At 44.6% G+C, this 72,089-nt stretch overlaps 1 protein-coding gene and 1 long non-coding RNA gene across 4 annotated transcripts; both read left to right on the top strand.

The window, feature by feature from the left end:
- The first annotated feature begins 25,585 nt into the window (after nt 1–25,585).
- On the top strand, nt 25,586–38,461 carry Ppp1r3b (protein phosphatase 1 regulatory subunit 3B). 3 transcript variants are annotated; one of them, XM_021170925.3, is made up of 2 exons: nt 25,586–25,815; nt 34,276–38,461. In XM_021170925.3, the coding sequence occupies exon 2, from the start codon at nt 34,301–34,303 to the stop codon at nt 35,153–35,155; it is 855 nt and encodes a 284-aa protein (XP_021026584.1). In that variant the 5' UTR covers nt 25,586–25,815; nt 34,276–34,300; the 3' UTR covers nt 35,156–38,461. The 3 variants fall into 3 exon arrangements, with proteins under 3 accessions (XP_021026584.1, XP_021026585.1, XP_021026586.1); XM_021170926.3 differs by having other exon boundaries at nt 25,590–25,680; XM_021170927.3 differs by lacking the exon at nt 25,586–25,815 and adding an exon at nt 26,449–26,619.
- Nucleotides 38,462–54,660: 16,199 nt separating this feature from the next.
- Nucleotides 54,661–60,837, top strand: LOC115031758 (uncharacterized). The gene is made up of 3 exons (XR_003837421.2): nt 54,661–54,772; nt 58,333–58,510; nt 60,601–60,837. It is a non-coding gene; the product is annotated as an uncharacterized LOC115031758 (long non-coding RNA).
- Nucleotides 60,838–72,089: the final 11,252 nt, after the last annotated feature.

Raw genomic sequence — 72,089 nt, 5'->3', positions numbered from 1 at the left:
ATCCCAACACTTGGGAGGCAGAGGCAGGCAGATTTCCAAGTTCGAGGCCAGCCTGGTCTACAGAGTGAGTTCCAGGACAGCCAAGGCTACACAGAGAAACCTTGTCTCGAAAAAAACAAAAAACAAAACAAACCAAACAAACAAACAAAAAAGAATGGGGCGTGGTCACCCATCTGTAACTCCAGCAGTTGGGAGGCACTGGTAGGTAGATCTAGGTGAGTCAGAGGCCAGTCTGATCTACAGAGTGAAAACAAAACAATTTCACAATAAAACAAACAAAACCCAAAACCAGTTAACAACCACACAGTTTGCAACAGCTCTAGGGTAACTCTTTGGACATGGTGGAGTCTTGCTTGCTGCACAATTCACAAATTAGCGCAGACACAAAGAGTATCTTGGGTTCATACGTGAAATGAGCAATTCACAAGTGGCCAAGGCCACAGAGCTGTTTGTGGCAGCTTCAACATCGTGCTCAAAAATTTCCCTTCCCTTCTCAGCAGCCAGTGGGCCAACATTACCTTTGAGAGACTCTGGAAAATCTCAGGTCTTCATGGTTCAGCAGATACTCCTGTATCTCACAGCGAGTCCAGGTGGTCTTTTCCAGCCTCTGGGGGCATCCATCAGAGAGCTGCAGAAATCTCTGGGTTTGAATGTTCATGTGGCATGCTGGTAACTCATGGTAGGACAAAGCTTTGAGACCAAGGATGTGGCAGATGCTGTTTTCTAACATTCTTGTGGTATTGTGACCCTGGTATTGTGACCCTCTCCATTAAGGGATAGAGTCCCTCTCTCTCTACCTGGGTCAGTCTCCATGGCAACCAGGTCTGATGGAGTGCTACAGAATCAACACTACATGGTTGTGGTGTGAGCACAGAACAGGAAATAAGTTTCTCTCTCTCTCTCTCTCTCTCTCTCTCTCTCTTTCTTCTTCTTCTTCTTCTTCTTCTTCTTCTTCTTCTTCTTCTTCTTCTTCTTCTTCTTCTTCTTCTTCTTCTTCTGTTTCTTATTTTCTCTTTCTCCTTGAGCCTCTGAGTCACTGAGGTGCCATAAGAAGTCAGATATTTAGGGTACTCTGATGATAAAGAGATGTAGAGAAAATAGACACTAAGATGTCTCTTCCACCCCACCTGTCAGGTGTCCCTATTTAGGGTGCCAGACCTCTGAGTGGGTTGGGCTTCAGATGATTCCAGTCCCAGCTGCTGGCACTGATTTCCATAAGGAATGTGTTAGCAAGTGCTGGGCAAGAATTAGACCCTATCTAGCTCTGGGAGAAGGGTGGACTTCAGAGTTACAGATGTTGCCCCTCAGGAAGTGCAATGGGGGTGAGGTATTAAAAGATAAACAACAGGCCACCAGATAAAGAGACTATCTGGAGAGAAAGGTTAGCATAGGAGGTGACCGGAGTCCCTGCTGAAGTCAGGGAGTTCCTAGGGCAGGAAATGGAAAGACTTCATTTGCAAAGTCAAGGAAGGACAAGTGGCAAAGGAGACAGACAGAGTCTAGATGTCCTTTAGATGGCTGCAACTGTCATGGGAAGAGCAGAAGGGGGAGGTGGGAAGATCAGTAGCAAGGTGGGAATAACGAAATGGAAAAACAAGGTCAAAGGAAGCTGCTAGGAGCAGAGATGGAAGGAGGTGGCCCAGGGAAGACAAAGGCTTGGGAAAGACAGTGCAGGTGAGAACGTGAGGTGGAGAAGTGTCCGCAGTGGGGTGCATGGTGGAGATGTGAAGGCCTGAGGGACCAGGCAGGGCATACTGTGTGGGGAAAAGTGGGCTCATCTGTTTCTCGACCTATATGACTGCTCCCATGGGGAGGCTAGGGCTTTAGGAAGATACGGAGGTCTTACCAGAAAAAAAATTTTTTTTTAAATTTATTTTAGAAAGGCTTCTTTGTTTGTTTATTTATTTATTTTTAGTTCAAGGATAGATAAGCCTTGAAAAAGTGAAGGAGAAAGAGACAAAGGGAGCTAAACTGGAAAGTAGCTGAGGGAGTTCAAATCCCAGCAACCACATGGTGGCTCATAACCATCCGTAACAAGATCTGACTCCCTCTTCTGGAGTGTCTGAAGACAGCTACAGTGTACTTACATATAATAATAAATAAATAAATCTTTTTTTAAAAAAAAGAAAAAGAAAGTAGCTGAGAGAGCAGAGGAACAAAAGCAGGGCGTCCAGAGCTCATCTTTCAGCTACAAAGTCCAGAGCTGACCACTCTGCTATCCAGAGATGAGTCAGCTCCAAAGGACACTTGGATACGGTGGCATCCAGACAGGTCCTCTTGACTTGTTTTCTGTCTTTCCACAGCTGTTCCATGCACAGCCCAAGTGCAAACACCTTTCTCTGCTTAAGCACATAGGGGTGTTAATGACTGTTCCATTTTTCAATTTTCCCCATTGACTCTAACAGTTGGGGCTGCAGAGTTCAATCACTTCTTTAGGCATTTATCAGAATTTCCCGTCAGAACCCACTTAAGATGCAGGAAGGGAACGCTGTGGCCTTTGGCTGCGGTCCAATGGACACAGTAACCAAACCTGCAGGTATATCGAATTCCTTCGGGGCACCCAGCTCAGAAGAGCTCATAGTTTTTAGAATACTAAGGCATCTTGACAGCTGCCAGGATGTAATGAATATTGATAGTCACTTCCTAGGAAGTCTTGGGCATTGAAAATACAGATGTCATCAACTTTGACCTTGGAAACTTGAGACTTCAGATGGTGTCATTAGAAGGCAGAGATGAGAGGGATTATTTCAGCTTGACTAAGGCAGAGAGATCTTGACTGTGCAGAACTGGCCTGCGGATCCACATAAATGATTGATTCAGCCAAATAAATATGGAGGTAAAGGTGGCTTGGCTATAGATGAGTCATAGACTTTCTCTCAGCTAGAGTTCCTGAGGCCAGGGTTCTCATATTCCCGATAAGAAAACAAAGGACTGTACGGGCCCAAGGTCAAAGTCTGAATTGGGTTGACTCCTGGGACTGCACTCTTAATATTAGTGATATGTGTCCAGCCATCTCACTGCTGTCCCTTACTGTATGTATCTTTTGTGTCTTAAGTCAGTTGTCATACACATGGGAAGCAGAATATTTTGTTCAATGTTGACAAATGGTTTTTCAAACCTGTGCAGCCCCAAAAGTGTAAGGTTTGTTTTTCTAGCGTTCACCAGATATATTTGAATATGTAAATACAATCCATGCCACAGGGCCTAGAGAGATGGCTCGGTGGATAAAGTAGGGAGTCAGTTCAGTTTCCAGAACCCACATAAAAGCCAGACATTGTCCAGCGTGACTATAACCCAGTTCCTGAGGAAATGGAAGGCAGGTTGGTCCCATGAGCCTCCTGGCTAGTCAGTCCATCTGAAATGGTGAGCTTCCAGTTCAAGGAGGTGCACTGTCTCTGAAAATAAAATGGACTGAGCACAGGATCCCCAATGGGGGAGCTAGAGAAAGGACCGAAGGAGCTAAAGGAGCTTGCAGCCCCAAAGGAGGAATGACAATATGAACCAACCAACACCCCCAGAGCTCCCAGGGATTAAAACCCCAACCAAAGAGTACACATGGAGGGACCCATGGCTCCAGCCACATATGTAGCAGATAGCCTTGTCTGACATCAATGGGAGGAGAAGCCCTAGGTCCTGAGATGTCTCAGTGTGAGGGAATGCCAGGACAGGGAAGTGGGAGTGAGTGGGTTGGTGAGCAGGGGAGGAGGAGTGGGATAGGGGTTTTTCAGAGGGGAAACCAGAAAATGGGATAACATTTGAAATGTAAATAAAGAAAATATCTAATTAAAAAAGATATCATTAAGTACATATTAAAAATATTGTAATATTTCTGGCTGGTAAAAAAAATAACATGGAGAAGTGTTACAGGGAATATCTGATGTTTACCTCTGGCATTCACATGCACATGATTGGCTTAACACACCCCTACACACACACACACACACACACACACACACAAAAGAAAAAAGTCACACTGTATATTGTCATTCCTGTGTATGTTAGAAATCGGGTACTTGATCCTACCCTCAGTGAGGTAAAGGAAATTTTATCCACATAGAGAATGTAATATGAACTGCTTTCTTGAAACTTAAAAAAAAAAAACTAATTCTCGAGACTCCAGATATAGCATCACTGTGTGTTATTAGAAACTCAGCAGCCACGTTCTGAGGCTCCCAGCTAGCACAGAGCAGCAAAATGTTAGCATTTACTTGCAAGCCTGTGTTCATTTTGTTATTTGATTTTTCTTTTCCTTTTGAGACAGCCTCAACATATAGCCCAGACTGGCCTTGAACTCCTGATCCTATTGAGTCCAACCTCCGCAAGGCTGAGATTACAGACTCTCATCTTTGATCGCTTCCTACAGCCCTCCAAAAACTTCTCTATGTCCACAAGATCTCGTGATTTTTAAACCTGTCTCAGTCACTGTTCTATTGATGTGAAGGGACACCATGACCAAGGCAACTCCTATAGGAGGAAGCATTGGGGTCTTGGTGCTGGCATCTGGGAGGAGGGAACCTCAGCTGAGAAAACGCCTCCATAAAAATCTGTCTGTAGGTAAACCTGGAGCACACTTTTTTAAAATTAATGATTGATGAGGGAGGCCCACCCCATTATGGGTGGTGCCATTCTTGGGCTAGAGGTCCTGTGTTCTATAAGGAAGCAGGGTGAGCACTCTATGAGGAGCAAGCCCTTAACCAGCACCTCTCCATGACCTCTGCATCAGCTCCTGCCTCCAAACTCTGGCTCTGTGTGATTTCCTGCCCTGAATCCTTTCAATGATTGGCTATGATGTAGAAGTATAAGCCAAATAAGCCCTAACCTAACTAAGACAGGCTTACAGTTTCCTAGTCCATTATCATCATGGCAGAAAGCCTGGTGCAGTAGCTGAGCTACATCCTGACCTGCAGGCCGAGGGAAACTGGGCCTGCATGGGCTTTGGAAAACTCAAAGCCCAGCTGGGTGGTGGTGGTGCATGCCTTTAATCCCAGCACTTGGGAGGCAGAGGCAGGCAGATTTCTGAGTTCTAGGCCAGCCTGGTCTACAAAGTGAGTTCCAGAACAGCCAGGGCTATACAGAGAAACCCTGTCTCGAAGAAAAAGAAAAAGAAAAAAGAAAACTCAAAGTCCAACCCCAGTGAAATACCTACTCCAACAAAGCCACACCTCCCAATCTTTCTAATCCATTCAAACAGTTCCATTCCCTGGTAAGAAACCAAATATATGAGCCTGTGTGGGCCATATTCAACCCCTTCATGGCCCCTCGTATTCTCTGTCGGCTTTGTTCTCCATGCTCTCTATTGCCTTTGTAGTGATGAAGGTGACTCCCACCCAATCTCTCTTTTGGAAAATTCTTCCTTCCTCTCTTAACTTTTCCATCAGGCAAGAATAGCAAAGACTATTTTCCAGGCTAGTATGGTGGTGCACATGTATAATCCTAGCACTTGGGAGGCAGAAGCAGAAAGATCTCTGTGTGACTAAGGCCAGTCTGGCCTATATAGTGAATTCCTGTACAGCCAGGGCTATATAGAGAGACCCTGTCTGAACATAAACAAAACAGGCTTTTTTTTTTTTTTTTTTCATGATGAAGCTGAAGCAGTGTTGGGATGTCCAAACACTATGGAGAAGATTGTGCTGATTGATTAGTAATGTCTGTAGGGGTAGACCAAGGAAGAAGAGAAACAGTTGGTCTGGTATCTGCTATCTATCTCTCTCCTTTTTCTTTTTCTTTTTCTCTTTCTCTTTCTTTTTCTCTTTCTTTTTCTTTTTCTTTTTCTTTTCCATTTCCTTTTTCTCTTTCTCTTTCTCTTTCTTTTCCTTTTCTTTTTCTTTTTCAACACTACAGTTGCCTGCATTGATCCAAAGGGTCTGCAGATATTCACAGGTTGTTAACTGATTTTTAAACATCCTTAATCTCTCATCCATTTAACAATATTTTAAAGGAATGTCTTTCATTGGATCAGTTTACTTTTGTCATATGTTTATCTCTTAAATTTGTATGCTTTGGCCTGAATGTCCACTTGCCTGATAGAAAATTCCATTTGTTTGCACTTCAAGGGCAAATTTTCTAAAACCATCTTAACCTCTTCCTTGCAAGATATCTCTCTCTCTCTCTCTCTCTCTCTCTCTCTCTCTCTCTCTCTGATATATTACCTATACAATGACAATTTCACCACCATCTTCACTTAAGTCTTCTTAATTCAATTACTCTCAGCTGGGCAGAAGGCAACCTTTTTTTTTCTTCCTGATCCCTATAATCAGTCTCTTAACTCACCCTCTGACCGATTGCCCCAAAGCACCGAAGGCAACTGACCATGGACTAAAATCTTCAAAACCTTTTCTCTTTATAAGTTGATTACCTCAGGTGTTTTGTTAGAGTAACAGAAAGCTGATTACCACACCTATCTCTGTTGAAGTGGGGTCCTATCACTTGGAATCCATAAAGACAGGGTATTGTCTGGTGGATGGGGAGTTTTTAAATTGATATGACATTCCACTTCCTGTGGTCTGAACTTCAGCTCCCACGGCCTCCCTTAGCTCTTGCCTGCTTGCCTTGCATCTAGGATTTTTAAAATATACTCCGCCCAGACATCTGATCCCTATTGATGCCTAGTTTGTGGTGACAGGGAAGAAAACGTCATTTAGAATAAATGTGCCGGCTTGGCTGTGGTTAGTACCCTGCTGGGTGTCCTTGCATGTGATTGCCTCAACATTTTTACTGAGTTAGAGCCAGAAGTTACCTATAGCAAGGCTGACAGGAGAGGACAGAAATTGGTGAGGAAAAAACAGCAGGCAATCTATTTCCCCCTTCAAAATGGTCTCTGATATTGATCTTATAATGCCCTTTTTTTTAATTTGGGGTGCCGGGGTGTACAGTCACCCTTGGCATTTGTGAGGACTGGTTCTTATACCTTCTGAGAGCACCAACATCTGCAGGCATTTACATTTAAGTTCTTTGCCTAAGTGCCACAAGACTCACATATAACCTATGCATATCCGCCAGCAAATTTTTGTGTATGTTTTGTGCATCTGTCCGAACATGGCCCAAGGATGGAGACATGTGAGGATTCTGCGTGCCTGTGGGAAACTCCAAGAAAACAAGACAAGAGTCTTTGACTTCAGTTTCTTCAAAACACAGAAGTGTTGGCTGCAGACGGTAAAGCTGCTGTCATGGAAACACACAGGAGGCTCGGGGTTGGCAAGTGTGGTCCGGGCCCTTCATAGGAATGTGACACAGACACCGAATCCAGGGAGACAGGAAAAGGCTGTCAAAGGAAGACAAGCTGCAGCAGGGGTTGCTTTACTGAGATGGTGAAGGCTGCGGAGGCTCAGTGTTTGTCAGAAGCTACTTGTTCATTTCTGGTGGCTTCTTCCGGCTGGATGCTTAGAAACCACCACTTGTCCAGTCCCCACTGTGTGCATTTACAAGAGGTCACAGACACAGTGACCTTGATCTAGGCCCGGGAGAGTCCTAGAGCCAGGGTCTCTGGTGAGGCCCAGATGATACCTTGTGGTCAGAAAGTATCTCCATGTCATCTGCAAACTATGTATGGTAGCAACTTAGAGGGGATCCATTGTCAAGGATTAAGTCAAGTAATGTCGATGTGATGACTAGGGACATAAAATAAGACATCTGTCCAGACCTAATGTGGCCAGGAACAAGGAAACACCCCCTTTCTGAAGAGGACCAAATTATCTATACATACAAAGGTCAACCAACAACAACGCTGTCCCACCAGTTCATTCACGTTCCATGCTATGGTCTAAATGAGTTCATTCACTACAAATACATGCAGAAACTCAAAGTCTCAAGCTATAGCATTAGGAAGTAGGCATTAGGGGGCAAGTTCTAGCTCCCAGTAATGAGGAGCTAAAAGTCTCACCAATAGAATTGCTTCCTTTAAAAAAAACATAAAAGCCCTGACCACATCTCTTTATTTTTCTGTAGGATTGTGTTGTTTCCTCCATGGTAGCCCTCAGTAGATGATCCACCAGTCCCACATCCTTGGGTTTTCCAGCCTCTCCAGCTGTGAAAGGACCACTGTTTCTGAGGAGTCCTGATGGGAGTAAGATATGCATAACTTCCGGCCCAGTTTGCTATGGTCACGTGTGAAGATCAGGGTGCTTCCCTTACCTACCTACACACTGGTCCTCTCCATGTGTCTGTATGGTAGAATCACCCACACAGGAAACACAGGCTCTCGGGTCATCATAGTCAGTGCCTGGTTAATTAACTTAAGTGTCCACTTCCTCCCTGCTGGCCTTGTCAGGCCTGCAGTCTGGTTCCGGAACAGCGGCCCTCCAGGTGAGGTTACAGTGTGTGGAGTCTCCTAGGTGCTTGGTTCCAAAATCCTTCTAATGACGAGCCTTTCTTGAGCTCGCTTCTTCGGTCAGAGCCACGAAGGGCAAGCATCTTACTGCTGCACAGCTCAGCCTCTTTGTAGGGTCACCTCTGCTTCTATAATACAATGGTTTTCTTGTGATCTTATCCAAACTTTTGGCCATCTCTCCATCAGAAGGACCAGTGCGAGCAAAGAGTTGTTTGTAAAGACCTTAAGGATGGGGGCAGGGACAGTAAGACCTGGTGATCCTTGAGGCTCTGAGTGAGAAGCTAGCCTGGTCTATAAAGTGAGTATTTAACTCTCTTGTAAAGTTAGTCACAGCCTGTATCCAGATCTTAGGACTAAGATGGGGTGGCCTTTTCTACAAGAAAGGTGACTCGATCACTCTTCAGCTCGCTGGGACCTGATAGGCAGGAGGAATACATTCCATTAAGAATCCTCACCTCCAGATGACTCAGTAAGTAAAGTGCCTGTTGCCAAGGCTGGAAGTCTGGAACCCACATGGTGGGAGGAGCCCCCATAAGCTGCCTTTTGATGGTCAGGCATAATGGTACACACCTGTAACCCCAGCACTTAGGCGACTAAGACAGGAGGACCGAAGGTTCAAGGCCAGCCTACACTACATTTCAGGAATCTGAGATTCTGTCTCAATATCCTTCCCTGACCCCTTAAAAAAATAAAAGAATTTCCCCTCAGGTCCCTATAAGCCTAAATCTGTCACTTTCCAGTAGATTTAGAAGCCTTGAAAATTGTATTTCTTGTCTTTGTAACAGGGCCTCTTATTCACAGAAATTCCGGATGGTCTCCTCAATTCAGATTCAAGCTAGAATAAATTGTGATGAAAGTTAATGTTCGCTTTGGTGGGATGCTTTCAGCATGGAATGGATACTGGAAGAAACATTGTGTGTGCTGAAGTTGTCTCATGTGCTCAGGGTGTGAAAGTCAGTGGGACACACGTTCACCCCAGACGCCTCAATGTTACCCAAGTCTGGTCTGGGACTCACATGGTGGGAGGAGCTCCCACAAGTCATCTTCTGACTGGCTATCATACCACCTCTGTCACCATGTAGTGGTAACTCAGGTATCACACCATGTGACAAAGGCCAGCTCTGAGATGACAAACTGGGGCTCAGTCATCCAAGTGTCTTTCCTCCCTGCCACAACCCACACAGCCTCTGTGATATTCTTAGCCCTCACTTGCCACAAAGCCAGAAGACACCAGCACCCCTCTGACCGTAAGGCTATCCTGCATCCTGGACAACTGTCCCAAAAGCAGTTTGGAATCAAAGGAGTCCCTGCTGGGTTTACTGCAGAATACCCCCACCCCACTGGGTATTTAAGGCAAGCTGCTTTGTTTTTGTTTTTATACTGTCAAGGTGCTGGAGATATTTGCTAATTGTCCAGGGTAGGAGGACTGCTTCCAAGCCTGCCTTCCTCCCAAGATCTGTTCTATTTGGCATCGGTCCATCTATTGTGTGGCCTTTCCCTTTTGCCCAGCACAGACCTCAGAACCTCACCCTCCTACCATCTGCGTCTTTCCCCTGTCTTTGGCCCTAGGGTTTCTCCTCCACCTGCCCACACTTCCTTCCCAGGGTTTGCTTTAGCCGCCCCCAGAGGCTGCTGACCCCTCTTCCTGCCGAAGCCAGCAGCCCTGTAACTCAATCTTCCCCGCAGCGCAGCCCACCTGTGAATGAGATGGTTGTCCTGGCAGTCAAATCCAATTAAGGCCCGTGTTTGCAAAACCCAGCATTTATTCTGCTGGAGGCCTGAAAGGCTCTCAGATTCAATTCAGCAGCAACCGGTAGAGGCAAGATGAAGAGTCCTGGAGGCGGGGCTATCAGCCTTTTTCATCTGGTTGCTTTGAGCCACAGCTGATGTGGTGGCTTTGGAGTCACATAGATTTGATTTTGATTCAGAACTCAGCCATTTGCTGATTGCTGTGTGTGGCCTTACATAACTTGCTTACGTTCTCTGTTTTCTTACCTGTTGAGGGTGGGGCTGTAAGTGGTGTGTGGCGGACATCTGAGATCCCAACCTGGCAGCTAAGGGAAGAAGATGGAGAAATTTTCTAGCCAGCCATGGCTACAAAGAGAGACCCCCGTCTCAAAAAAATAAAATAAATAAATAAAAATAAACACACATGCACACACAAAACCAAACCCAAACCAAACCAAAACGCATCTTTTAGGATTTAAATAGATAAAGATATGTGACATATTGAGTTCAGAGTAAAGCAGATTTCTCACTAGACTGGTGACAGCAAAGGCAGAAGAGGGCAGCCGGTGCCAGGGCTCTGGGTTTGTCCCCTAGCCACACCAGCCAGCTGGGTGTTCATAGGGCCAAGTTCCAATCAAGAGAATGTCACACCACACAAGGCTAATCCCAGCAGGAAGCCACCATCTTGGGGACTCAAGCTTAGCATCAAGTAAACTCTCACCATCTCTTCCCACTTTTCTAGGAGAGGAGAGAATGACCACAGGAGTAGACATTTTAGAAGGGAGAGGAGTTACCCTCCGTCCAGCATAACGTGGTGGCTGGTTACCCTTCGGGCTCCTGAGTATGTATGCAAATTAGAGTGCATCATATCTCTTCCTGAAGTGGCTTTGGTGATTGGCCAAGATGTTGGGCACACAGCCGTATTGTTCCTTTCTTCCCTCCTTTCTGGAAACATGTGGCTGCAGAGATAGGAAGAAAGCAAAACGCATGCCAACGGAAACCCAGTATGGAGAACTGAGCAGTGAGTGCTTATATCAGCCTCTGTCCAACACGGGTTAGCATGGAGTCAGCCAGGGTCACTCCTGTGGCCACTGTTACTTCATGGTTTCTCTGGAAATACTGTTTTTCTGATAGCAGGTAGGAAATACCCACATTTCTTCCTACTCCAAGTAAAGGTGATGCTTAAAGGGCTCTAGTAGTCCAGAACCGTGCGAACACTGCTCTGGCAGGCCTTGCTCTTTGGCCGTCCCTCTTCCTCCGGTCCTTCTGCCTTGCTAAACTGTTTCTAAACATTCCTAAAACTAATCTCCGTGGCCCACTCCCTTCTTTGGACACTTCCTCCTCCTAAGGCTGACCACCAAGGCTTAGCTATGGAAGTATTAAAGAATTAATTTTAAAGAATCAAATTATTAAATTCTGATTGCTTCTGAAAGTCCAGCAATCAGAAGCCCCCTTCGATGATTAACATCTCCAACTGAAATACTCCAACCCATCCTAACACAGGGGTTTCCTTTTATAAACTATCACTTGCCTGTGGGCTATGTCTGTCTCTTCTCTATCCAGAGGCAGTCGGTTGTCCGTCTAGGGCAAATAACCCCCTTCCTTTCTCTTCACTTCTCTCTCCGCATCCTGTCTTTGTCTCTTAGTCCCTGCCCCTTCTCCTTGTGGGGCTAATAAATCTCCTTTGTGCTGAGAACTTGGTCTTGGTTGGCCTCCGGAAGTGCGCAGGCGTGTTTGCTGCAGGTGGAGAAGCGGATGCTAAGGCCAACGCCACCGATGCTTAACTTTGGCTTGGTTATTTCTGTTTGATGAGGTTAGACGGAATGATTTGTCTCTCTTTTCCACCCTGATGAGTTCCCGATTCACTCTGTCGTGTTTCCGTTACACAGAAACACAACGGGGCTACAAATGGACGGAAGGGCTCATTCCATTTTGAATCCCAGTGTCAGTTGGGAAATGACAAGTGTTCCCCAGCCAAGTCGGCTTGCTTACAAGAGAATGATTGTTACTAGAGACCCTAGAACTCCCAACTCGAAAGAGCTCTAGATAAAACAAGCCTTACTGTGTTTATCCTATGTATGTATACCCATAATAAAGTTTAATTTACAGATTAGGCCCAGTAACAAGTTAACAACAATAATTTAAAAAATATGGTGATAGGCTACTAATAAAAACCATGTAATTGTGCTCTTTCTACATGTTTATACATAAATATTTGTTATATATAAATATATTAAATATATTATAAATGTGTGTGTGTGTGTGTGTGTGTGTGTGTTTTTGACCTTCTTCTGGTTGACCATGAGTAGAGTAATAGAAATCCTGAAATATAAAACCATGAATTGAGGAATGTGGATCCTCTAAATCTGTGGCTGCAGACAAATGATAGCAGCTTTCTTGGCCTCAGTTTCTTTCTATGTAAATAGAGGGTGGCATATAAAAAGTCAGGGTCCTTTTAAACTCTAGCCACTGCCGGCTTTCCAATAATATCCTTTATAAACTACAGACCCGGAACTTGGTGTGAAATCAAGGCGAAAAGCCTTGGTGAGTGAAGTTCTCCCACCTGAGCAGGCACTGAGCCCACAGCAGAGACATTTCCCTAAGGAGGTAAGCAGGAGGACCACCCGAGGAGTGGGAGCCATGAGGTTAAAGAAGCCATGGGGTGGGGTGGGGGGGCTCTTTTCTCTGCAGCAAATAACCTTCCCCCTGGCAGATTAGAGGGTTGTTAAATGCAAAGTGCTCAGTAGAGAGAGAAATGAGGAGGCATATGATAGGTTTAGACATGCAACCTTGGAACCCCACCGAGCAGGGAAATCACCAGTGAGGAAGACATACTCACTTTATTTTTTCAGTCTCACGGTTGTATTTCATAACACGGAGGAGATGTCCTCAGAAAACTGGGGAGTATCAGGAAGCCAGCTTGTGTAACCAAGAAAGTCTCCTGGGCTGTGTATAAATTCTGACACGTGGTACTCTCTCCATCACAGATCAGAAGTCAGTCTGACCTTTGTTCTTCCATGGGTGTCTTAGGAGTGTGGGGGTTACTTCACAGCGCTGCTTGGTGTCTATATTTGTTTGTAACCCTCAGATGTTGTTCGTGTGTGTCTAGCTTTAGGTCTTTTTAAGTCAGTGGTTCTCAGCCTTCTTAATGCAGCAAACTGTTAATACAGTTCCTCATGTTAGGTTGATTTCCTAACCATAACATTATTTTCTTAGCTGCTTCACAACTGGAATTTTGCTACCATGAATCATAATTTAAATACCCAATAGGCAGGGTGTCTTATTGCAACCCCTTTGAAAGTGGTTGTGACTCTTTGGGTCAAAACCCACAGGCTGAGAACGTCTGTTTGAAGTGATTTACCTCAGGAACAGGAGCCCATCAATCCATTCTCTCCTCTCTGCATCTTAGAAATACTTAATTTTCTAAAAAGACTTAATTTTCTAAAGTTATCACCGGCTATTTCTGTACCTGAGGCAGCTCTAAAGTGTGACCTCCCATTCTCTTTACCCGTCAGTGTCAGTGTGTGTCAGTTTTCTCAGTCATTAGTCTCCCTTTCAGTTCTCATACCACATTCTTTACTTCCTGAGAACCGCCCTCCAGATCAGTGATGCCACCATCTACACTGTCATTTCTCCGTATTTTCACTTCCACAGTACGTTTGATTCTTTGATTGCAGTTTTGACCATCTATTCCCCCTGCCTCCCCACCCTTGTCGTTGAAGGTTCTGTTTGTTAGCTTCTTTGGAGACAAGGTCATAATGTAGCCCAAGCTGGTCCTACACTCCCAGTCCTCCTACCTCAGCTGCTCGAGTGCTGAAACTATTAACATGTGCCAAGGTAGAAGATCTTTTGTCAACCATTCTTTTAAGATTTATTTATTGATTTTATGTATAAGAGTATACTATAGCTGTCTTCAGACACACCAGAAGAGGGCATCAGATCTCATTATGGGTGGTTGTGAGCCACCATGTGGTTGCTGGGATTTGAACTCAGGACCTCTGGAAGAGCAGTCAGTGCTTTTAACCACTGAGCCATCTCTCCAGCCCTCAACCATTCTTTTTATTTAAAGATGTACTTTTTTATTTTCTGTGTATTGGTGGTTTTCTATCATATGCAAGTATGCCTATCTACTGCATTCATGCATTACTACACATGGAAGTCAGAAGAGGATATCAGATCTCCTGGAACTGTAGTTTTAGATTTGTAAAGAGCCACACGGGTGCTGGAACTCAAACTTGAGTCATTGGAAAGAGAATCCAGGGTCTTTAACTGCTGAGATACCTCTCCAGTCCCTTGCCATTCACTTTTATCTCATCTCTGACAATACTAACCTAACATGTCATCCATGCCATTCCTCTGTATATATACACCAAGTCCAATTGTAGTAAAAGAAAAAAATTATTTTTTTTCCTTTTGTTTCTTGGAGTAAGCCTCCTTTAGAAGGCTGCTCCTTCCAGTCTTAAGAAATCTTCACTTTCCTTTTTAAATAAACTACATCTTGGATGCTTCCATTCATCTACCTCAACTGAGAGGGAGTATATTTGGTTAGCTATCAGGCCTTGGGATATTCACTACAATTGTGGTAGCTGCAGGCCGAAGGCCCAAAACTCTCTTCTTAGCACTTACGAGCCCACACCAATGGCTATCAGCTTCTTGTTCACCTTGTCACATGGAAGGCTCACTTCTAGAACTTACGGTATTTAGGATAATCAAGAAATGGGAACGCTGTTGTAGTTGGGTTTTGTGAAGTGTGAGCCTGGGTATAAATAACTCCAGGAAATCCTTAGGATAGCCCTTCTAGCATGAGAAAAGGATAACATAGCAGCTAACAAAGCTTTCCCAAAGTCCATGGATAATCGTGGCGGAGTCACCATTCCAAGGTCCTATGGCCGAGCTGTTACCCTACAGTTCATTGTGTTCAGGGTATCGGGATTTGGTGGGGCTTCATCTTTTTTTTTTAGTAGAATTTTAGCAGAATGTTAAATGAAAAACTTCCTCATCTATTTTATGGTAGGTCTCTCCTCATCAACATGTCTAGAAACCCTAAGGTCTCCGGGGGACTTTACAAAGGAGAGTGTGAGAGAAAATTATTTATTTACTGATCTTAGGAGAGAGAAATTTCTGTTTTGTAAACCAAAGGTCTATAAAGAAGAAGGAGGAAAAGGAGGAAGAAGAAGAGAAAAAGGAAGAGGAAAGAAAGAGAGAGAAGGAAGGAGGAAAGAAAGGAGGAGGACAGAGAGAGGGAGGAAGGAAGAAAAAAGAACAAAAGTTGAAACCAGGTTCGAAAAGATAAATGGCTGTACTTTTAAGAGCAATGGAGCCGATAGGAAATAACAGGACCCAAAAGCCATGCATTTAAAACTGACCAAGGAGTTAACAGAAGGGAATGGGAACGGTACCAAGTATCTTTATTAAAGCGTAATATATTGTTGTACCAATCTCCAAGCTTTAGATGGAAGAGAAGTTGGCAAAGTTTGGGTTTATGTAGTTTATAGCCCTGGCTGCTCACCAAGAAAGACTCACGCTCATTGCTATCAGGATGTTCTTCAGTGACGTGTGATTCTATAAGACACTTGAGTAGCTCCTATAATAAATGCTCCATTGTCCTCAGTTTTATCATAGAGTAATAAATAGGAAAAAATAAACTCAATAGGTGATGGCTTCTCCTCTGCACCAGTGGCTCTGTGGGTATGTGAATGTGTTTGTGTGTATGTGTGTTTGTGTGAATGTGTGTTCATGCATGTATATGAGTGTGTGTGCATGTGAATGTGTGTATCTATCTATCTATCTATCTATCTATCTATCTATCTATCTATATGTGTGTCCATGTATGTATGTATGTATGTATGTATGTATGTGTGCATGTAAATGTGTCTGTGAGTGTATATGTGAATGTGTGTGTGTTTTTGTGTGTCTATCTGAGTGTGTATTAGTTAGGGTCTTACTACTGTGAGCAGACACCATGACCAAGGCAAGTCTTATAAAGGACAACATTTAATTGGGGCTGGCTTACAGGTTCAGAGGTTCAGTCCATTATCATCAAGGTGGGAGCATGGCAGCATCCAGGCAGGCATGGTGCAGGCAGAGCTGAGAGTTCTACATCTTCATCTGAAGGCTACTAGTGGAAGCTGACTTCCAGGCAGCTATAATGAGGGTCTTAAGCCCACGCCCACAGTGGCACACCTACTTCAAGAAGGTGTGTTTGTGTGTATGTGAGTGTATGTGTATTGTCTGTGTGTATGTTAACGTGTGTGAGCAAGCAATGGGTATGGGTACTTCTCAACACCCTGAAATCCCAGTTTCAACAATTTCATCTCTGATTCCAGAATAGCCTGTGTACAGTGTAGAGAAATCTTTAGTGTAGGATCCAAGAAGGAAAAAAATGTAACCTTTAAGACAAAATTCTCTAGGGGCTGTCACCTGATCATGAAGACAACCAGGAAGTCGACACACCTCTGAGTCGTGTGCTGCAGAGGAAAGGGGTAATAGAGAGCTAAGCCTTCTGGGACATGGAGGAAACTTAGGAATCACTACATGTAAATCTCTGTTTCTTCCCCCTCCTCCCTCAAGTGAGCCTTCACTTCCCTAAATCTTGTTGCATGTTGCTAAGCATGAGATCCTGAAAGACTTGGATCAGCCCAAGTACAGTCGCTTAAACATAGCAGGAAGTGCTTGCCCACATCCAAGTCATTTGAATTCAGAGGCATGCAAGAGAACCCCTTACCCTGCGCCCCAACCTTACACAATAGCCACAAGCCTAAAAGCAGCTTAATGGGCTATTCTCACAAAAATGCGTGCCATTTGCCAGGAAATTCTGGTTGCAGTTTCTTTGTGCATTGTGTTCTGTGTGTATTGAATTACACGTTTTAATATAATTTATGATCACACCAGTCATAAGGATAATGAATGAGCAGAGAGTATTAATATATACTGCGTTTTGCCTAATGGTTTGTAAACCTGGCAAAGTGGTAGTCCCCAGTTTAGTTCCCACCCTTGCCACCTTCTCCCTGACCAGCCACCACTTACTGCCATTCAAGTCAATAATATGGGTGGTAAAGTCTCCATTCATAGCCCAAGTTGGCTGTGTGCTCCAAGAGCCCAGGCTGAGGCTAGGGATGAGGTGTGTGGCTATTTTCAGTCAAGTACAGAGCACAGAATTCATTTGTAAAACTTCTCATCCACTCTTTTTGCAAAGTGAGTGCAACTTCCCCAAAGTCCACAAACCAAGACCTTATTAGAATCATTTAACTTATTTTCCCCCCGGGGGACCAAATACAAACATTACTATTAATGTTTCCAAAAATAATTTGGCAATATGATGCAGGTCAGAAGAATATCTCCAGTCTGGAAAGCAGGCCATAGGAAATCAACAGGAGCGGGGTAAAAATTTACATATGAAAATATTTGTCAGATATGAAGTCACTTGTCAGATGATGAGTACTTACAATGGAAAAACTTAAAGAAGAAAACTAAACTTGAAATAAGAAGACCGGCATTAAGGTTTAGGTCTGTAGCCCAGCGATCGACACTTGCTGGCTTACACAAAACGGTGTTCCACACCCAACGCCACACAGCATTAAATAGACTAAAATGGCATAGGAATAAAGGATTTAAAGTGTGGTCTCTTCACGAGCAAGAACACTTTATAAGCACCAAAGAACACTTGCCAGGGTTGGTGTGGCGGCACCCACCTTTAATCCCAGCATTCCAGTGGCTGAGGCAGGCTGATCTCTGTGAGTTCAAGATCAGCCTGGTCTTCAGAGGGAGTTTCAGGACAGCCAGAGTTACATAGTGAGACTCTGATTCAAGGAGAGAGAGAGAGAAAAAAAATGCTTGTCAGAAAAATTACAGTAGTAATACAGTTAAATGAGAGGCACGAATTAACACTATGAAAACACACCTTTGCACAAACTATGTAGCTGTTACTGAATGGTGACAATTCTTTTTGTTTATATTTTTTTCTACCTCCCCTAATGCCATCAATGACCTTGTGTTGGGTTCATAATAACAAAAATAGTGAACAATACAAACTAAACTAAAGAAACTGTATCTATATTTACAAAGCAATGGCCCAGAGTGTGAGGCTATGGGCCCAAACCAAAGTCATCAGTCAAGCCAATTTTATCTCTGTGTTTCCTGGCTTATCTTTACTAGGGCTCAGAACCAGGGCTTCAGGTGCACTAGACAACTGCTCTACCTTAAAGCTGGTTTTAGCTCACTTATATAGCTTTATGAAGAGTGGGTCCTCCACCAACTTTACCCAAGAGCTCAAGAGCCCTCAGTAGTGAGGGAAATGGTCTACCAGCTTCTGGGACCTTTGATCAGTCTGTAACTCAAGGTCTGAGCATAGACACAGGCTTATAGAACCCTCTCTTAGTCCCCATCCTTCTGACTCTGTAAAGCACACGCTAGTGAGTCAACGTCAGCGGAATTCGAGAGAGGAACAGGGGCCCCCAGGTAACACGATGCACCCAGAATACATCTGCAGCGCCAACAGGTGCAAACAGCTCTATTGTCTAAATATAAACCAACTTTGGGCGGTTTGGAAAGGGTCTGTCCCACTTTCTACTCTGTCCAAGCAGACTGAAGCTCTCTTTATTCTGATTCAGATCTTCAATTCCTTCACTTGGAGAGGAAGAATATTAGAATATTAGAGGTTTCTCTTCCAATTCTTAGGTAAGATGTTTTTGAAAGTTTTGAAATGCATCGAAGTGATAAAACATTAACAATATTTCTTCAAAGTTTCTGGATGAACAGAAAGCCAATTCTAACAGGAATAAAAGAATTGTCTAGGCTGGGCCTGGTGGTGCACGCCTTTAATCCCAGCACCCGGGAGGCAGAGGCAGGCGGATTTTTAAGTTTGAGGCCAGCCTGGTCTACAAAGTGAGTTCCAGGACAGCCAGGGCTATACAGAGAAACCCTGTCTTGAAACAAACAAACAAACAAACAAAAAACCCCAAAAAACCCCAAAACAAACAAACAAACAAAAAGAATTGTCTAACATGGAAACTAGAAACTGACCTGTTTTAAATTTTTTTATTTTGCTTATGTTTAAAAATGCCATACATGTACAAAACATATTTTCATCATATCCATCTCCATTCCCCAAAACTTTTTTTACAGATAATCCAATCCTCCTTCTAATTTCATGTTTTCTTTTTTCTAATAACCCGCAGAGTCCAGTAGGTACTTCCCATATGTACAGTGTAGAACCATCCCCTGGAGCATGAGTCACACCCTTGAAGTTAGCTACAGCTGTTCATGAGAACAAGGGCCCTGACACCTCAAGAAAACAAGATTTCACCCAGAAGTGGTGATACACACCTTTAATTCCAGCACTCAGGAGGCAGAGGTGGGCAGATCTCTTAGTTTGAGGTCAGCCTGGTCTACAAGAGTGAGTTCCAGGACAGCCAGAGCTACATAGAGAAACCCTGCCTTGAAAAATAAAAATGAAGAAGAGGAGGGGAGGAGAGGAGGGGGGAGAGCAGGAGGAAGAGATGGATGACAAAGTTGAGGGGGGGCAAAGGGAAGGAGAAGGATGGGGAAAAAGAAAAGAAGGACAAGGAGGAGGGGGGAGGAGGAGAAGAAGGAGGATGAGAAGGAAGAGGAAAAAGAAGAGGAGGGAGGTGGAGAAGAAGGGTAAGAAGGAGGAAGAGGAGGTTCTAGAATTCTTTGTCTTTGCCAAGTCCTGCCTTCTTCAGTCATAACTTAATCTGCTCAGTGCTCAATTCTCAGGCAGCCATCTTCCCCTTCCTCATTCTCCACCACCCTGGGTGATACACACATCCCAAGGTGGCTTCTTATCTATCATGTTGGGGAATGGTTGTTCCCTCTGCACGTATCACAACCCCATCTCCATCCGGCAAGAGTGACTGCTCCACTGATTCACAGAATAACCTTGGCCCTAAGTCATGATAAGCAGTACATACAGTTGTTGTCAGGTCTTCAAGAAAGATAATGGGGCTGATAATACTTCCTAGTGAAAGGAGGCTGTGACTAAAGGACCCTCACCTGAGAGGGTGTCTAGCCATTACTCTCTCTAGATGCTACTCCCTCCTTCCAGCTGTGCATGATCTTCAGCAGTGCTTCTCAACCTGGGGGTCACGACCCCTTTGTGGGTCAAATGACCCTTTCTCAGGGGTTGTTTATCAGATATCCTGCATATCAGATATTTACATTCTGATTCATAACGGTAGCAAAATGAAGTAACAACAGAATAATTTTATGGTTGGGGTTCATCACAAAGGGAGAAACTGTATTAAAGGGTTGCGGCATTAAGAAGGCTGAGAACCACTGGTCTTGAAGGCATCTTATAGCATATAACATGAAAGGTTACATAAAGGTGTGAATTCCTCTACCCATCTTTCAGGAGGTCACGCCTCCACGCTGGGGCGGGACACAGTTATTCTTATCAGTCACGGTCCTGTGAGTAAGCCACATAAATTCTTTGGTTCACGAAACTAAACTAAGAAAGCATCCTTTCTTTTGTCTGTCACTGAATCCGTTCACATCTCCCCAGGAAAGGTAAAACCACCTCCCGAGCCCAGACTTACCTTACATACATTTACTGGGCATCATTATTAGCTTACGTGTTTCTTGGGAATAAAATTATGTTTCTCCCATGTTTTCCCATTTTAAAGAACATTGTAATTGGCACATATTCACTACGCATAGTTCTGTTTCACGAGGTCCGCATTCCTGCAAATATTTAGCATACTTTAAGCTTATCCTTCTCTTCAGTCTTCGCCCTCTTAAGTCTTCGCCCTCCTTCCTCCCCCTCCCCTTCCTGTAGTCTTGTTTCCATAGAAACTTTTAATTCTTCTTTCATGTCAAGTATAGACCCTTGATTTATGTCCCTTTATAAAATCCAAGAACTACAAATGAGAAGCAACGCCTGTGGTTTTCCTCTTCTTGGCTCCTCCCCCTGTTGCTCCGCCCCCCTCCTCGCCCCTCCTCAGTTCCAGCCTGGCCTCAGCGCCCCAGGGTGCTTTTGCTATCTGGGATCTTTGCTCCAACGTGAATTTTAGGATTTTGTTTCTGCGTTTCTCTTTCTGTGAAGAATTGTACTGAGTTGGTCTTTGGTTAGATAACTATTTTCATATTTATTCTTCCAATTTACGAGGATGACAGGGGCCACTGTCTTCTAGTATGTTCTCTTTTTCCCTTCAGGAATTTAAGGTTTATTAGATAGACCCTTTCACTTCCTTAGATTTGATACAAGGTATTTTTCTATTTCTTTTCTTTGGAGGGAACGCTGAATGGGGCTATTTACCTAATTTCTTTTTCAGAATGTCAGTTATTGGTATAGAGGAAGGCTATTAGATTTATATATATATATATATATATTTTAGTTTTATGTCTTGCTACTGTGCTCAGTGTGGTTATCGTTGTGGGAGTTTTCAGGGGGAGTCTTTGTAATCTCACACCAGAGGGACAGTTAGACTCCTTCCTTTCCTGTGTGCATCTTTATTTCTTTCTCTTTTCTTACTACCCTAGCTGAGATTGTAAATGCAATAGGAGCAGAGGAAATAGTAACACCTGTCTTGTTTCTGATTTCTGTGAAAATAGAGTTTTTCTCCATTTGCTTGGTTATAGGTCTGTCTTATGTAGCCTGTAACACTCCTTATTTTAGAGTTTCTGCATGATTCTTAGCATCAGGTAAGGTTCAACTTGGTTAAATGCTTCTCCTTTATCTATTGAGAGGGTCCTTGATTCTGTTCTCTTATGTATTGCATTGGTTGATTTGTAAATGTTTAATTATCCTTGAATCTTGAGAACAAAGTGTAGTGGCCCTGGACAGTTTAGGTCCTGGTGTGGTGGTACACACCTTTAACTTGGGCCACACCTTCTGCTGGAGGACTACTTAAGGACAATGGGAAAAGGAAGGCTTTTTTCTTCTCTGCCTGCTTGCACTTACTTGCCAGCACATCTGTTGGAATCTACTTCTTTAGCATCCCAGCTTATACAGAAGACCACCTGAAATACCCAGTCTTGTGGGACTGAGCAACTACTAGATTCTTGATCTTTCCATTCACAGCTGCCCATTGTTGGGTTACTTGAACTGCAGACTAATTTCCATATATGTATATATACACACACTAATACAGTGAATGGTTTGTTTGTTTATTTATTTATTTATTTATTTATATAGAGTTTCTCTATGTAGACCTGGCTGTCCTAGAACTCACTCTGCAGACCAGGTTGGCCTCATACTCACAGAGACCCACCCGTCTCTGCCTTCCAAGTGCTGGGATTAAAGGCATGTACCACCACAGAAATGGCTGTGAATCTGTGAATGATCCTTTTATTGTGTGCTTGAATTAAATCAGTTTGCAAGCATTTTACAGAGCGGGTTTGCATGGCAGCTACTCAATCTGTTGTTGAATAAATGAATAAGGACTGAGGCACCAGATGCCCAGGGCAAGGAAGAAGCAGTGTTGCTTCTGACAGCCTTGGGGGGAACACTGTGGAAGAAGAGTCATTTCTACGTTCGGCCACTGCTAACTCTTTTGATTTGTTTTTCTGGGAGGGGTGATTTTTAATAAGTGAAACTAAGGCCAATTCAATGCTATATATTTTAAGAAGGACTTTGGTGTGCCTACATTCTCTTTTCTCTTCATTGCCATACATTGAAAGAACAGGCACAATCCTAAGGATGGAGCCAGCTCTCAGGTTCCCAGGCTGTCTGCCCCAAGGTCCACCAGACACATCCCAGTTAGCTCTATTCTACTTGTAGAAAAAGACTGCTCTTCTCAAACCCATAGACGCCACTTTCCTAACTACCAAGACTGTGGTGTCCCACAACTAAGTTTAGCCCACTCTCCTGATTTTAAATAGTCGCCTGAACCACAGGGGAAAATTATTACCCACGGTTTCCTAGATGTATGTAAGAGAGATGACTCCAAACCCTTGTACTATAAAATGATATTTGCTTGTTCCAAGTTCTTCCCAGCTAGGGTCTGATCACCCCTTGCCTGCATATATTTTGCAATACTTTTGGCTCTGTCTTTGCTCATTCTGGTGGCATGCTCACTTCATTTGGAATTGTAGCCAGCACCTGTGTAGTGGCTATTCCTGGTTTTCAACTTGACTATATCTGGAATGAACTACAATCCAGAATTGGAAGGCTCACCTGTGATCCAGGAGGCTGGAAGACACAAGTTTTTGACCTGGATCTTGGCATGGAGATCTTGAGGCATAGTGGCTATGAATCCCAGGAGACTAAGGCAAGGAGATCTCTGAGTTCAAGGTCATCTGGGAGAAAGCAAGTCCTAGGTCCAGGCATGGTGGTACACACTTTTAATCTGGGCCACACTTTCTGCTGGATACCTACATAAGGACATTGGAAGAAGAAAGATTTGTTCTCTTTGCCCACTTGCCCGTGGGACTGACCAACTGCTAGATCCTTGGACTTCCATTCACAGCTGCTGCTGACCATTGTTGGGGAGTTGGACTACAGACTTTGGGTCATCCACAAATTCCCTTACTATATAGAGACGACCCATAAGTTCTGTGACTCTAGAGAACCCTGACTAATACAACTTGGCTTTATTCACTTTTGAATTTTAGCTAATGCAAGGGATTTCCATTTGGCAATAGCAGATCCACAGGCGGCCCTTTATACATTTGCCCATCAGGAAGGGAGGGGCTGATACTTGGGCTGGGGATGCTTAGACTTGTATCAGATGAGTATAACCCATTAGTGTTAGAATCTTGCATGTCTACTCATATTGAAAGCTGTTCCTATATCCCTTAGTGTAAACTGCCCCCCCAATCATATTAAACAGTGAATTTCCATAAGTCTAAATGCATCCAATAAGAGTTAATGAATAATGACCTTCTTGTGTCCTGTTGTTCTCAAAGCAAGAATACTTTTCTAAAGTCAGGGGTAGCTGGGCCAGGTGATACACACACACCTATCACTCAAGAAGCAGAGGCAGGCAGATCTCTGAGTATTAGATCTAAACCCGGAACAAGTGGCTAACTAAGGTGACTATTTAACATATCAAAGGAGACATGGTCATTAGGTTCTTCTCAGATACCTCAGCCTCTCATGCCCTACCCCAACCTAAACTTCTCAGCCCAGGGACTGGGTTGCCCTTCCCCAAGCTGCCCTTCCCTATAAAAGCTGTCTAGGCATTTTTTGTTACTTGAGTCTTTTCATTTACCCTTTATCCTCCCAGTCTTTTGGTCTTTCCTCTCCCCTCCCTCCTCTCCTCACGTAGCCTAGCTCAGGGTCACATTCGCTCTGGACTCTTCCAGGTGTCTCTGCCTATGGCTATGTTCTCCTTCACATCTACAATCAACCTCCACTGGACCCAGTAGCCCCCCCCCCCCATCTTCCCCTCCCTCCCTCCCTCCCTCCCTCCCTCCCTCCCTCTCTCTCTCTCTCTCTCTCTCTCTCTCTCTCTCTCTCTCTCTCTCTCTCTCTGTCACTGAGTTCAAGGACAACCTGGTCTACAGAGTGAGTTCTAGGATAGCCAGGGCTACACACAAAAGCCTTGTCAAAAAACCAAAAAATAAAACCAAAAAACCCCAAAAACTTAACAAAAAAAAAAAAGTCAGTAAGTGGTGGTGCATGCCTATAACCCAGGAAGGCTATGAGTTTGCAGCTAGCCTGTACTACAGAGTTAAGTTGGAGATCAGCTGGAGCTATGTAACAAGAGGCTGTTTCAAACAGAAAGGGCGGGTGGTAGATTTGTTTGTTTTGGTGTGTTGACTTAACACTTTGTAAAGTTGGCAATCCTGTATCAATTAGCAACTTCCCAAAATTTCACTACTCATTAAAGGTAGAAAACCATGAGCCTACCTCACTCAAGTGGCCGCTCAGGGCCATAGATTTCCCAAGAGGAATCCTTGTTTCCTAAAGTGTTCAGACCCTGTATAGAACTCCACGCTACTGTATGGACCGAAGTCAGGCAGTTTCCTAAACACACCCACCTTACTAATCACGTCTGCAGTACTGTGAGCACGAGAGTCATGCTCTTCTGCCAGATAACATCGCTAAGGGAAAGATTTTGCTAGAGTAACGGCCACAAAAGCAAGATCCAGTGAATGCTTGGGACACTACTGCTGAAGACGCAGATAAAATCAAAATGGGGAGAGAACACTTGCTTCTGGGCCATCTGTGAACCCTGGGGCTTTTTGTCCTAAGAGGGCGGGAGAAGGAGGGGCCAAAGGAAAGACAACACTGCCTTCCACACTTGGGAGTCTATGATCTGGCTAGAACTTTGTTAGCAATGGGAACTTTGCACACAGCCTGTGCTCCTCAGTCCGTCTCTCTACAGCCGGACCTTCTACCGTAGGAAATCGCCTCCACCCCTTGGCGTGGGTACCCCGGTTCCTGATGAAATTGTGACCCGCTGTCCCCTTCCCAGATCCTGGACTCCAGCCCTGTCACTCGCCACACACTGCAGATCACGTGGTAGAGTGCTGCTCGCCCCAAGTGTAGCTATTGGTCTGCGGCTCATGTCCCGGAAGCTCATTGGCTGAGTCCTGCGTTCACGTGGGGGTGGGGGGTAAGGTGGTCTTGGATAGCACCCTTAGTGGGGAGAGGTGGCTGGAAAGTTAAAGTGCGCCACGGGTTGCTGGAGCTGGAATCCAGAGTGCTGCAATCCAGTGAGCAGGTGAGAGGGCTGCTGTTGCGTGGACCAAGCCGAGTGCCTGCCCCACTTTTGCCGTCGCGGTTGCTGTCACTGTCACCCAGCTCAGATGGTGGGGCGGCTGAAGGGTCTCCCCTTCGTACTCAAGAGCGGTACCTGGTACGTACCTCACCAAGACTCTAGTTCAAGGTCCAGAGCCAGGAAATCTGCGGGGAGGGGCACGCGGGGGAATTCTCCGACACTTACCATTTGTCCCACTAACACTGACTCCCAGGTAGTAGAATCCCCTAGCTGGGCTCAGGTGGCTTGTCTCTTCAGCGTGCAGAAACATCCTGAGCTGTGATGGAGCCTAGAGGGGACCCCCAAGATCCCTATGCGAGTTAGCCTGCAAAACGTGTCCTGAACAGAAAGGATGTCGCAAGTCCTAACGTGGCGCATCCCCAACCTGAGATGTGACACTTTGGAAGATAATTCTAGGTTTTTGCGGCAGAATCTGGAGTCCAAATACCAGCCTCCGGGGCTTCAGTTTCCCGTTATGAAATAGACTGGAGAAACCCGTGTCCCAGCCCTGACTCCATCAAGTAGTGCAGACTAGTCCCTACTACTCCCCACTTTGGTTCAGATCCCCCTTTGCTGCACACAGGCAAGAGGCACACGCTGTGTCGTCTCGGGTCTCGGAAGGCAATGGGCTCGAGGCGAGCTCCACCCGGGAACGGGGCAGCCCGCGTGGGGGTGCTCGCGAGGCGCTGCTCCCGTCTGGGCTGTCCCGCGGCCAAGTCCCGCCCTGGTGTGATAACTTGGGCTCCTCCTCCTTGTTCGTCTCCGGGAACTAAGCTCAGGCCCTACCCCTGGGACACCCCGACGCTCACGTAGTTCAGTGGCAGCAATCAACCCTGACACTTCTCTCAGGCTCTCCCATGAGGCCAGCGAGCAGCGGCCCCGGCTGCGGCGCCGCCGGGAGAGGTAGGTGCAGACCCAGTCTAAGCTGACTCGTGGGGCGGGGTGCGGGGTGCAGGCACAGCACCCTCGGAGAGTGGCTGGTGGGATTGGGGACTCGCTGACCTTCCCCCAGGGACTTGTTCACAGCTACCGTTTGGAACCCAGAGGAAAGGCTCTGAACCGGACGGCAGTTTAAGAACAGTGGATGGCAGGCCCACGGGGAAACAGAGAAAGCTGAAAAAGACTTGAGTGAGGGGAACTTGCAGAGTTGCTGGAATGTGGCCCTGTCTCAGCTTGCGGGTCCAGGAGAAAGAAAGGCTTCTTCAGCCTAGGCAGGGAAGGAACTGGTCCATTTGGCAAGAACGTCCAGGAGCCAGGGAGAAAGTAGAGACAGCTGAAGTAAACTAGGGCCATTTAGGGGAAAGTTGGTAGAAAGAGAAGCATCGGGGGCCCTATTAGCAACCTTGAAGGTCGGAGCTGCAAGTGACCTCAGAAGAAACCCTTAAACCCGGAGAGTTCATTTGTTAAAGCTCAGCTGGGCAGAGGCCTTCTTAGGCCTGAGCTTCCTGCTGTCTTTGCCCTTATTAGCTGGTATGGGCTGTCTCATTCAAAGCTACCTGACTGCTCATTATGTGGCCCTATTCAAAAACATTTCTCTCCAAGGATTGAGGGGTGTATGCATTAAAGCTGTAATAATTAGGGTCCGTATACAAAAGGGAACCAATGTCAACTTCATACATATAAAAGTATCAGCTAAACATTTGGGGAGATTTGCTGAAGGGAGGGAAGGAGTGGATGGTGGTGTCTTGGATTGGTTGCGGATATTTATCTAATGTAGTGTTGCGGTGGATTATTGTTAACTTGGTTTTGACATCATCGAGGAAGAGTTGCAGAAAGAAGGTCTCAGTCAGAAACTCAGTCGCTCAACTGCCTGAAGCTAGGCAGGTTGTGGGGTTTGATTTTTTTGGGGGGGGGGTTGGTTTTTGTTTTTCTATTCAGACTTGTCAAGCTTAAAAGAAATATTACTGGCCTTCTAAGGCTGGCCAGCATCTTGAGAGACCACATTATTTCACTAGGACACAGAAGGTATTTCTGCAAGCGTCCCAAACCTGACCCAGGCTCTCTTCAGAGGCAGTTGACTTCTGAGGCACATACATGAAAGCAGGGTGTGTGATTGTTCTTGGGAAACAGCTCCTTAGGCTCCCGGGATCCTGTCCTGCAACTGTGTCCAGGTCCTGTGTCGCTTTACCGGCTCAAGTGTGCATCGGTGCTCTCTGCTTCTGCCTGTTTCCTCGGTAGAAGGAAAGCCTGGGGCAGTGTTGGAGACAGTATAAGGACTTCGGTACATACACGAGTGTGTGGCTGTGAAGGTGTTTCCTCAAGCACCTGTCCAGCTGCCTTCCTTTAGGGGACTTAACTATTTATTGGTGGACTGTCTCGGTTTCTGGAAAGTACTTCTAAGTGGCCATCATCACTGTCACAGTCCTGTTGAGACATCCATAGCTGAGAGTCAGGAAAGCTAAACTCACACAAGCGCTTTACTACACCAGTTCTTGGATGAGCATGAGGTTAATAAAAGCTGGAATGTTCTGTGAGGACAACCCACGGCCACATCGCACCCTTGATAGAGGCCACAAGGGTAAATGCCCTTAACCTGTAGTGATGAAGATATCCAGAGGGAAAAAAAGAAGGGTTTCCAAGCCAGGACTGCTTACGCAATTCCGCAGGGCAGGAGTCCCAGTGGTAACTCCTGGGCTATCAGAAGAACCCCACACACATTTGCCTCTCATGGAAGAATCTTGAAGAAAAAAAAAAAGTTCTTGAAAATGTCAGTGGGACTGTCTCCTGAGCTCAGGCTCTGATTAGAAATTTGTCTCTCCACCCTCAATTCTGCTCGTTCTTACAGTTTAGTAATAAAGGGAGCTGCCGTGGTGAGTTTACATGCTAGGCTCCAATAGTACAACTTCACCAATGGCCTCAGCTCCTGAGCCTGCGGGACTAGAACACAAGAGTGTGCTCTCCTGGGTGGTAAGGGGGCAGCAGAGTCTTTAGCGTGCTTTGGTGTTCCGCCTCCACTTGAGAATTTTCCACCATTTTCTACCAAGCTGCTTCAGAGAAACCTTTAGCATTTGCTAGGCATGCCTGAGGCTGGTCCCAGAGCTTGGAGGACCTGCAGAGGGACTCTAATCCTTGTGCTGACTCAAGTCAGGAGGAAGTAAGTGCCTAGCAGGGGTGAACATCTCTCCCCCATTCACTCCCAGCTTTTCAGGGGTGGGCAGTGGGGAAGTCGGGAATGTGGACCACATGCCATTATGCAACTGGTGTTCAGTTTTAATGCATATTTAAACAGAATAAGAAATACCTACCTTAAAGTTGAAAAGGGAAGAATATTTCTAACAACATTTTGCAGTGGATGTGAATAACTCAATTTGTTAAGTAATGAATCCTTTAAAGAAAAAAATTGAGTTGGTCAACCCATTGATCGTGTGTAAAGCTAGTTTAGTTACTTTCCCTCTCCAGGAACCGCCTTGTGCGTGCACAGCCCTGAAACCAGACCAGACCAGAGCTAGCAAATTCTCTCTGGAGCTTTTTCTCCGGCTTACTTCCTTCACTGGAAGGGAAGTAGTGAGATATGGGCTTTGCGGGTACAAGCAGACCTTAGCCATGGCCACTTGGGAAAGTGCACAGATTCAGAGGCAAAACAAGATATCCAGGCTTCTTGTACCCATAAGACCAATGCATCTTAAAAAAAGGAAAGGAAAGGAAAGGAAAGGAAAGGAAAGGAAAGGAAAGGAAAGGAAAGGAAAGGAAAGGAAAGGAAAGGAAAGGAAAGGAAAGGAAAGGAAAGGAAAGGAAAGGAAAGGAAAGGAAAGGAAAGGAAAGGAAAGGAAAGGAAAGGAAAGGAAAGGAAAGGAAAGGAAAGGAAAGGAAAGGAAAGGAAAGGAGGAGAGAGGGAGGCTGATATGCTTTGTTCTCTCCCCCCTTTTCTCGTTTTTTGTTGTTTTGGGTTTGTTTGGATTTTTTGTTTTGTTTTGTTTTGTTTTTCGAGATAGGGTTTCTCTGAGTAGCCCTGGCTGTCCTGGAACTCACTTTGTAGACCAGGCTGGCCTCGAACTCAGAAATCCACCTGCCCCTGCCTCCCAAGTGCTGGGATTAAAGGCGTGCGCCACCCGGCCAGATTTGAGATTTGAATCCAGGTTTGATGACTAGCTTCTTCAACTGAGACCACTGTTAAGTGTCCTGTAAATCTGCCTTCGTAAGGAGAATAAAAAGGCAGACAGCTTTAGTGAGGTGTCAGAGCGGTTTGGAAAGTTTTCTTTTTTTTTTTTAAAATTTATTTATTTATTTATTATATGTAAGTACACCGTAGCTATCTTCAGACACTCCAGAAGAGGGCGCCAGGTCTCGTTACGGATGGTTGTGAGCCACCATGTGGTTGCTGGGACTTGAACTCCGGACCTTCGGAAGAGCAGTCGGGTGCTCTTACCCACTGAGCCATCTCACCAGCCCCTGGAAAGTTTTCTTAAGCTTCGTTTTTTTTCTTCCTGATCATAGAAGTAGTATTGTTTTAGAAGACATAAGGAAACACAAAGCAGGAAACACTTTAAGGAAGCATGTTATATGCATCGTTTGACATTTTTAACCTTAGAAATGGTCCCTGCTACCTACACACGACACATACATAACAAGGTTCCAGGCAGCCACAAGCCCTGAGTACTCTGAATTTCCTATACTTTCTGCAGTATCCTCTCCACCCCCACCCCCCTCTCCCACACACACACAGCTCCAGAGGTCATCTCCCTGTTAAATGCCCAAGTGCCTCATTTACATAGCTGCTCTTGTGCTTTTGGGTCATTATAAAATAAAGTGAGCAGCCTTGAGACTGCAACTGTCTGATACCCGAGATGGCTGAAAAAGTCCCCGATGGGCTGGTGGCGGATGGATACATCATGGCTATGTTGGCTAAGGGACAATTGGCTCCTGAGGAAAGGAGTGGGCTGGCCTCATGTAGCTCAGAATGAACGGCGCACAATTTAAACTCATTAGTTGCTTACTCACAAAATTCTCATCTTAATATTTTTGAACCACAATTGATTACCAAGAGCTGATTCCATGGGAAACAAAACCGAGAGCAGACTGTGTCTCTACACAATTTCTATATCTGTAATCTTTTCTCTCATATCTGGTATTTGTGTACAAATCTGTCTGCTCTTTTTCACATTATCAATACAAGAAAAAATTAGCTAGGCACAGTGGCCCATGCCTCTAATCCCCAGCACTCGGGAGGCAGAGGCAGAGGGAATGGCAGGCAGATCTCTGAATTTGGGACTGGCTTGGTGTACATATCTAGTTCTAGGTTAACCAGAGTTATTTAGTGAGCCCTCTCTCAAAACCCAAAAATACAGGCTGGAGAGATGGCTCAGAGGTTAAGAGCACTGACCGCTCTTCCAGAGGTCCTGAGTTCAATTCTCAGCAACCACATGGTGGCTCACAACCATCTGTAATGGGTTCCGATACCCTCTTCTGGTGTGTCTGAAGACGACAGTATACTTACATATATAAAATAAATAAATCTTTTTTTAAAAGCAAAAGTCCAAAACATAAATAAGAATGTCCATGCCATTTAAATACTTTTACAAAAAATGAAATTAGTAGGAGCCGGGCGTGGTGGCGCACGCCTTTAATCCCAGCAATCGGGAGGCAGAGGCAGGCGGATTTCTGAGTTCGAGGCCAGCCTGGTCTACAAAGTGAGCTCCAGGACAGCCAGAGCTATAAAGAGAAACCCTGTCTCGAAAAACCAAAAAAAAAAAAAAAAAAAAAAAAAAAATGAAATTAGTGGTATAAAATTAAATGATATGGATATGGAAAGATTGATTTTTATGAGGTATTCTTAGTAGGCATTCTCATTATTTCCCTTTCAGTTAGTTTCATTTATATTTTAATTATTTATTTAGGGTATATGATGTTTCATGTGTTATTGGAGTGAAAATGATAAGAACATTTAGATTATGCCAATTTTGATAATAAAAAAAAATCTTTTGCATTATAATTCTTTCCTAATCCACTAGGTAAAAGCAGGCATTTCTAATATAAATTTTCCCTATGTTTGAATTTAACTAATTTACTGTAGACAGTTTTCCTATACAGTCCAGGCAAGCGTTGACCTTGCAGACTTCTTCACTCAGCCTTTGGAGTAGCTCGGGTTACAGGCGAGGACCATCTCATCCAACTTCCAGTGAATTTCCTACATTACCCTTAAGACTGGGTAGTTTGCATATCTGTGAGCCACTTATAATTGTTTTAACCTAACATCTGCTAAGGCTCTTTTTCTTTGCTCTTTCTCCTGTGTGAACTATTTGACTTTGTTCCTGCTTTGTAAGAACTCTATATTTGAAGTTAATAACACCTAATTGTCATGTTTTTTGAGAAATATATTCCCAGTTTGTAATCTTGTGGGGTTTATATTTTCACTTATAGAAAAATATGATTTAAATTAACTTAATGTCTAGTATGATTACATCAGCTTTTTATTTACTTTTTTATTTATCTTTGTTGTTTGTTTGTTTGTTTCTGAGGCAGTTTCTCTGTGTAGTCCAGACTGGAACTCACTCTGTAGACCAGGCTGGCCTCAAACTCAGAGATTCACCTGTTTCTGCCTCCCCAGTGCTGTCTCGGCCACCACCACCTCTGGACTGCTTTTAATTCTCCTGACAACTGTTATTACCTGTAGACAAGGCAAATATCTGCCTGTATGTCACGGTATAAAGAAATGCACTGCTCATTCTTTCTCTAAAGAAAAGTCTGCCAGAGCACTAAAACCTCCCATAAGTTTGGTGAAAGTAACTAACTCTGTGTCCACTCTCATCAACAAGTCTCAGTGTATAATAGCATAGTGCTTGGTAAACACCAAGTCAACATTTGTGTAATAAATTTGATGCTTTTGTATTGGATTAAGGCAGTATTTATTATTCAAGCCACTAAGAGATCATACGTTATACCTATTAGAATGGTTATCTTTCAAAAAGATAATGTAGCCACTACAGAAAATACCATGGTGTTTCTTTTTTAAAAAATTAAAAATAAAGTGACTAGGGCTGTAGAGATGGCTCAGCAGTTAAGGGCACTGACTGCTCTGCCAGAGGTCCTGAGTTCAATTCCTAGCAACCACATGGTGGTTCACAACCATCTGTAATGGGATCCGATGTCCTCTCTTGTGGTGTGTCTGAAGAGAGCAACAGTGTACTCCCATACATTAAATAAATAAATAAATAAATAAATAAATAAATAAATAAATAAATCTTTTTAAAAAGATGACTATGTGATCCACCTACTTCAGGGTGTGCATTCAAGGGATAGGCAATCAGGATGTTGAGGTGACATTTATAGTCCCATATTCTATTCATGTAGCAATACTCAGAGCCCAGATATGAAACCTAGCTAAGTGTCTCTCAGGGGATGAATGCACAAAGACCATGTGGTGTGCATAGACAGTGGAGTGCTTGATGTTCAGTCACAGACAAGAATAAAGTGGCGTCATTGTCGAAGCATGGAGAGGAACCTGGCGGGTGCCGCGCTAAGTGCAATAAGCCGACTACAGAGAGTCAAGGGGACCTATTCATGTAGAATCTGAAAAGGATGAGTTCACTGCATAGGTAATAGAACAGCAACTGCAAGGTGCAGGAACTATCTACCCAAAGATATGAATCTTTAATTCCAAAAGAGCACATTCAAGAGACCCATTGCATCATCACGGACGCCATCATTAATAACAGTGTGTACCTGAAAATTGCTTAGGGTAGATTTTTAAATATTCTCACCACACCTCCCAAGTACGTGAGGAAATGCACGTTAAGTGTGTCAGCCATCCCACAATGTGTCCATACGTCAAAACAGCATCTCTATTGCATTTATTTATTTAGTATGGGCTCTTGTGTCCACGCAGCATGTGTAAAAGTCAGAGGACAACTTGTGGGTACTGGTTTCCTCCGTCAACAATGTGGGTCTCAGGGATTTCTCTGAGCTATCTCACCAGTCTGGAAATATAGAGGTTTTACTTGTCAAATAATAGTCTACAGTGTATAGCAAAAACAATTCTCAGATCAATTGTCTGTTGGGTCTATACTCCAAAAGGGGGTGGGTATCTTTTGGTCAAATAAGTAGTTCTGTAAGCAATAGGAAACCATATTCTTTTGTTTTCAAGAAAGGAGCTCTCTGTGTAGCCCTGAAACTCAATCTGTAGACCAGGCCAGCCTGGAATTCAGAATCCACCTGACTCTGCTTCCCAAGTGCTAGGATGAAGGGCGGGCTCCCTCACCACCTGACAGGAAACTCTGATTCTTAATGCCTTTCATTCTTCTCTGTGGTTTATTAACATATAAGACCCAAGACATCCTGGCAGAAAAGCCCATGGATTAGCCTTCAAACTGTTGAGTCCCATAGTCTTGTCTTTGTTGGTTTTACCCTTAGCTTCTTTTTCCATCGCCTCCCCCAGCACCCCCCATCCCCCGCCAGGTTATGCCCCCTTCCACACACTCTTTGCAGAAACCTGGGTCCTGTGAGACCACAGGGGAGCAGAGAGCCCAGATGAAAGGCAACATTGTTTGCCTGTCCCTGCCAGAATGAGGGTTTAAGCATCTATCTGACCTCTTCCGCTGTTTTCTCTCATCTCCCCTTTCCCAGACTGCTAGCCTGCTCACCTAGCGTGATGGCTGTGGACATCGAATACAGCTACAGCAGTATGGCCCCTTCTCTACGCAGAGAGCGCTTCACCTTCAAGATCTCCCCCAAACTGAGCAAGCCCCTGAGGCCTTGTATCCAGCTGGGCAGCAAGGATGAAGCCAGCGGAATGGTGGCCCCCGCAGTGCAGGAGAAGAAGGTGAAGAAGCGGGTGTCCTTCGCCGACAACCAGGGGCTGGCCCTGACAATGGTGAAAGTGTTCTCGGAATTCGATGACCCACTAGATATTCCCTTTAACATCACCGAGCTCCTAGACAACATCGTGAGTCTGACGACAGCAGAGAGCGAGAGCTTTGTTTTGGATTTTCCGCAGCCTTCCGCAGATTACTTAGACTTCAGAAATCGCCTTCAGACCAACCACGTCTGCCTAGAAAACTGTGTGCTGAAGGATAAGGCCATCGCGGGCACCGTGAAGGTCCAGAACCTGGCCTTCGAGAAGGTTGTGAAGATCAGGATGACATTTGACACCTGGAAAAGCTTCACAGACTTCCCTTGTCAGTATGTGAAGGACACTTACGCTGGTTCAGACAGGGACACATTCTCCTTTGACATCAGCTTACCCGAGAAAATTCAGTCTTACGAAAGAATGGAGTTTGCCGTGTGCTACGAGTGTAACGGCCAGGCGTACTGGGACAGCAACAAAGGCAAAAACTACAGGATCACCCGGGCTGAACTCCGATCCTCTCCGGGAATGATCGAGCCGTACAATGGACCAGATTTTGGAATCTCTTTTGACCAGTTTGGGAGCCCTCGGTGTTCCTTTGGCCTGTTTCCAGAGTGGCCTAGTTATCTGGGATATGAAAAGCTGGGGCCCTACTACTAGTGACTGCAGGTGACAGTCCGTGGCTCTGATCAAGATGGAGGCGAGAGAACTCAAGGCCAGAGGAAAGTTGAACTGCCACTAGGCGTGGTTTTTGAAAAGACAGGCTCCTGTTCACCTTTTTCTTAAACCAGAAAGTCCAGCGTGTTTCCATCACACCCGGTTTCTTGCTCAGAGGAGTGGAGCGGTGCTGATCCTCTGTGGCATCCGGGTTGGCCACAAGGGAATGCACAGGATGGTGCCAGAAGGGTCTGGAGAGGAGCCAAGCTGGCAAGGACAGAGGAAGCTGGCCTCTCTGCCACACTTGGACTCTGAAAGTCACCCAGAAACCAGTCTCCAGCCTTACCATTGACCTCGAGGACCTGCCCCCACTCATGGCTTTCCATGTGTCTCCTTCATTCCATGAGTACTCAGAAGGGAGCCACCTCAGTTCTGGACACACTGGCCTGATTGATACCCAGCAGCCTCAGAAGAGGGACGGGGGCAGCCGCTTTCTGTGCTAGCTCTTTCGCTACACTTCCTCCCGCTACAGTCTATCCAGTGATCTGGACAAGATAGGCAAAGCAAATAAGTAGCTTGTGTCTGGGATAGGCACTCCCTCCCCCCCCTCTCCTCCTGGCCCCTCCTTTATATTCCAGAAGAGAGCAACATATCAGTTACTAGAAAGTCATTGGTTCCCATGTGGGGTCACAGGATACAGCACTGGGACAAGGTGGGACAGTCTGAACTTTTAGCTTTTCCTCTTGGATGTTGGGGGAGCTTTTGAAGCAGCGTTTCACCCCGAGTTACCAGAAAGAGGACTCAATGACAAGATGCATTTCCACTTGCCTGGCCGGTGTGTGAACTGTTTGTGTTTGAAGAGAGTCATAGCTCTCATGTCTCCTGGAGTCTCCACTTCAGTGCCTTGTCTGAGACTTTCAAATAGCAAGACTGGCATATCCTCGAATCCTCCAGACTGTGCTTAGATATATATTCATATTCAGGATGCTTTATGAACCCCCAAGGACATTGATTGGGTGTTTTTATTTATGGTGTGTATTATAAAAGAATAGGGGAGAAAAACCTCACCACGTTTTTCTATGTTATTTTAAATGTTTGTCAACTCTGAGGTATCAGATGAAGTGTTCTTAACCATATTGGATTGCAATGCGCTTTCGTACACTAGCGTGAGTCTCCTGGAGTTTTTACCGTTGGGTGAACCCCCAAACCCTGTGATTTTTCTCTAGGGCAAATTAGAATTATAGGGGAGTTTAAAAACGATTTTTACATGCGAGTTTGTAGAATTAGGGGTGTTGTTTTGTTTTGGAAGTTTGGTAAAAGATGTCTGTTTCATTTCCTTACTGAAGTGATGTTTCCCTGAGACAAGACAGAAAGGAGCAGAGTCTCATGGATTCGGAGGCGGGGGCCACTGGACATAGCCCTGTGCCCTCCGGCTTTATAAGTTAGCATCAGGCAGACATCAAATGTTTTTAATCCTAGCATGTGTGGTTAATTTTTTATCTTAACTTTTTCACTTTTGAAGATTCAAATGTTTTGACTTTTTAAATGTTATTTTCTATGATTTCTTATTCCTAAAACTGGTACTAGTCTGTAATCTGTGCTTTGTATATTGTGCCTCTCCCAGATGGGTGGCGATCTGGGATTGCATCCTGATATCTGTGAGGAAATCATCTTCATGCCGTGAGGCTGAAGCTGGGGCCAGGAGTTTGTGTTTTATCTAAGCAGGCCATGTATCTCCTAGATGGGTGTACTTTAAATGTTCTGGATTTGTTGACCAGAGCAGCTAGGTTGAAATTGGATAGAAAGCAAAACTGCTCTCTATGGGTCATGCATTTTGTGTTAAGAAGGAAGGCAGCCAAGGGCACTGTTTCTTACATAGCTGCAGACTAAAGATCATAAAATGGCTGGGGTGTGTGTGTGAGGTACAGAATGGAATCTGTTCAATGGTGTGGATGATCTTCAGACATTCCGTGTCAAAATATGAAATATGGTAATTCCATGTTATATGTCTCTCCTAAAGCAGACATACCCTCACCCCCTTTTGCCCAGATTTGCCCCAGCTTTCTTGCTCACGAGCACTGCTTGAAAGCCCCCCAGCCAGCACACCTGGGGTGCACACCCACTGCTCAGCTCCAAGGGCACATCGTGCCTTCGCCTGCTCACCAGGACCCTTCCCCGGGAAGCAGTCCGTGGGCTGTGCTTGACTTCCTTATCAAGGCTGTCACTCAGAGACAGAAGAGTCTTCATTCTGCTTTCTGCCTCCAACACAGCCCTCCTTCTTTTGACCCAGTCTGTCCCATGACTCTGAGATAGCCTCGGGAGCTGCATTTAGAAACTCTATGCATTGTTCAGAGTTCACCACTGCAGACAAATCTACGCACCTCAGAAGATGACGGGCCCTTTGTTTGAAGATCCCACGGCAAGTTTGACCTGGAGGTCTGTCCTCATGCAGTTCTTGGCTAGGATGATGGATGGATCCTAATCCCCAGACATTGTGACCCAGGAAGGGAAGGCAACCCCATTCTTTGTTCCATATTTATTTCCCCAAATTCCCTGGAGTGCTTTGGCAAAATGGGTACAATAAATACGCTAGACCATAAGACATGTTTCTTGCAAGAAGCCGTTTGAGTGTTGTAGGAATATTTTCTCTAGAAAGCTAGGAAGGCATAATGGAAGTCTGTAGTTCTGCAGAAACTAAAGCAACTTGAGTCAATGGTGGGAGTTATTTTATCCCTGAGATGTAAGCTTGGTGGCTCCTGATTCTGGGAAGGTCTGCACTCAGCCGCGTCTCCTGGCATGATCACAGAAACTGCAGATAAGATGTTCCAGGAATTCTGGGATTTTACCTCTAAAGGGATCGTCAGAGTCACTCAAAGACAATTTGGCAGCGTGGAGGACAGCAGGCAAGAGAACACTGGTTTCCCCTGCTGAGGCTCTGTGAGATGCCTCCAGCTCCATCAGCAAAGCTGTGAGTGTTTCCACGGTTTTGCCACTAGTTCCCAGAGGCCCCTGGGGCATGTGGACTTCTAGAGTGCACACGTGATGATGTTACACTTTCGCTTTAATGTGAACATTCAACTGACAGGCTTGTCGTCATTGTATGCCTACATGTGCCTTGTTCAGAAACTTCTGCATGCTTGTAAGACATATTTTTGTATACATTGGTAGAGGGGAAATGCACTTTAAAAAAAATCACAAGAATGGATGTGTGTGTGTGTGTGTGTGTGTGTGTGTGTGGTGGAAGAAAATGGTTTCTTTGTATCTCAAAAGCAAAGACGGAATAAATACAGAAAGAAAAGAAAACGAAAACTATTCCTTCTATTTTTAGCGTTGGAAGAAGGGGAAGCATATTTTAAGTCAAGTATTTTTTTTTCTATACATGTCTTTGTATTTTTTAAGGTACAGTTGTATTCAGTGGATATGAAAAGCTGGAAGGCTTGCAGGGTGGGGAGGGGACCAGTGCTTTAAGCTATCTGGCAGTGAAGGCAGGTGATGTAGCCTTCACCTAGAACCAGAGAGGAGGAACAGAGGTGATTATTGTCCTAGTCATCCAAGCTCAGGACTCTTGCTTCTTCCCTCCCTCTCGAAAGGTAGAGCAGACAAGCGTGTGGATTCAGACAGTAAACTCTCTATGGCGCTCTCAGCTTTGATCGTCTCCATCACACAGTCTCGGTAACCAGAAAACTAAACCATCTGCTGGTGTGGCCTATCCTCCCCCATCGAATGCAGATGTGTACCCTGTGTGAGATTTTCAGGAAGTTCAAAAAACAAAGGGACGCTACCTACTACTCCAACCCCTGGCCCTGATTATTTAAAGGCCAAGGTTTTTGCTATAGGCTCCGAGTCAATGAGGCACAGCCTTGGCGTCCCTACACAGCTATCCCTTTGCTATGTTCCTACCCACAACCTCCCAGCAAGGCTCCTCCAGTTCGATCAACTTGTAGACCTCTCCTCCTGATCCCTGGCTATCCCGAATCCCCTGGAAAGAAGCGACAGTGCCCAGGTTTCTGCAATGTAACGAACCGGAAGAGCCCACTGACAGAACTGTGCGGTTCCATTCAACTCTGGTGCACTCATCCTGGCATTTGCCACATTAAAACAATTCCAGAACTTAAAAACAAAAAAAAACAAAAAAGGGAGAAGGAGGTTTGCAGGGGAAGGGGAAGGGGGAGGGATGAAGTGTCTGCAGTTTTTCCCCTGGGAAAGCCCAAGCAGCAGAGCTGTGGAATGGTAGCTCGAGCAAGAGTTGTACAGCTAGAATGTAGATCCAGCCATGCGTTCCATCTATAGATCCTGTGGCTTGAATGTGAAATGTCTCTCAGACTGGTCTCAAGTTAGCCTTGCTATTTTGGGAGATAGTTGGAAATTTAAGAGGTGGGACTTGGTTGGAGAATGTAAATCACAAGTGGGGAAGGGTGCCTTTGGGCACACCTCTTGCCTTGCATCTCTCCAGTCTCCCTTTTTCTGCTGCCCTGAAGTAAACTACTTGGGACCCTCACATTAGTTCTGCTGTGGTGTTCTGCCTCACCAAAGGACCGTAGCATTCGTTTCAACTGACCATGACACAAACCAGGTCCCAAAATAAATCTTCCTTCCAAGTCGCTCTCTCAGACATTTGTCACAGTGGTTTGAAACTGATACACTAGCTTTCTCAAAAAAAAAAAAAAAATCTAAACACTGCCCACAGTTGACCACTGCAGAAATGGAAAGAAAAGCAATGTTGCTTTTTATGAATATGAAATTCAGTAGAGTTTTAGAATCATTAAATGTGAATCTTTCAACTAGTTTCTAAGGTGACTGGGATAAAAACAAAGTAAAAGAGAAACAATGTCCCCAGAATTGTAAGTGCCCAACTCTGTACCATCAATAGGATGGTGACTGCTCAGTTGCATTTTGCAAACCATGTCTTGATGGTTTGCAACCACTCTTGTGTGCACACATTCCTTCAGAGTTTTCCAGAAGATCCAGGAGCCTTGAAAATCAGAAAGACCTTGCAAATCAGAGCCTTGAATTCTATTGCTTTCTGTTTTGTTTTTAGATAGTCTTTCTATGTGGCCCTAGGTGTCCTGGGATTCACTGTGTAGACCAGGATGACCTGGAATTTAGAGATCTGCTTGCCTCTGCCTCTCAAGTGCTGTGATTCTGAGTTCTATTCTGATCTCAGCCAATGACCTCCCAGGACTCCTGGACCTACCTGGTCATCTTGCCCTCCTGAAGTGTACACAGATAACTGAATGAGAACAAAGGAGCTAGGAGACAGAGTGGGGGCTTGAGTACTTCTGAGATTAGCCAACATGTTCACTTTTTCAAAGACTTCTGAATACAAAGTCCTGTAAGAAGGGCTGTGAGTCACAGAGTAAATGGCACTCTTGAACACAGTTGGACTTTCTAAACCTGTTACTGTGTAAGCTACACAGAAGAGCAGAGACCACAGTCTAGAGCAGTGATTCTCAACCCTCCTAACACTGCAACCCTTTAATACAGTTCCTCACCACCTTGCGGTTGAAGGGCCCTTTAATAGGCCTGAGCATGGCAAACATGGCGCCAACAGATCTTCCCTTCCCCATTGTCTCTTCCTTGTTAAACCATTAGATTACATTCCCCAAGGTCTATCCACTTACTTGGCCACTGACGCATTCCCATTTCTCATCACAAAGTCCAACTATGAAAACACCAAAGATCTAGGATCAACATTCATTATTTTCCTTCACTGGCGAACCTGTCCAGTCAGGATTCACCAATTCAACTTAACACAGAAGTTCCCCCCTTTTCTCCTTAAAGATCCTCTCCTGCAAAAACTCCTACTCTGTCTTTGTCCAGAGGCAACACCCCCACCTACTCAAGTCCTTCTTGGTGTCTGGGTGTGCTCTGTGCAGACTCCAAGAGGGGTCCCTTACAGTGTTAACCCCCAACCATAAATTTATTTTCTTTGCTACTTCATAACTGTAATTTTGCTACTGTTAGGAATCATAAGGTAACTCTCTGATATTCCCAAGTCTATGGAGACCCCTGTGACAAGGTCATTCAACCCTCAAAGGGGTCACAGCACGCTGGTTGAAAACCTCTGGCCTATAGGGAAAGAGATGAAAGCTCTGAGGATCTCCCTCACTTCTCAGGGCCCATTAGGCGTGCTAATCTGTTTGTTTTTGCTTTCTCCAATTCTCCTGAACTAGTCAGTTGCACAGAACTGAAGGAAAACTGAGACTACTACGGAGAACAGGGCTTCGTGATGGAGACACTCAGTTCCCAGGGTGGGAGGAAGCAGGGTCATCCCTTCCAAGGGCTTCATCCACTCCTGCTGGGACCACAGAAGGGTAAGCATAAAGGATAGAAGGAGATGAGTGTGTCTTTGATGGCTTTATGGGACATCAGGTTGTGACCCATAGACAGAAACAACCAATGAGGGCCTGTGGTTACCAAGGTTCCAAGAGAGAAGTGGGATTCTGGGCCTTCATAACTCACACCATACCTTCCAAAATTTTTGTTGTAGTGTAAGATAGGAATGTTTTGGCTAAACCTCATTTGTTTTTCCTGTCACCTCCCTTAGAGCAGGAGAGCAAGGGAAGATCAATGGACATCTCACACGGTCCCCAGGGATCATCTGGCAAGTCCCCTGCTCACAAACATTGATATGCCTCTCTCTGGCTGGGCCTTAGATTTGACAGAAATTGGACAGGAACACAGACTTTTTTCCTTGGGGGCCCAAAGTATCAGTCATGATCTCAGACTTTAGTTGTTTATCCAAAGCTCTAAGACCTGGCCACCAGGTAAGTAGATAATTGGCAAGCTTTTCCTACAAGGTACAGTGTTGTGCATATTTTGGGTGTTGCTTCTTCTAGTCTATTCTTTATTTTTATTTTTTAAAAAAATGTAAAAACCTATTCTTTCCTCGTAGACCACACTATAAACAAAACCTGGCTGAATTTTATAAGCAAATTTGTCCTGTCCGCACCGGCTGTCACAATGAGACACACGAGAAGGGACTTGTTGAAGAGGGGGACCAAGGGGCTATTTTCTTTGGTACTTTGGAGTATTCAGATTGCCTACGACCATAGTGTACAGGAATACATTCTGGCTAGATAGTGCTTATTTTTGGAAGGGGGGGCAGGGACTGAATTATTATAACAGAGTGGTGGTTTAGCCTGTGGTTTCAGTATGTTTCTGTTGGTTGGGTTTTCTGTTTCCTAATTGTAGTGCCGATAGCCAAAAGCCCTCTGGAAATTATAGCCAATTCACTCTTAACAGTAGCTTGTTTAGAAGGAAAGGGGTTATTAATGGTTTGGGCTTATTCCATACTATGGCCTTCAACCATCCTACCACACCCCTGTGTCCAACACCGAGGGCATGCCAAAGCTCTCAGGGGAGTGCTGTGGACAGACACTGGAGTCTAACAGTATTGTAGATCCAAGGCTCAGGAAGCAACTCCAACAGGCTCCTGGGAACTTTGTCAGCTATGGATTCTCAACTTGTATTTCCATATCCAGACACGTTTAAGAGACCTTAGGAGACCGAGAAGGTTTTGTATCCTTCTCCAAAGCATCTGGTTCGCATGACCCCCTCAGGGTGGCATATCAAATATCCTACATATCAGATATTTCCATGACAATTCACAACAGTAGCAAAACTACAGTTTTGAAGTAGCAACAAAAATAATTTTATGGTGGTGGGGGGGTAGAGTCACCACAACATGCCAAGCATTGTGTAAAGGGTGGAATCATTAGGAAGGTTGCGAACCACTGCCCTAGACTGTGGCCCCTAAGACCCCTCTCCCTTCCTGGTAGCAACCATGAGGTGAGGGCACAAATGTTCTACCTTCTATACTGTGATGTTCTTTCCCAACAGTATGGACTGCTACCCACATCATAAAGGTGGTTCCACCATGCTAGGAGGATCTTTATTAGTGCCAAGGGAACTTGCAAGGTCTGGAAGAATCCCATAGAGATCAAAAAGGAGCCATGCCAGCAAAGTAGGCTTGAACTTGCAGTGTCTGCTCCTGTTTGAGACTGAGGGGTGGTGAGGCAGAATAATGCCTTCATTAGGTTCAGTGCTGGGGTGGGTGAGAAATCACTCCTTCCAGGGGGCTCACTTCCAGAGTCCCCGATTCATTTGCCTTGGTCAGACAACCTGGTCTTTTTTAGACATGATAAGATTTTTTTCTGATTTTATTAATAAATACCATTTTATTAGAAATTATTTTATTAATTTTAAGTTGGCATAAAAATCCATAGGTTTATTGTGGCATCTTCATCCATGTTTGTTGTTAGACTTTACTCTCATTCCTTCTTTTCCCCCACTGACCTTCCCGAACTCCCTCCCATCTTTCAGTTCATTCTCTTCTTTTCTTTTCTTCCTGCTGTCGTGATAGACAGTCACCCAAAGCAGCTGGCGGAGGACAGGGTTCATGTGGTGTACTCGTCTCAATCACTATCTATAACTGAGGGAAACTGGGGCAGGGACTCAGGCACGCATGCAGTCAGGAAACATAGTGTAACACTGCAGCCTTTGGGTTGCTCAGCTTGCTTTTTTATAGAACCCAGGGGCACCTGTCCCAAGGTAGCAGTGCCCACAGTAGGCTGAGTCCTCTCTCAACAATCATTAAATTAAAAAATGGCCCCACAGACACGCCCACAGACACGCCCACAGGCCAACCACAGGCGATTCTTCAGCTGAGGCTTCCTCTTCCCAGGTCATTTTTGTTTGTGTCAAGCTGACAAAGTTTAACCAGCACTTCCTTCCTCTAGTTGGCCCCGCCCCCTTCTGATGATCACCCCTTGTATTCCGTTGCACTATCCCTTAAAATCCCATCGTTCTCTAACTTTTAATAAATTACCAATCACCATTGGTCACTTAGTTATTGACCCCCATGCTGACATAGCAACCCAAAGGCCTTTACATTAACTTTAGAAACCAGCTCTGCATACCTGCAGCATACCCATATTAATGGGAATCCTGCAGGGGCTTTTCTTCAACCATCTATGACGTTACTGCATTGAGTCATCATAACTTATATTTGTTGTGTTTGTGAGAGAGAGAGAGAGAGAGAGAGAGAGAGGAGGGAGGAGAGAGTAAGAGGGGAGAGAGAGAAAAGAGAGAAGAGGGGAGAGGGGAAAAGATGGGGAAAGGAGGAGGGGGAGGGGAGAGAGGCAGAGAGGGGGGAGGGGACAGGAGGAAAGAAGAGAGAGGAGAGGGAAAAGGAGAGGAGAAGAGACACTTTGATACAAAAAGCAAAAGAAACATTTTCGAGCAAAGACTCCCTGCACCAGTTGCTTCTCTGCACTGGAATGGCATCATTTCCTCAAAGGCTCTCTACTCAGGAAGCTCTCTGTCCCTCTTCACCAGCACAATGATGTTGTGTTGATGAAAGTGACTGTGCTGTGCTGACAGTGCCTGGGGCAAGAGAAAGTGACCAAGGCACTGGAACTGCTGAGCTCTGGAAGAGCCCATTTCCCCCAGACGGAGAATACAGACATGCTGCACCACCCACCCACCCACCCATTGTAACCTCAGCGCTGACCAGCAGAGAGCACAACGCAGAATACCTGGTACTCCTCCAACTGCATGGAGCAATGGAATACTTTCTTAAACCAATTATGTATTTATTTATTTATTTTTATCAAAAATAATCTTTTCCATAAAACACATTTTTGATCATGCTTTCCCCTCCCCCAACTCCTTCCAGATCCTCCCACCTGCTCCCCACACACCCCACTCCCATCTTCCTTCTCTTTAGAAAAACTAGCAGGCAAAATTATACAAACAGCAACAACAGCAGGAAAAAAACAAAGCCATAAAAAGCACAGAGATACACACACAAACAAAAATGAGCAAACCAGAAAAGGAACCGCCTGCCACGCTTTGGGGGAAGGGACTGCAGCTCAAAGGAAGAACGCTGGGTTCAATCTCTGGTACCACAAAAAGGAGACAAATTGCCTGACACGGGCAGGCATCACAGGAGACGAGGTGGCACACATTCGTGTGGGAATCCCCTCCTTAGAACGTAAGAATGGCCCCACTCCTGCTCCATGGGCTCCTCAATGCAGTTGAGTGGGACACCCTCCCGCTGCTTCCTGGGCTCAGGAATGCAGCTGAAGGGTGTCCTAAAAAAGCAGACAAAAGCGACCTGAGCAAAACCTCTGCTGGAGAAAGCTGACTGACTCTGTGTCATGCAAACACACTCTGGTTATGTTTCGACTGTAATAGCAAGGAAAATTATCATCTCCTTTCCAAAGAATATTTCACAGAATCACGGTTGAACATCTTCTAGCTGTATGTATGTGGCTTTCATTTCACATTCACAAATTAAATTGCTTGGCAAGGCAGTTTCTGTATCATACTAATAACATTACATAAAAATAAAATTCTGGGTGCTTTGATGCACAAGGTTGTGATTAAGACCACGTGTTCTAGGGAGTATAGACAGAATAGGCCATGCTGTATCGAGAAAAGAAACTATTTAGAATCCACCAATGGTTATTTTAAACCCCCCCCCGCCCCAGATTATGCACACTTCACACTGTTTTGTACATGAGACTCAGCTGGGGATAGTTGGCATTTCAGTTTTAGAAATGAAACCATTACTGTGCGCACATTGTTGGTTCATACACAGCTGGAAGGAATGATGGAGAGAGATTCCACTTATGTGCCACATTCTTACATTTGCTGCCAGCAATAGCTGCCAGAACCGTCACGCAAAGCCATTACCAAGATGGTGCCATTAACCCAGGTAGATAGAAAGTATTCTCACTGCAAACATCTGTAGGTCTTCAGCCTCCCTCACTTCCCCTTCACTCCCTCCCCCCTCACATCCATCTCCTACAGTGGTCCTTAACTCCTGGCAGCTACCAAGTAGGGCAATGCTTCTTTCTCACTTCAAGGATGTGATATAAACACGATCACACAATGTATAGCTTGTGGGACTTGGCCTGTGGTCCTATAGATTCTCCACACTGACTCCATGTATCAGAGGCTGTCCTTGCTGGGACCATCCCACCATATGCACCTTAGCTTATCCATAATATATGGAATAGTGTTTGGTTTGCTTCCAGGTTGATGCTATTATAAATAAAGGTTACAGACATCCGTATGCAGATCTTTATGCAAATATACTTTCTTAATTTTTTTTTTCCTGTAGGACAAGTGCTCAAAAGTAAGATTTCTGGGTCACATGGTAATCCATGTTTACTTTTTAAAATAAGAAACTGCCAATCTTTTCTAGGGTGGGCTCGATCTTTTTATAATGCCATCAATAATGTATTCCACCTCTCTGCATCCTTGTCCGATGCTGTGACTAGGCTCTATTGCAGTAACTCTGACACACGTGTTGTGACTGGAAAATTATGCTAAACATCTTCCCATAGACTAATTCTCCATCTGTACAACTTCTCTCGTAAAATGTTTTCTCATATCTTTTGCCCATTTTTTGTTTGGTTGCCGTGTTTTTCTGTCACTGTCGACTGTGGGGAGTTCTTTATATATTATAGGTACTAGCCCTTTGTTAGATATGTTATTTCAATCTCTTTGCCCACAGTTTGCGCCTTCTCTTCACCCTCCATCATGAGAGGACTTTCTCAGAGCTGAAGGTTTATAAGTACCGCCATTCTCATTTATGTGTGTGTCTGTGCATTTAATGCCAGTCTAAGGACTCTTTGCCTACACCTAGATTCTAAAGATTTTCTTCTGTTTTCTTGTAATAGTTTTCTAGTTTGGGGGACTGGAATGATGACTCAGCACTTAAAAGCACTGGCAGATCTTCCAGAGGTCCTGAGTTTAATTCCCAGCACCTACAGGGCTACTCACACTGTAACTCCATTTCCACGGGATCCCATGATCTCTCCTGGCTTCTCTGGGCACCAGGCATGCAAGTGGTGCAGACATACCCGCAGGCGATACACTCATACACATAGAGTGCTTTTTTTTTTTTTTAAAGCTTTTTATTTTTATATTTTAAATATATGATCCCAGGTTGTGGCCTCTGATAGAGCAGAGCAACCAAGCTCCCTCTCCAGTGGGTGGCCTTGTGCATGTGAATATATGGACAACACAAAGTGAACACAGTGAGCTGTTGAAAAAGAACTTAAAAGTTGGGAGGGAGTGGGTGAAATGGAGGGTAGATGTAAGAGTTAAGGGCACGGGTGACTCTGATTAAAATATAATGTATGGATGTATGAAGTTCTCAAACAATGAATAAAATGAGTTTAAACAAATAAATGTTGATGTATTTTTAGTTGAGAAATTTTATAAGGTAGGAGTGGCTCCTTTTAATGGGAGATGTCCACCTGCCTCAGAATCATTGGTTGGAAAGACCAGCGATCCTCCGTAGAGGATGCATTTGTGTCTTTTTACCAGAAGAGCAGATAGACACCATAGAGTGCTTTCCGTATGGATTGTGTGCTCTGATTTGATGTGCCCAGGGCTGACACTGTGGAATATCATTCCATCTGACTGCTATAGTTATGTAGCAAGACCTAATAGGAAATAGTCATCTTTTCCATTTTATTTCTTTTCTAGCTATCACAAGATTTGTGTCTTTGAGTATAAACCCTATAATATTGTCTTTATGAAAAACATGCTGAGATTTTAATCAAAATTGGATTACATCTACCAATCAGTTTTGGAAGACTTGACATATTTACTGCAGTGAATCTTCTGGTCCATGAACAACACAAAGTTTCTTTTTATTTGTCTGGGCTTCCTTAATTTTTTTCATACGCATTTTGCTATGTTTTTTTCTAGGATACAAATACTGTGTATCAGAACTTCAGTTTATTTCGAGTTATTTTACATTGAATTGCATTCTTTTTTGTGTGTGTTTGTTTGAAGTTTTTTTGGGGGGGTGTTTTTTGTTTTTTGGGTTTTTTTGTTTGTTTGTTTGTTTTCGAGACAGGGTTTTTCTGTGTAGCCCTGGCTGTCCTGGAACTCACTCTGTAGACCAGGTTGGCCTCGAACTCAGAAATCCTCCTGCCTCTGCCTCCCAAGTGCTGGGATTAAAGGCATGTGCCACCACTGCCCGGCTTGAATTGCATCCTTAATTTTAATTTTCAGGCGTTTATAGTTACCTATACAGAAATGTATACAGATTATAGTATATGGGAATCAGAAAATATAGTATACAGAAATAGTATAAAGAAATGTAATTGGTAAATAAGTGTGTGTGTGTGTGTGTGTGTCTATCTTATACCCTACGAGGACACTGGACTCACTTATTAGATCTAGGAGCATATTTATTTATGCTTATTATTTTAGAATAGCTGGGATTGTCTACAAAGATGGCTATGCCATCTGAAAATATGAAAATTCATTTCTTTCCTTTTCAAACCACGTGACTTCTATTTCTTCTCTGTGCTTGCTGTAGTAGCTAAAACGTCTGGTATTTTGTTGAATGAAAATAATGACTCTCTTTTTGGCTTGTTCTTGGCCTTATAGGAAAAGCAATCTCTTATGTTGCTTAAATATGTTGGCCATGAGCTTTTTATAGCTGCTCTTTATATCAAGTTGAAGAAATTCTTTAGTCTTAGTTTGAGAAAGTTATTTTGTTGGTTGTTTTTTTTTTTAATCTTGAGTATTTAATTTTGTATTTTAATTGAGTATCAAATTCTCATTGTATGCAAATCAATATTATTAAGTAATGATTCTTGAATGTTGATCCTATTTGGCCATAGTGTATAATTCTTTTCATATTTTTAAAATAATTTTTTTTCTTTTGTGATGCTAGCGATCAAAGCCAGGGACGCCACATATTAGGTAAGTGTTCCATCACTAAGCCACACCCCAGCTTTTTCATATAATGATAGATCTGATTTGCCAGTTGTCTTACTGAGGGTCAATGTTGCTGTATGAGACATCATGACCAAAGGCAACTTGGGGAGGAAAGAGTTCATTTCACCTCGTGTCTGTTTGAAAGGAGGCCAGGTCAGAGACTCAAGGCAGGAGTGTGGAGGCAGGAATGGGAGCCAAAGCCATAGTGATGTGCTGCTTACTGGCTTGTTTTCCATGGCTTGCTCAGCTATGACCACATGCCCGGGGCGACACTATCCACAGTGTACCTGACCACTCTGCACCAATCACTAAGATGTCCCATAGGGCAATCTTATGGAAGTATTAGCTCTTTTGTAGTTCCCTCTTCTCATATCATTATCTTGTGTCAAGTTAACCAGAAACACCAACTAGGATGTTAATATTTTGTTGAGGATTTCTGTGTATAAAATTATAAGTCATATTGGTCTGATTTGGGTATCAAGTCAATACAAGCCTTGTAAAATGAAACAAGAAGTATTAATCCTTTCTTTTCTGGTGTGTGTGTGTGTGTGTGTGTGTGTGTGTGTGTGTGTGTGTAGGAGAAGCTCATACAAAAAATTGCTATTTCTTTTTTAAATGCTTCGTGGAATTCTTTCTTACAGCTTCAAAGTTACAAATTGAATACCTTTAATACTTATAGAGCCTAACAACCAATAATTCAGTGAATTATTTTTATATAGATTTGTATACATTTAGACACTCAATAAAATTTTAATGTTTTTTTTTCAATTTTCATTTTCCATAGACAATGTCTAAATTAAACAGGACATCAAAGTAATCAATCATAAATAAGCATGCTTACATAAATGAATATATTTGTCTACTGTGCATGCTTTGTTTACATACTTCAGTAGCTTTGATATATTTTAAATATGTCAAAACTTGCCTAAACAAAACTTTACTAGGTATGATAATATAGTCTGATATTTTCTATCCCATTACATCCATAAAATACTGGTTGTCACATCAAAGCCATTTGAAGACCCATTAAACTATTCCAACAGCAACTGGAAAAAAACATTGATTTTCATATTCCCTATTGTCTTTTTTACCCTTGACAGTATATAATTTTGCAGGTCTAACATTCTCATTTCTTAGACATAGCACAAGGCCCATCAGACATGCATGCCAGTAATTTCGAAATAAATTTCCAAAGTATATTTCAGACAGTTTACATTTACAACAAATGTAGCCAATTTTTACAGTGAGAGGGGAAAAGAAGAACACGAGAAGTTGTTTTGCTCATATTTCAGGAATGGAAATTTATTTCGCAAAAAAAAAAAAAAAAGCAACTGTGCAAAAGGAATCTGGCTAATGATCCTTTAGTATAAATGTTGTGACACTGCACTTTATTAAAAACAAAACAAAACAACAACAACAAAATCGAGTTCAAACCATGAAGTGATGGAGCCTGCCAGACACTGCCATCTTCCATCACTGAGGGAAGGATGCCTTGGTGATTACAGAGCTCTCTAGAGCTGTAAAAGTGAAGCAGAAGGTAGTAGTAGATGCATGGTGTCTGTTTTGGCTGTCCTCCGAGCTAGCGATGCAGCAGCTCTTGGTGCCTTCTGCTTTTCTTTCTGTAACTTCAGGAAACAACCTGACAGTGAACCTGAAGGCGGAACTTCAGTCTGCAGATGACGGCCTTTCCTGTATTAGCAAAGGCCACGCTATTAGTCAGAATGTGGCTTTATCGTAAGACCTGGGTAAACATCTGCAGAGGCATGGATGCTGAGAGATCGTAAGACCTGAGTAAGCACCTACAGAGGGATGGATGCTGAGAGATCACGCTATCCAACCTTCCATTTTACAGTTGCAAGGCTGCGTTCCAGGGAGTTTAGGAACGCCACTGAAAATCCAAAACTAATGAAATGGCAGAAGCCAACCTAGAACTCATGTCCGGACTGTATCCTGACCCGGGATGTCTAGCTTCTCAGGGCTGAGATTAAAGTAATGCATTTCAGCAGTGAGTCCTTTTCTACACCTACATCAGTTTCAGCCTACATTAGCATCAGCCAAACCATGAGGCAGATAAGGTGGCAAAGACAGATGAAAGGAGAGAAGGTGATATACAGAGGGCCACGGTTCCTCCTCTCTCTTGTTTGTAGCTATCAATCGAGTCTTATCTATATTAAGAAAAAAAAATGACCAAAGCACCATAGAAAAATAGACACAAACCATCACTCGCCATTACAGTTCATAGTCTAGCTGGCAAAACCTGGAGTTATCCACTGTTAGGGTACAAGTAGCTCCTAATTGTAACTGGCTGTGTGCGACTGCGGAAGTCTACCAATTCTCACATTCGCCCTCAAGGAACTTGCCTTCATCCAGAAGGGTTTGATAGGAAGTGGGAGCTCATCCGAGTGACCGTGAAGCCTGAAAGTAGGGACATATTTATTGTCTAGTGATACTGTTAAAAGAGGCCAAAACACAGTGTGCTGCCTGCCAGCACTTGGATCTGAGCTGTGGGTGCCTAGAAGATGCCAACGTAGCCGCAATCACTCCTCTCCAAGATGATTATTTTGCTCTGATCTGCTGGTGGCCGCTGAAGACGGTCCTCATAACCATGATGGACGGGCTGACATTGGTGTATCCCAAGCTGAACCCCTCTGTGTGCGCACCCTTTATATTTAGTGAGGGTGGTGGTAGTGGTGGGTCTTCATTGGCATGTGAGTGAGATGAATGACTGCCATGCAAGACTGCCCTGTAAGGATGAGGACAGCCTCTTCCTACAGCTGAGAAATCAATTGTTTCTTGTTCTCATTTTCGTTAGGCACCGTGCGTGTCTAGACCAGTTGACAAGCATTCTGCTGACTTAGCAGTGTTAAAACCAGCGTTGACAGCCCCATTCCTATTAGAGCTGGGGCCAAAATACACTGTAGAATACATAAATACCACCTCCTCCCACCCTCCTGGCCATGATCACAGCTCTAAAGCAGACTTAGAGGACTTAAGGCCTATTTTATTTCAACCGTAGTGTCATCCTGGTAGCTGGGCCGTCTGCCTTCCAGGTTCCGTGCTAAAGTGGAGCCTTATAAGCAGTCTTGATTTAGCCACTGCCTGTTTTTCCTTCTAACTGAGAAAGAACGTTTTGGCTTCCTCCCTTTCTATCCTAATTCAGCCCCACAGGCACTGGGCTGGCAAAGCACCTATGTGAGAGTGTCTAGGGTGAAGAAGGAGCAAAACCAGGCACAGCAGTGGGTCCTGTATGGGCATCATGGGCTCAGGGCAAGAGGCAGCACTATGCAGTTGAGAGAATGGGTATTCACAGGGCAGGGAGCAAATAAAGGCAGGAAGGATGACAGGACTCAGAGACAGAAGCATGGATAGAGAGGCATGTGCACATACTTTGTGTGTGTGTGTGTGTGTGTGTGTGTGTGTGTGTGTGTGTGTGTGCATAAAAGCACACATAGCTCTTGGCTCTGTCCACCAAGAGGGCTAGGAACAGCAAAACTCTAGGAGCAAGGGGAATACTTCATACCTACTTCATGGCTTCTAAATATCTATCTCCATGAGATGAAAACAAGACCCTAGGACAAGTGGCTGACCCAGAATTAGGGAAGGAAGGGGGTCAAGTATTTTAAACCAATTGGTGGAGCAGTTGCTGAAAGGGTTAAACATGTAGCTCAGTGGTAGGGTTCCTGTTAAATATGTGTAAAGGTTCTGGGTTCGATTCCTAAAGCCACCTTGCATGTGCACACACACACACACACACACACACACACAGAGAGAGAGAGAGAGAGAGAGAGAGAGAGAGAGAGAGAGAGAGAGAGAGAATAGAGAGAAGAACATAGTAGTCATATGCTTGGGACTCTGTCATAATGTAGGTCAACTTAAGTATCAAAGTAATTAATGGCAATAAAGGATTATAACCCATTGAATAATGAATGGCTTATAAGTGAGTTTTAAAATGGAGATGAGACAGTTTATCCTTTCACGGGAATGCCAGTTGTTAAGTATACAGGGAGTGATACAATTAGAAAATTACCATGTGGTATATATCTTGGTAAAAACCCCAGCAAGGGAGCTAGAGAAAGTACCCAAGGAGCTGAAGGGACTGAAGCCCCACAGGAGGAACATCAATATGAACTAATCAGTACCCTCAGAGCTCCTTGGAACTAAACCACCAATCAGAGAAAACACATGGTGGAACTTGTGGTTCTAGCCGTATATGTAGCAGAGGATGGCCTAATCGGTCATCAATGGGAGGAGAGGCCCTTGGTCCTGTGAAGGCTCTATGCCCCAGTATAGGGGAATGCCTGGACTGGGAATGGGAGTGGGTGGGTTGGGGAGCAGGGGGAGGGGGAAGGGGATAGGGGATAGGGGATTTTCAGAGGAGAAACTAGGAAAGGGGATAACACTTGAAATGTAAATAAAGAAAATATCTAACAAAAAAAGAAAGAAAGAATAGATATCAACAAAAGGTGATATACTTTCACGTACTGGGTTTTGGCTACTGGCTATTAATTATATTTTGTAAGTTATTTTCCATATGCATTCAATTCCAAAGACTAAAAATGTTCTAATTTTAAATATATGTGACAAATTGTAAGAATAGTATATAATTAATAAATGGAAAAAAAAAACCTCTAGCAAGAAGCATCAGTTGGTGTTAAAACAAGCAAGTGGGAACTGTGGGATACAACTCTGTCAATAAGGCACTTGCCACACAAATGTGAAGACCTTCGTTTGGTCTCCATCACCCATGTAAAAACCCAAGTAGGGAAGCAGACATCTCTCATCCCAGAGCTGGGAAGGCATAGACAAGAGGACCCACAGGCTCCCTGACCAGCCAGTCTAGCTGAACCTGGACACTTCAGCTTCAGTGAGAGACCCTGTCTCAAGAAATAAAGGGGAGAGTAACTGAGAAGGACTGTCAGCATGCAACTCCAGCCGTATGCACACGCACGCACACACACACATACACACACACACGCACATATACACACATGCACATATACACACTTGAATACACACACATACATGCACATATATACACACACATACACATATATACACACATACATATACACACACATGCACATACACACACACAAACACACATACACACACATACACATACCCAGATACACATACACATTCACATATACACACGTACATACACACACACACACACCCAAACACACACACGTACACACGTACATACACACACACACGCATACACATAGACATACATGCACATGTACACACACACACATACACACAAATAGGTGGCTATGGACTGGGTAATGGAATATTTATATAATATTAATCACATTTTTAAAAAGTAACCTTAATAAAAAGAACAGGGGGCAATCACTACCTCAATCAAGCTATCGCACTCACAACCACAAGCATTGGGATGAATTCACAGCAAGGGCCACTTGGTGAGGGAGCCGTAAAGAATCACAGCACCACCTCTGTGACATGTTTTTGGTTTTTTGTTTTTTGCCAAAAAATATATGACTCAGATTGCTATGACGCAGCATAGAGAAAATCCTGTGCCTGTGTGTAATGAGGTCCTCATGAGGTTGAGGGCACAGTGCTCCGAGAAAGGCACAGATGGGAAATCCAGGTCATGTGATCATGAATTGCCCCCTTGGTAGCAAGTACCCCATAGGCAGAATCTGAAGGGGGAACCTAGGAGGAGGAAAGCTCATGGGCGTTCTTTGTACCGTTGCATCTTTTTATAGATTTGAACTGCTCCAAAGCAAACTGTCCTCTCTGAGTGTTGACTGACTGATAACTGAAGACGTTTCTGGCCTGTGAAGACGGCACAAGCAACAGTCATGAATATGCCAGTGCTTCTCAGAGAGCCGCCTGCAGGTAGGTAACAGATCACAATGGTTACTAAAGGGTTACCAGTTCTAGGAGTTCACATCATAATGCATGTCAGGCTCCGTGGCAAAAACACTGTCTTCCAGCAGTGGGGGTGCACACCTTTCGTCCCAGCACTCTGAAGGCAGAGGCAGGTGGATCTCTGAACTCAAAGTCAGCTTGGTCTACAGAGCAAGTTCGAGGACAGCTGGGGCTACACAGAGAGACCCTGTCTGGAAAATCCAAAGCCATCGTGGCTTGGCTGATAGATTTCACAGAGCCTGAATTTTTGTACAAAGGGAGTAGATTCTTGATTCACATTCTGGCCCAAGTTTGTCAACTCATCGGGCAGAGGAGTGCTGATGTAACAACTGACAAGGAAAGATAAATGAACCTGTCATAATAAAGGCTTCTAAGCAGGAGCCTTCTCCCCAGGGAGGGTCATCACCATACACTCACTAAGGCATTTTGGATGGACAAGGTGGACTTGGTAGCCACATGATCTGGGGTGGACCAAGCTCAGTCCAGTAACCTCATGGTCCTATTTTAGACTAGATAGCGTCTGTCACTTGGCTCCTCTGCTGTCCTCAGGGGAAAAGAAGGCTTGCCACGCTCCCTCAGATCACCACTGATTTGTCAGCAAATCAACCCTGCTGACTGTTGGAAGAAAGAAAAAAAAAAGCCACTATTCAAGAAATATGTTTAAGGGAATTAGTGAAGGGAAAACTTTCTGCACTGTTTTAAGGGAAATCTCCCTTGGGCCTAAAGAGAGACGTTTCTTACAGATATCATGTTTAGCCCTCATGTCGAGCAAATGAGAAAACAAACATCTGCACTTGATTTTTTAAAAGTTCTTACTCCTCTATTTCTTTCCCATAATTCTCTTCTTTGAAAAGAATCTCTGTTGGCATGCCCTCCTTGTGTGATTGTGGAGAGTTTTTGCAGTTTGCCTTTCAGGGTGATTCATTTTGCTTATTCCAAACTGATCTGCTGCCGTGGCCAAGGGTGCACACTACCAGGGTAAACAGAATCACATGCTTTTTACGTGCTGTGTATCAGAACGGCAGGGAGTTCAAGATTCACACAGCTCAAGGCTGCAACTGCACACTGGGTTAAATGGCCTTTTATACCATCCAGGTCCGCCAGAACAGACAACATCTTCTATGTCAGCTCAGCATCGTCAGCAATTGCTTTGGAAACCCCAACTTGACCCCCATCAATCGATTGTTCTTACTGCATCGGTTCTTCTGTAGTGTCTAGAGGTGACCACAAACATGAGGACACGTGCCTAAGGTTGGCAGTTTCTGCTGGCACTCTTTGTCCTGGATTCCTAGGAACTGTGTCATCTAATGGTCTGATCAAGATATGGACAGAGTCCTGGGGGGGGGGCACAGAGGTTCTGAGAGATCAGCAAGAGACGACCTGAAAAACCAGGTCATCTTGCTGCAAATGTAACTGTCAGTACAAGGAGAGGCCCCAGGATGGGATGACATTTGAGATGTCATTTCGGCTCCAGAGGAAACCCATGATGCTTGCTGATGTAGGTCCTTCATCATTTAGCCTCTGCCAACATCCACAGCCACATCCCCTGCCTCCCACTGATGTACAGTGTACACTTCCAAATTGCTCACAGCCCATGCTATTCTTAGTGCTTCACTATAAAGTTGTTCCTCATATAATTCCTTCTGTCTCACTGACTGAACGCTGAGCATCCAGCATGGAGTGGGTTGCTCAGACCAGGCTGTCAAGCTGAGCAGGTGAGACCTCCAGCCCACTTCCTTCATGTGGACTACACAGTTCGCTTTTTGCCCATTCCTTAGGGCTGATCTTGACCTGTTTCCCATAGACAAAAGACCTGACGTGTCTCAGCAATAGTCTAAGCCTATGCCAGAGCTCAGAATTTGAACACAGAGATGAGTCTTTGCATCAGATTAACCAACAAGACAAGCGGAGCCTATACAAATCTCACCAGCAACAGAAGGAATTGCCTCATTCAGGCTAAAGTACACTGGGGTGTATGTGATGCCATCTACGCTAACAAAGCAGCCATCAACATGATCCTTAGTTGCTATGGTTATAGTTTTTGTTGAGTTCATTTCTATAGATGAGCCATCATTAAGGTGACTTCATAATTTATCACCCAAACAGTACAGTTGTGAAGGTGAGGGGATTCATAATAATAATAGTTACACCAATGTAGCAGGTATAAGCCGAATGAGTTCCTAGAAAACTGGTGTGGACTCCCACTTTTTCCATCAGGCTTTTTGATAGCTCCTACAAATACACTTCAGCAAGTGCTTGCCTGCTGGCATTTGTTAGTCTTGCTTTTCTCTGATTTCAAATTGAGGTCCTTGGTGTCCAATACTTTTTTCTTCTAGGTTAGCCACGATGTGGGATTTACAGTGACTGCTTAGAAATCTCTGCTGGCTGACCTGTGATGAGATTTCTTTTTTCCAAATGAAGGCAAGAGAGAACTGAAAAATAGAAGAATAGAATTTGGCTGAGAAATTAATATAAGAACACACAAGTCAGTCTTTAGCATAAAGGAGCAAGTATTACCTGAGAATAAAAATCTCCCTCCCCCAGTGCTATATGCAGCCAATGCTAAGCTCATGGTACTGACAATATCCAATTACATCCATGAAATGTAAAATCCTGAGTTTTGTTAGATTGGCATAGGACAAGGTCATGGGACTTTCCTAAGCCTGGTATCTTGTAAAGGGGAAGTGGGGAGAAGGGTCAGAGGTGGTTATGTTTTAAAAAGTATTAGTAATGAAATAAATAACCAGGCAACACTGAATCGTAGTTTGAAACATTGATAAGAAGACAGATGCTCTCAGACCATTGAAAGGGGAAATCTTTGTGGACCTCTAGTGATATCTACAGCCCCATTTTATAGGTGAGAAAACTAAGACTCAGTCAGATCATGAAGTTAAATGACAACCTCTTGACTGTCACCCCCTCAGGAAAACTCCAAGACTACAACATGTTTTCATCTGTTGGTGGTTGCTTTAGTGGTTCTGGGAAAACTTGAACCCTCATTTCAGGGCATGGTCATTCTTCCCCCTTTAGATAAGATGTTAGTGAAGCTAAGGAAATTTGGCCCTGCTAAAGGCCTTCTCTTCTTGTTCAGTGACTCCATTAAGGTTTGTGTAAGCAATTGTGGATCTATTCTTCCAAGCAACGGAGAGTGAGGCAGAAGGAGGAAATAGGAGATATAAGCCAAGTGGTGCCACCTGGCCGGTCTTTGCTTGGCCCCACCCACCACCGCTGACATATGGGCTGTCAGATGCCAAAGTCTGATTTAGAACTCTCCAGAACAAACTGAGGAGTGCAATCTCCCAGGAAATTGAGGATATAAATTTACGAGGGGCCAGAGAGTTTCGTTTCCAATACCTTTACAGTTTTAGCAGTTGCTGGAAGTCTCGCCTTTGTAAGGTCATTTTATTTTTCCAAACTCCCTTAAATAGTTCAACAGTTCTCATTGTCACAGAATTACGGGGGGCAACCCATAGGCATCTATCATCATTCATACTTGGATCACTGAAAGGTTAAATTCATTTTCCCAGAGATACACTGTGCATCAGGGAGTGTAGTTTATGCTCATAACCTCATACTGAAGCCGCTTCTGGGAAGATGGGGAGGCTGAAGACATCTTCTGGATGAGACCCAAGCTGCCATTCTCCACAAGGTTGCCGTAGGACATCAGCACCATGTCGCCTCTGTTCCACTTTCTCTTTTGCTCAAGTAAGATGACTTTTACAGCGCAAATATTTAATGTGTGTGTGTGTGTGTGTGTGTGTGTGTGTGTGTGTGTGTGTGAAATGAGTGGGAAACAAGAGACAGATCTTGGATCATCCCAGAGCAGCACAATTCTGGCATCAGGGAAGACATTAGGCAGAATCTTAGTTCTTTAATTTACCTAATGGAAACCTGAAGGTGGAAGAATGACTCAGAGAGAAGGCTCCCCATCCAATCGGCCATGCTGTTGGAATGCTATTGGAATGAAGCCAGACACAGTGGATAAAGCTGAGTACTTTAGTAATAGAGTACAGAAGTAAGTGGCTATGTGAATGACCCTGGTGGCAGACAGAGGAGGGCACTACCTCCTGTCAGCTAGCAACTGTAGAGCACTGGTTACCAAGACGAATGGCAACAGTGCTCTTGAATTCTCTCCCTTTAGGAGAATCAGTGCATTATGGGAGGGCGGGGGGGGGGGGGAGCTAGCGGGCGGCGGTGCAAAAAAGGAAGTAATCGGGCCAGGATGAAGGACACTTAAAGAATGATACACTGTTCCATAACACTCAATGAAACATGGTGGATCCAAGGTGAGAAGTGGAGTCAGGGATCTAAAAATGATATATGCATGAAGAACTTCCAAAATCCTCCTGGCTGTGTGCCAAGTGCTTGGCATCACAATCCTGTGCCAACGTGCCCAGCCAAGACCATATCTTCTTTATCTATATGGATTCTCTCAATGTACAAAGCTCTTCAAGACTGAAAGTGTTACTAAGGAGGAGAAGGGTCTTTTCGCCACCAGAGAAATACTGTCTTATCTGGAAAACATAATGAGCACACACGAGTGTGTGTGTGTGTGTGCACCCAGTCACAGAGTTTCCAAAGATACAGAGGGATGAAGTTGTCTTGCTATTACTCCCCCCCCCAGGTAGGTAGGGGAGGTTGGAGACAGGGTTTCTCTGTGTAGCCTTGGCTGTTCTGAAACTCATTCTGTAGACAAGGCTGGCCTCAAGATCTGCCCACTTCTGTGTGCCACCAGGATGCAGGTCTTTGGTATGATTTCTACAACCTAGAATGACCTAGACAGACAGCTGTCCAGACAGACAGACAGACAGACAGACTAGGGCTATGAACTTAGTTTCAACCAACTTTCTTGAGAGCCATGAAAGCTTGTCCTGTGTTCATCCTTGTGCCCACATAGCATCTCAGGGCCAACTGCAACTGCAGTTCTGGGGAATCTGACACCCAGTTCTGACCTCATTGGATACGGGGCATGGACATGGTGCACATAAATACATGCAGGAAAAACATCATACATATAAAATAATAGTAGTAAATCTAATAATAATAATAATAATAATAGCAACAAAAAAAGAGGTGGTAAAATTTAGAAAGAACTTGGAAGAGATTCCAGGAATGTGTGTGTTGAGAGCAAAGGTTAAAAGGCAATGATCTTGGCTTCCTAAGAAGCAAAGAGCAGAGCATACTGGGTGAAGGGGGGCTTCATATACTAACCCTGCCCTCTAGATGAGCAGAACGGAGCCAGTCCCAGCATTATTGTTGGCCATGCCCTTCACCATTCAAAACATAGTGTACGTGCCTAATGCAAGTTTTACAAACAGTATGGGGGAGCTGTGGGCCAGATGTACCCTACAGGAGGTAGGAGGAAAACACAGACCCTGCTTACTCCATGCAGGGAAGCTGTGCTTTCTATGCCCAGCAGTGCACAATGGTATAAGATGCTGCGCTCTCTGGGGCTGTGTGATTGATTTCTTTGGCAGGCGAGGGCAGAAGAGGTTTGCTTCTCCCTGGAATGAAGACGATATTTTTCTTCCGAGCAGAAGCAGGTAGGGAGGGTGGGGAGGGGGAACAGAGACTGGTCTTCTCAGAAGGGACAGCACCACCCCGCTCTGAAGACAACTTTTTCAGCCCCCCCCCACCCCCCGTGGAGGGTGGGGAGCTCTTGGGATTCTCATGCAATCGTTCAACATTAACTTTTCAGGATCTTGCAATTTTCCTTCTTATTCACATTGATATGGTGCCTCACAACTACAAGATTAGAAGCTCCCTAGAATCATGGGCTGCTTTTTCCCTTTCAGGTGCCCCCTTGAGATCAGGATACTGCAAACTGCACCGAGGGTTTACGTGTTTGTGCCTGCTGAAGGAATCTGGAGCGAACCGCATTCATCCCCAGCCCTCACGTGTAGCTGCATGACGTGGATGAAGATAACCAACAGGAACTCCACAAGAGGCAGCCCTGATAAACTGTTGTTCTGTGTCTGCAATTCTGAGCATATCTTGTGACAGGGTGCAAGAGAGGAGGCCCAGCCTTGATCGAGCCCCAGCACTTCACGAAAAGCACGTAGTATTAGCAGAGAGGTAAAAAAAAAAAAAAATCACAGGAGTATTATGGAAGAGTATGAGCTGAGCAGAAATGACTGTGCTTAACCACGCACCTTTCAAACGGATATTTCTACTCCACCCTTTAACCAGAGAGCTGTAAGTAGTTAATGAGTGTTCACATATACTGAGCTGGGGCTGACAGAGCACACTGCTGAATGTTTAAAGCTCAGTTTTGAAGAGTAAGTAGAATTGGTCTTCCAAGCCTGGCGATGCGCCCAACAAAGAGCGTTTCAACAAACACAAAAATGTTTTTAAATGCATAGATTAGCTAGGGAGAAAAATGAGAACGATACTCTTAGGTCCCTCTAAAATATGCAGAGAAAACAAACCGGCCAAGCAAGACAAAAATATCTAGAGAAACCACGAATTGACATGGTGATTCCTGGGGGCCTGAGGGAGGGCTGGAAGAGTTAGCATTATATACTAATACTCCTGTGGGTTCTGCAGGTTGGAGAGGCAAGGGGGCTGAGGTCTAGTATTTCCAACAGTCCCAAGGCTCAGCAACTCATGCTGGGGGCCATTTCTGGGCTTCATGTAGGATCTGAGCAAGGCTTTGAGTCTGACTGAGATGAAAGCTGGAAACAGGGTCCCCAAATTAGTCTGTGGCCCTGATAAACTATCTTTACCATTCATTAAGAGTCTGCCCAACCAGGCCAAGCGGAGCCGAGAAAGAGTTCCCAGTTTGGGCTAAGCTCATGATGAGGAAATAAAACCTCCCATGCAGCCCTGCACAGAGTGTGACTCAAGTTTCTCCTCTGTGGTCTAGGAATCCTTAATTTGGCAATTAGTATTTTAAAAACTGGACTTTCTGCTAATATACTCATGGAGTCCTTGGTAGAAATAATGGCAACATTGGAAGGATACTCTTGATAATCCACACCACATTTCTCACACACCGTGCAACTGCACACATGTGTGTATGAAGGCATGTGTTCATGCACACATATACAGATGCACAGATATATGCACATATGCACACCAGCATACATACTCATACACACATGCATACATACACATGTACATACATGCTTGCACACATACACTTGTACAAAAAGGACATGTACACATGCACACACATGCACACACATACATAATCTCAACTAGAGAAAAAGTTAAATGTACATATTTCTAAGGAACAATTCACCATTGACAAGAATGAGTAGGCAGAATCTTCAGGGTCAGACTTGAAAGAATGAAAGGGCAATCTAAGGGAGCATTGAATCAAACATATGTGAAGTAATTAAACACATGGTTAAGTAAATCAACGATTAGAGCCAAACTGCAAAAAAGGAAAAGAAACAAAGTCACAAGAAAAGAACATGGCCCGTGAAGCTGGGAAGAAAGAAGACTTGAATGCAATTTCCCCAAAGTAAAGGTTTTCGTTGATATTAGAATGCAGTGTGCAGTTTAACTACAGATCAGTGAAACCAGAGAAAGAGAGAGAGAGAGAGACAATGCAAATTGCACAATGAATTGCTGTGATCTGGAACTGTAACTTATCCACACAGATTACCCATTATCTAGCCAAAGAGATAAAAAGATAGAAAAAAATCAAACAGTATTAAGAGAAATAGAAGCTAGAAAAGAAAAGCCAGCATTTAATTGGAATTTGAGATTAGTGAGTGTGAAGGAGAATATATATTTAAAGACATGAAGACATTGATCCCAGAAGGACAGGATAAAAAAACTAATGGTGCTAAGACATCCTTATGGGGACACACACACACACACACACAGCATTTAAGCATTTAAAACATTTAAGCAGCCAAAGGAGAAAAATGAGGGAGAAAGCAAAAAGCACCAGGCAGGGCTGCAAGCGAAGGAAGCAGCGAGGGAACAAAAGACAACTTATACAAAACCCAACAATTACTGAAAGCTTCCCCACCTCAGCGAAGCACCACAAGGCAATGAAATACTTCCAAGCACCGAGGGAGAAATGATTTTAATCTAGACGCTATCCAGGCTAAACTACAAGAGAGGGAGAGGGGGAGGGGGAGGGGAGGGAGAAGGGGGAGAGGGAGGGAGGGAGAGAGAGAGAGAGAGAGAGAGAGAGAGAGAGAGAGAGAGAGAGAGAGAGGGGGGGGGGGTTTGCAAGGGCACAAAGGGGTGAACTCTCTCAACTGTTGAGTCAGCACTGTGAGAGTCAGGGCAAACATGAATGTAAGAAAGATAGTATGCTAAAAGAACAAACAACACAGTGGATTTACCTAAAGTTTTATGTGACAGGAGAGATTTCAGAAATGTAGATCCAAAGCCCCTGGGGAAATAGACAGCCTTGTAGAAATGTGATTGACTAAAACTGCTCATAGTTCAGGACAGAAGGGCCACAACCAAGCTGTGGGTGGGTCCAAGTTCCCTTTCCACAGAGATCTCTCTGCAAGGCACTCACTCTTCCCAGCTGGGGGAAGAACCCTTGTGGAATGGGCACTTTATGATCCACTATCAGACAAAGCAGAGCAAGGATATTTTTTTTCCTGCTAGCACAGAAAGGCAGAAGGCTAGAGTAATGTTTCTTGGTTTCACAGCTGGCTGGGGGCGAGGAGAGCTCTAGCTGTCCACCTTGGGGGAAAGGAGATTTGAGTTTCTATTGCTGTCTTGGGGGGAAGGGTGGGTGGAGGAGACAGGAGAAAGCCAGAAAGGGTCTATGTCTGAGGCCCCTGCAGGATCCATCCGTTCAAAGTACCCAGGATGCAAAGCGGCATCCTTTGGGAGCCTCTTTTTTTCTATAGCACAATAAAATAAAAATAGATCCAGACCAAGACCAAGAGAGTATGCCACTATTTACAGAACTACAACCAAAGGGCTGCACTGGATGAAGGAAAGTCAGCCCAAATAAGAATAAGATGCAAGATGAAGAGAAGTCTGAGTCAATACGCAGCAAAGAGCAGTATGCAAATGAGCAGAAACCCACCTGCAGGGCTGGCCCTATAGTTAAAAGCACTTGCTCCTTTTAGAGGAGTTCCAAGTTCAGTTCCCACCCACATCCCACAGCTCTCAGAGGTCTACCTGCAACTCCAGGTCTAGAGAAGCTAACACCCTCTTGTGTTCTTTATGGGCACCCGCGTGCATGTGATGCACAGACCTATATTTGGGCACACACATATATACACATAACATAAATAACTCTTTAAAAACAATAAGTGGGGAAGCAACAAAGGTGGGTGGGGTTGGTGGCTCTTCTGATAAAGCATACTTGAAATATACTCACTTCATCCTCTGGGGGACTCTACGTGAGCTGTAAGAGAGCTGCAGCCTGGATATAGGAGAGGGCTCCTTTGGTGAGAAGTAGACACTGTGTTCCTATGCCCTGGGTGCTTCCCAGAGGACCTTCCACTAGGACATAATGCATTTGGCTTTGTTTCTTGATTTTCTCCTCTGCTAGACTCGAACTTCCTCAAGGCAAGGGCTTTTTCTGCCATGTCCCCCAGCCTGGCAGGTAACTGCTGCTCCTGTAATAACGAGCACATGAAAGAGAATCAGGCCTCAACTGCAGGGAAAAGGTTCAACGCATCTTCTAGGGGAGCCAGTGCTATGAAAACCAGAGAGTAAAAGCATCTAAGAGCGTCTCTGTTTGAGATACATGTCGTATCGTCTTACGCGCCGTGTGGAATAATAAAAAACATATGCTCGTGAGCAAATAAACTGGACATTGGGCATGGCTTAAAAATGCAAGTTAAGACGTGTTTTCTCAACTCATTGCTTCTAGACTTCGCTGCCTAATTCCAAGGGAAAGGTGGGCTTTGATCTTTTGTCTAATACAATATCAAGTATCCAACCCTGAGGCAGAAGAGATAAGAGCCCATGCTTTTGGATAAACCTTTCTACAGTCTTGACACCACCCCACTCAACACCCCTTAATCATCTAGTCATTCCAGATTTCTGAAACCTACCCATAGACCCCAGGCCACAAGAACCCTGAAATTCCTGTTCTAACCACAAGTCGTTTTGTATCACAGGCCCCCATCTTGAGCTCACAGTGAGCCCCCACTCCTCACAGACATGCCTGTTGTCCGTGTCCTCAGCTGTGCCGTGAGAGTGACACTCTTTAATCCCTTTGTGCAGCACGGTGTTCAATAAAAATATGAAATCCAGCGAGACCGGCACAATCGGACTGTCAACACTCCACACCACCCCTGCCAACAGTTCTGCAGAGGTAAGAGGGACACTGGCCAAGATTGTGTTTTAGTGAACTAAGTTGAACACTATGTGCCCACTCAAAGTCCTGGTGTCCTGAGTGTGACCCATTGATCACAGGGCCAAGGGCAAAGAACAAGAGGCATTTCAACCCTCATCGGCAGCTACCATGAGCTTGGTGAGACCTTTCAGAGAGCAGGTTAGTGGGCCACCAACTGGGAGCAAAGTTGCTGTATATCTGTAGGTGACAGACCAATCCCAAGTTCACCTTCTGCAGAAGCAAGAGACCTGGCCCTGGAACCCTTGTCCCATAGAATCACAGTCCTTTCCTCTCTGTGCATTCTCTGGCTCCTACAATGTCATCTCTGCCCCTCTTCTGTAGGAGCTTGCAAACATACCCCCAAATCTTTCTTCTCTCTACTGCGTCTTCCCCCCACTGTCATCCTTGAGATAGCTCAAAACAGACTTGACCCCTGAAGTTATTGCAACAAATTCTACCAGTGACTTCTGCTTCTAGATCTCCCGAGTTACACCCCTAAGAGCCTCCCAACTTCAGTTCAGTCTCCTCATCTAGTGATCCTGTCTTAGTATTTTAAATGCAGTGTAGTTTAGGAGAACCTGTTTCCCCCAGGTAGTAAGCTCCAAGGAAGAAACTCTGGTGAATTCGACTGTGTGTGTTCCCAGGTGCTGGGAGGCAGAGGACGGAAGAACTGGGCTTTAGCTTGGAAGAGGATGTCATTGCATGCAGTGTTATTGCAGAGGCTTGCATCTCTAGCCTTCAGGACCTAAAGGAGATTGTCAAAGATCTGGTATCAGCTTGCCTGGAGGATGAAGTAATGTGCTCCAAGCTCTATTCTGTCTCTGTCTATTCTCTGTCCCTGTCTGTCACTATTCTCTGTCTCTGTCTGCCTGTCTGCCTGTCTGCCTGTCTCTCTCTCTCTCTCTCTCCTCTCCCCATCTTTCTCCCTCTCTCCCCCTCTTTCCCTCTCTCCCTCTCTCCTCCAGATGACTTAGCTCACAGAGCAAGAGTCTGCTTCCTTCTTATACTGAATTTATTTGTTTAAGAGGCCCCTGTTCCACTCAGGCCACCTCTTCTTGTCTGTCAGCTCCCGGCCTTAAGATAACTCATGGCAGATTCTACTTCGGGGAAGGGAAGTGTGGAGGGGCAGAAAATCTTCTTCCATGTTCTCAAGAGAGCAAGAACTCAGTCATGCCTAGTGCTGTCTCCGCAGTAGAAAAGCAGAGAGCGTGGGTTCACAGTCTGCGTGGCTTTGCTCCCATTCTGACAAGATAAAAACTACAAATAATGTATGAACCACACAGGCAACTTTCAACTGGTACAGTAATCACTCTAGGTGATAGAGGGATGTGTGGACCGGAGGGTTAAGCAAGGACTTTGTGGAGAAAACAGAGTTGGAAGCTTGACCCTGTGCAGTGAGGAGTTTGACTCCACCGTCTGGGAACGGTGGTTCTCTGATTTGGAGCAAAAATACAACATTCAACCACATGTCAGTTACCTCCAGGAACACTAACAATATTCCTGGGTAATAGACTTACAGGCACATCCCAGTTCCTTTCAGAGGACCCATAGGGTGGGAATGGAGTCCACAGGGACATTTGCTATGCTGTTAAATTGCCTGTTGAATGGAGATTGGGGAAGGGGGCCTGCACTGCCCAAGCATACCATAGAAAAAGCAGGGGTGTGGCTGTGACAGGCCCTAGTGTCTTACTGACCCTGGTCACCCCTACTTTCAGTGACAGTTTTCCATTTCAAAGTGACCTCTCAGGAAAGCATTGCAGATGCCTGCCCCATGTTTGCAGCTGAGGGTATGGTTTGTAGACACTGAGAGGGGCTGACATGTATGGGCGCCTCCAGTGATAGCTCTGGCTATATTTAGTGTTGAGCTCAAGTTACACCTGTGGCCTCCAGCATTATGCATGGCGAGCCCCAAGAACAAACACAAGTGTGCTGCCAGGAGAAACACAGAGAGCAAAGGGCAGGGCTCCAGAGAATACATATGCACAGGCCCGGGCCCTAAGATAGGTGGTACAGGTGGAGTCCCTTCACTGAAGACAAGGTCATAGCAGTGACGGACTGCAGAGGGGCCTTTTCTCACAGTAAAGAGGTCATAGCATTAAAATGAATCATGAGCAGGTGCCCGCCTTAACCATTCTTTCTCTATTGATTGGCTCTTCCTTTAAGCAGAGAACTCAGCTTAAGAAACCTTTGAAGTCACATCAACTCCTGGTCCCCACTTCCTCCAATAAACAGAAGGGGACTGAACTGTGCAATTACCTAACCCCCTCTCCAAGCTCAAGAAAATTTCTAGCTCACTTTGCTGGAAGCTGTCGAGTGTCCCCGTTTTTATTTTTTTCCTCCAAACTTTGTTGACACAGTGACCTACCTGTCCTTCTGACCATGCCCTCGGAGAGATCAATTGAGCAAAGAACACACTTTTCTTTTTTAGCTTTTTTTTCTCAGAACTAGACTTGATCAACTTTAAATTTTAACAGCTTAGCTGTGCTTTCCTGTAGCAGGAGTCTCGATGGACTGGCAGTTTAGCCAAATGAGGAATTTCCCTCCCCGGGTAGACAATGTTCTCCTCTTGGTGGAGTCCCAGGACATCTCACACTTCAAGCCCTTCATGCTCAGCTGACCACACTTCTACCCTGACCCCTCCCACCCCACCCTCACAGGGCAGGACCTGCATTGCAGCCAGTGGGCAGCCTGGGCGCAGCTGTCTGGCAGCTAGATGTGAAGCCAGGAGGGTGTGTCTCCTAATCCCCCAGCCTCTTCCTTGAGTACAGAATAAGTTTCTATCCTAGCTCTCTTGGACTTCTCTGCTCTTTGCTTCAGAGCCCAGCCTTGGGCGTGTAATCTGTATCAATGTGAGTGGTTAGTGATAACATGTTTCCATTTACTTTTGCAGGCTATAAATTCCTTAAAGGCAGGGACAGAGCTGGAGTTAGGGGTGAGGACCTAGTCTGGTGCTATGGAAGGCAGTGAAAGTCACAGGAAGTGGGACCCAACAGGAGGTCTTTAGGTCTTTGGGGGTCTGCCTGAAAGGAACTATGGGACCCCACTTCTTCCTTTCCCATTTTGTTTCTCGGTCCTGAGACGCGTGGTTTTCTTTGTGGGGTGTTTCAATCAGGATGGGTTGTTAGGCCATAGGCCCAAAGCAACAGGATCAGACCCCTGGTTGAAACAGTGAGCCAGAAGAAATATTTTCTCTCTCTAATCAGATCATCTCAGAGATTTATTACGGTAACATAAAACTGGTTATCACATTTTTAAATCATGGATTTTTTTTTCAACTCTGATGAAACCCAGGGATATGCCCCCACCCAAGTGCTGATGTAACAACACTCAAAAATTTCCTACAGTTTGGGAAAGATCATTATCCCTTAGCCAGAAAGGGTTTACATTTCAAGACTGAAAGAGTGTGAACCGTTGTCTAAAAATGAGCTGGAGCAGGGCAGTGGTGGCGCACGCCTTTAATCCCAGCACTTGGGAAGCAGAGGCAGGCGATCTCTGAGTTCGAGGCCAACCTGGTCTACAAAGTGAATTCCAGGTCAGCCAAGGCTACCTACACAGAAAAAACCTGTCTCCAGGGTGGGAGAGGGGTGAGGAGCTGGGCAGAGGTGAGATATCTGTATTCACCACCCTTCACCATTCCCCAGGGCACTGATGCCTAATTGCCTCCAGTCCTCACAAGCACGTAAGACTGACAACACCACCACCCTTCTCACTTACGGCTTTTCCACTGTGAAACACCAGGTTCTTCAACTTCAAAACTTATGCTCTTCTCACTGTAGCAATATGCCTACATATTGTAGAGTCTTGGGATTCTATGCTCACTTCACTTTTATTATGTTTTGATGGATGGAGCTCTACAAAGAACTGTAGTGAACCAAGTATGGTGATTTGAATATGCTTGGTCCAAGGAGTGGCACTATTTGGAGGCGTGACCTTGCTGGAGCAAGTGCATCCTTGTGTGAGCTGTGAAGCCCCACCAAGTGTGAAAGAGTCAGTCTTCTCATAGTGAACCTCTGAAACTGTGAGCCAGTCCCAACAAAATGTTTGCCTTTATAAAACTTGCCGTGGTCATGGTGTCTCTTCACAGCAATGAAACCCTAAATAAGACATCTGGCACACAGAAAATGTACAATAAATGTTATCTTTTTTTTTTCTTATGCTGGCTCATTTTTATGTCAATTTGACACAACCTCAGTGACCTGGGAAGAGGAAACCTTACTTGAGGAATTGCTTGACACAGATCAATTTGTGGACATGTCTATTTATGTCTATGCCTGTACCTTGAGTGTTGATTGATGTAGGAGGATCTGCCCACTGGGCAGTCTCATCCTTAGGCAAGTGAGCTATGTAAGGAAGCCAGAGAGTGAGCCAATAGGAAGCATTCCTTCATAGCTTCTGCTGCCAGGTAGGAAGTTATTGTTTGAGTTCCTGCTCAGACTGTCCCTCAATAAGGGACTATAAATTGAAGGTGTAAGCCAAATAAACCCTTTCCTCCCCAAGTTGTTTTCTGTCAAAGTGTTTTCTCATCACTATAGAAAAGAATCTAGAGCGGCTTTCTTGTCTATCTTTAGTCTACGATGTGCAGACAAGAGCGATGTCATGACTCTGAGGTTATCTAGGAAGTTAAACAATAATTTACTACATGACTCAGACTTCCACTCCTCGTTGTCTGACTGGGAGAAATGAAAACAGGTGTCTACATGAGTACTCGTATGTGAGATTTCTTAGCATTGTTCATTATGGAGAAGAAGCAGAAACAACTCAGATGTTCTCCACAAATGAATTAATAAATACTCTATCATGTCACGGGATGGGATGGTTCTCAGCATGAAGAGTATAAATTGTTAATAGAAGAGACGACATAAATGGATCTCCAAATATAGGTGATGAGCGAAAGAAGCTAAGCGAATAAGGGATGTATACTATCTGCTTTTTACTATCAAATTCCAGAAAACCCAAACTGATCAGGAATTTCCCAGATCAGTTGTTGCCTGGGGAAAAAGAAGGAAATATTTGCAGGTGTTGAGCAAATGTGTTCAGTGCTATGGTTTGAACGCTCCGTTTGAAACACACATTGAGATGTAATCACTACTGTGACAGACATTGTGAAGTAGGCCCATGCCTTTTGCCCCATCACACAAGGACCCAAGAGTAAAGCATCATGTTAGAGGGAGAAGCAACCCCTCAACCCCTCTTCAGTCACAGAATTTCCTGGTGCCTCATTAGGCTCACCAACATCTAGAACCGCAGTGAGCCAATCCCCTTTGTTTATATTTTATCTGGTATGATGCTCGTTGCAGCAGTACAGAGGAGCCATGATGCTTGGAGAAGTCTTCATTCTTGTTCTTATTGGATGGACATTGTCTCTGGCTGTTCTTATTGGGTGGACATTGTCCCTGGCTGTTCTTATTGGATGGACATTGTCTCTGGCTGTTCTTATTGGATGGACATTGTCCCTGGCTGTTCTTATTGGATGGACATTGTCTCTGGCTGTTCTTATTGGATGGACATTGTCTCTGGCTGTTCGGACTTTGGGGTGATGGGTTTTGCCCTTTATTACCTTCCTGAGATTGAGGTTTCTGATAAGACTTTATTGAAGAATTGAGATTAAAAATTCTCTTTCTAGAGGCTAGAGAGATAACTCAGCTGTTAAAAACATTGGCTGCTTTTCCAGAGGATCCAAATGTGATTCCATTGTTCACACCCACAGGTGAAGAACTATCTGTAACTCTGGTTTCAGAGGATCTGATGACCTCTTCTGGGCTCTATGGACAAGGGGCAGATATATACACTGGCAGAATACCCATATGCATAGCATTAATTTTTAAAAAATTCTTTCTCTAAGCCCCATAGATGTTAACATCATGCCCCATGTGACCCAGTGACCCAGTGACCTTGTCTTTTATTCTTCACCTTCTTGCCCTCTGAGCACCAGCTGTTATCTAGCAGTTGAGGGTAGACAAGCAGCCAAGAGCCACTGCGCCAGCCGTTATCTCTGCAGATCTCTCAGTGCACATCAGAAGAAAACATTGTCCCCACTGAGTAGTCCCGTGAGTGACTGTGACCGTAGACTTCACATTTGGCAAGAACCAGGTCATTTGGCAATGACTAAGACAATGATCACTTGTATGCTAAGAATATGTGGCTATCTGCCAGCTCAAAAGACACACCCAGGATTCAGGAGAGAAATGGCTCCAAAGAAAAGGGTAGACAGAAGTGACAGAGAGAAAGCCAGCAGAGGCGCAGGGATCCTAACATCAGGATGTAGACTGGAACAGTGACAGGAGTAAGCCAGGCAAGAAGTCGAAGCAAGCTCGCACAGTGTGTCCAGTATGGTCTTGGTACCATCCAGCACATGAGAGAGGAGTTCAAGCAGCTGCAGACTTCTCATCTGGCATACCGTGCTGGCCTTCCCAAGTGTCTGTGTGGACGGGAGAGTGGTTAAAGCTACATGGAGATTAGAAAGTACTTCTACCCAGCTGTAATGGTTTGTACATGCTTGGCCCAGGGAGTGGCACCAGTAGAAGGTATGGCATTGTTGGAGTATGTGTGGCTGTTACCTCCTTCCAGCCTAGCAAGGCTGGCTGTGACCATCTGCACTGCTTGAGCGGAGCCACCTGCTGTGCTGCTCTTTTGATGTGCCACTACCTGCCAGAGGCCAGACGGGTTCTCTTCCAGGAATCTTCTGGAGTTAAATTTTCGTGAGTTCCCACTAAAGGGCTGAACTATCTACTTCTAAGGAACTTGCTTGGCCAGTGACGGGCCTCCCCTTTTCTTTATAAAGCGTGTTTGCTGACATTAAAATTGAACCTTGAGCAGAAAGCTTGTCTTGGTTCCTTCCTTATCTCATGCAGCCCAGCCCTTCTTCTCTTCCAGGTTTCCAAAATGCCTTTCCAGACTAGAACCCAGGTCTGTGATCTGCTGGCTGGACACAACATGTGGTCTTGTTGGAGTAGGTGTGTCACTGTGGGTGTGGGCTTTAAGAACCTCACCCTAGCTGCCTGAAAACCAGTA

The sequence above is a fragment of the Mus caroli genome, unplaced genomic scaffold (genome assembly GCF_978045245.1).
Source record: "Mus caroli unplaced genomic scaffold, Mus_caroli_1 scaffold_10, whole genome shotgun sequence".
NCBI lineage: Eukaryota > Metazoa > Chordata > Mammalia > Rodentia > Muridae > Mus > Mus caroli.
This window is presented reverse-complemented; position numbering and strand designations above follow the sequence as displayed.

Coding starts and splice junctions, on each gene's coding strand:
- Ppp1r3b (XM_021170925.3), top strand. CDS start 34,301: ATGGCTGTGGACATCGAATACAGCTACAGCAGTATGGCCCCTTCTCTA.